The 68,775-nt window shown below is 44.8% G+C and overlaps 2 protein-coding genes across 2 annotated transcripts; one reads left to right on the top strand and one right to left on the bottom strand.

The window, feature by feature from the left end:
• Positions 1 to 10,179: 10,179 nt before the first annotated feature.
• LOC121290075 (E3 ubiquitin-protein ligase MARCHF5-like) lies at positions 10,180 to 25,127 on the bottom strand. Its single transcript, XM_041210231.1, has 6 exons — positions 24,971 to 25,127; positions 23,526 to 23,728; positions 22,268 to 22,398; positions 17,878 to 18,061; positions 16,726 to 16,892; positions 10,180 to 12,235 (listed from the first exon to the last, which is right to left on the bottom strand). Exons 1-6 carry the CDS (start codon positions 25,003 to 25,005, stop codon positions 12,077 to 12,079), a joined length of 879 nt encoding a protein of 292 aa, XP_041066165.1. The 5' UTR covers positions 25,006 to 25,127; the 3' UTR covers positions 10,180 to 12,076.
• Positions 25,128 to 25,422: 295 nt separating this feature from the next.
• Positions 25,423 to 47,542, top strand: actr1b (actin related protein 1B). The gene is made up of 11 exons (XM_041210125.1): positions 25,423 to 25,575; positions 29,147 to 29,211; positions 30,001 to 30,076; positions 31,526 to 31,651; positions 33,943 to 34,067; positions 34,681 to 34,897; positions 36,444 to 36,536; positions 37,354 to 37,528; positions 38,609 to 38,670; positions 38,765 to 38,805; positions 42,448 to 47,542. Exons 1-11 carry the CDS (start codon positions 25,528 to 25,530, stop codon positions 42,548 to 42,550), a joined length of 1,131 nt encoding a protein of 376 aa, XP_041066059.1. The 5' UTR covers positions 25,423 to 25,527; the 3' UTR covers positions 42,551 to 47,542.
• Positions 47,543 to 68,775: the final 21,233 nt, after the last annotated feature.

Here is a 68,775-nt window from a genome sequence, read left to right as displayed (position 1 = left end):
TGGCCTACTCCTGCTTCAATTTCATATGTTTGTAACTCGTGGTTGGTGTGCTCTCAAACAAAGATTTGTCCACCAAAAAAAACCAAATTCCTAAGCAGAAAGTGTCCTGTATAATGGAGATGTGTGTGCTGAAAGCTGTTCTCATCTTCTTCCCCTTTTTGTAGTTTTGCGGGATTAATCTGAATACTTGCAGTTCACATGTGGTATGAGTGGTTAAAACGCACCATTGGGTGTGATATAGAGCAGAAAACAATGCATTTTCAGGAAATGCAGATAAGCACATGAGGGAGAAAGGAATACGCGGTGCAGAATGGAAAGCTCCCACGTTTGATGGTACGATCAGCTGATCACAGTTGGGGACGGTGACTGGGGTCTCCACTGTTGAGTGCTGCATGGGTTTCAGATGAGGTCAGTGGTAGGTTTCGCAATGAAGGCCCACATCGTCGAACAGTCAACTGATGGTTTTGGCTTATGCTCACACTAATGGCTGGGTCGTTGGGGAAGGAACTGGAGGAGAGACCATGTTATCGATACAGGTCAGTGACATGCTGTGTAAGATCCCAAGATCCTACTGCCACTACCACCACCCCACTCCCCCCAAATTGGTCAATGCAGATGATCTGTGTGGCAGTGCGCTCTGGTTAGTGCCAGTATTTCCCTTTCATGTTTACATGATCCTTCCACTACACCAGTCTAGAATTCTGGTTCAACTATCACACTCCTCGCCTCTCCCAATCTTCACATCTTCCTGCTGATCAAACCTTCTTCTTTCTCCCAGCCTATCCAGTAACTCCACTCCTTCTCCCTGCCTGGTACCTTTTTTATAAAAAAAATGAGCATAAGCCAGTACATCAGTGAAAACTGGTCATCCTGCAGATTCTCTGGCATACAAACCCGACTCCTACCCCGGCTTCTGGGAGTTGCAGTGTTTTTGCTCCGGCAGGAAGGAAGTATCTTGCAAACTACAGCTCCCAGCAACCAGCTGTGTGACACCAGGGTTACCATGCAGTTCCTGAAATTAGCTCACGTAATCATTTCCAGCCCACACCTTATTTGGCACTGTCTCTTTTAAAGGGCCAATGTAATTATGATCCCTGCCTCACTAAAGCAAAAATTGCGACAGTTCAGTTCAGTTAGTGTCGCAAATGACAAGCAAACACAGTCTGCTCGTACGGGAAACTCCAATATTTGCTGAGGAATTTTATTCCGTCCCACTTTGTCCTTTGTGCCTTGATCAGTTTCCTCCCCTGAAGATGCTGACATTTGCTCTCATCTGGTTGCCTAACCCCTTTTAATATTATCAACTGAACCCCTGTGCTTCAAGAAATCTTCCTCCACATCTTGGGGGGGGGGGGGTCTACAATAAATGCAAACTATTGCAGTGGTATCACGAGAAAAAAAAACACTATTTCATCACTGAACAGCTTCCGTTGTCATAGTGTTCCTCAATTACAAGATGTCTTACAGCCCTTAAAATAAGGATTCTTGTCGATGTCCTTCTGACTACATATCTGTGCCATTGGTAAGATAGCCTATTTCTATTTCCGTAACACTGACCTACTTTCCCGCACCCCCCCCCCCGAGCTCATCTGCTGCTAAAACGCTTATCTTTCCCTTTGCGACCTCTAGTCCTGGCTATTCCATCGCACTCCTGGCTGGAACTCCTACATTGTACTCTCTGTAAGCCTGAATGGCTGCCTTTGTCCTAACTCCAAGTCCTGTTCACCCAACACCCCTGACCTCACTGACCCACATTCACTCCCGGTTGAGCAACTTCTCGACGTAAAAATTCTGAAGAAGCGTCATATGGACTCGCAACGTGAATTCTGTTTCTCTCTCCACAGATGCTGCCAGACCTGCTGAGTTTTTCCAGCATTCTCTTCTTTTATTTCGGATTTCCAACATCCACGGTATTTTGCTTTTATGTAAAAATTCTTGTCCTTGTTTTCAAATCCCTCCATGGCCTCACCTCTGCCTATCCCTGTAATTTCCTCCAGCCCCACAACCCTCAAAGGTTTCTGCACTCCTCCAGTCATGGCCCCAAGCACGTCACCAATTTTAATCACACCGCCATGAGCCATCATGCCTTCAGCGCCAAGGTCCTGAGCTCTGGCGTTCCCTCTCTAAGCCTCTTCAATTCTCTTTCCTCCTTTAAGATTCTCCTTTGACCAAGCTTTTAGTCATCTACCGTTATATCCCCTTTTGTGGCTCAGTGTCAAACTTAATTTTATAATGCTCCTGTGCAGCGTCTTGGGATATTATACTACATTAAAAGCGCTATATAAGTTGTCAATTTTTATTTAACTTTTTTTTTCACTGCCCTGAACATTTTCCATTTTTAGCATTCCCAAGTCAGGTGCATCTAAATCCAGAGTAAAGCTCCTCCTACCAACCACATTCTTCAACACTTATAATATGTCATTTTACTTACACCCATAATCCTGTGGGACTTCTAAGTAAGATTTCCAATTTAATTGGGACAATTTTGCACTTTAAGCCCATGCCCGCTAAAACTGAACCGAGATCCATAAACGTATTTCATGTTGGGCACAGATTTAAGGTAACTGCCTGACAGCCAATGGGGAGATAAAGGGCTTTTTTTTTAAGAAATGCAGCATGTTGTGATCTGGAATACGACCTGAATGAATGGTGGAAACAGATGCAGCAGTAACTTACAAAATGGAATTGAATAAACACTTGAACGTGAAATGCAGGGCTATGGAGAAACAGCAAGGATGGGGGGGTGGGTGGTGCTGACTTAGTTAGCTCTTTCACAGAGACAGCATTGGCATGATAGGCCAAATGGCCTCCTTCTGCACTCTCTGAATTTGATTCTGTGAAAGCTTTTACAGCCCACAGTTAAAGAAGACTTTCCATCTGGCATAGATTTGAACCAAGGTCCCAGTGCTGAAACTACATCAGTCAGCATTCTGCATCTCAGTGGCAGTGACCTGTCTGCCTATCTGCATAGCATATGAACCTCTCCTCCCCTTACCTGAAGTTGATTCATGCATTTTCCAGTATTGCTCTTTGAATAGCAAACTGGAGAAGGAACCTTGGTGAATTTGATTCTCTTGTGCCAACACTGGCACTTCTTTCGCCATCTGAGTTGAGAACCTAACTGCACTGTCCAGTCCAGAAATTGTCCGATATATTCGAGACATCAGGATTTAGCACCCTGGGCTTAGGAGGTACATTAAAGTCGTGAATGGGCACTACCCTGATCACTATCCAGTCAAAATGCAAGGCTCCGGATGTTGGGTGAAGACTGGATCAACCTCAGCTGGGATGCCCACTGTGGATGAATAGCTTGCTGATGCTTGCCAATGAAGAGCAGGTACTTGGGCAAGGTGCTAGCACCCTTGGAACTGTACCCTCATCGAGTCCAGCTTCAGGAGAGGAATAGGGTTTAAGGTGGCTCCTACCTGGAAAAGGAAACATCTTGTAACCTCTATGTGGCACGTCACTGCAAGGCTATTGTTACCACCCTTGAAAAATACTGTGTGTTTGTTTTGGAGCACATAAATGAATTGGCTAACCCTGACATGCATGATTTTCTGCTGCACTGTAATTTCTTGACAGATCCCACCTTTAGTCCACAATCTCTGTTGTGCAATGTCATTCCAATCCAGAAAGGTTCCGAGCTTCACAGCTGTGTGTGTGTTTGTGTGTGTGTGTGCACATAATGAGCCCTGAGGTTATCCTTGTGTGTGGGTTTCTGCAAGATGTCGAGTGACAGTGACATACCAATGTTACTGTAATGGTCTTTCCTTGCATTTTTAAACAATGCAAAAATGTTTCCCCACACATTCTCCTGTGAGGCAGCAGCCAGCGAGAATCGATTGGCTGAGAAATTGCCTGATGGCTTGCCTCGTTGACACCGCTGGTAAATGGTGAGTGGTATTGAGCCAGGCAGGTGTTACCCCCACCCCTGCTGTTGTACTGTTAGCTACAATTATCTCCAACAAACCTCAGTGGAGAGGAAAAAAGTCAGCCAGGAATCCAGTGAAAAGTCTAAGTGTGCAGACGTTGCACGAGAACAGTACTGGAGTTTTGAGAAGGGGATGGGTGATGCCAAATAGATTTGTATGCTGAAACCAAATGCTGTCTTCCTATAATTGTGCCCAGCTCACTGGTGCTTGATGGTTGATGAATGGGTGAAGATCCCCAGGAAGAGGTGGCGCTCCTTCGAAACGGAATTTCTCAAACACCGATTGTACTGGTGCCCACGTTTAACTGCTCAACGTTCACGACACGAATCAAACTTTAAGCAAGAAAAACACAGAATACTTATTACAGGAACATGACATTTGCATGAGCACACAGGGTTCTCAAAACCTGGCAGCGTGCGAGTTTCATAAAATATTTCATATTGTAATGAAATTGAGTGTAATGAAATTGAGTAAAATCTGAACTTGGTCGTAATCTAGAATTCACAACTGCAGAAGGCTGTAGAAGCCAAGTGGTTGAGTATATTCAAGACAAGAGATTGGTACATTTATGATACTGTGAGAAAACAGAGTGGAGTTTGGTCATTCATGATCATATTGTAAGGCAGTGCAGGCTCTCAGGGATAAATAGCCTTCTCCTGCTCTTACTTCTGACATCCAAGGCCCTTCCACCTCTCGTAATCTTCCATGTAACAACTCTAAAAGCTCATCTTTGCATTCAAGTCTACATCCAGTTGTCCAATACACTGCCCACGCTCAAAAGTTTGCATTTTGTTGCGGCGCCTGTAAAATTCTTGGGTTGTTCTTATGTTAAAAGCACTTTAAAAATGGTAAAGAGTTGTAATAGTGTGGAGTTAGGTATGAAAAATCAAGGACAGCACTCTTTAGGCTGTTACTGACTGTTGTAGTCTCCCCGCCACTTCAAGCAGTGGAATGTCCCAAGGCATGAAAAGAAATGGATAAGATCCTTGCCAATTTGGTGGAAGAAATATGGAAAGCTCTGATTAAGTGATCGATATTCATCCAAGAGAGCACCTGAGCCGTGATCAACATTACACAGTCTCTTGTAAGAGGTGATCTCTGTATCCGCTAGAAACAGAGCCAGCTGTTGTTTGAAGAGATTCAGCAAATCTGCTCCCACTGCAGAAGCCCACAGCCCGTTCCACAGGTCCAGTGTTTTCTGGGAAAGAATCTCCTCCTAACAGAGAACTTAGTTCTGTCCTTCACTAACTTATGAAAGGTAACCGCTGATCAGTTTAAAAAGTAAGTTGCTTAAACGTTGCCTATACTTAATGTGCGATGCAAGAGTTGGTGCCTCGATGACTCTGTTTTTAAGGCACGCCCTCGTCTGAGAGCTTAACATTAGACTCTGTGCCCTCATGGTAGGGAGGCCAAAAAAAAAAATCAGCTCTCCACCTAGCCAGACATAGTGGCTCCTAGGTAAGGTCCTGTCAGTTAGCCAACACTAGTAGAACTAAACCACAACAAAAAATGGTGATGTAGGAATGGGGAAACAAAACCTTAAGAAATAAAAAACATTTCTCTGATCAGTCAACCTGTGTTTCAGCAAAGTTAAAAAGAACAAAAAAAAGGCATTTTTCATGACCTCAGGAAGTCCCAAAACGTTTTACAGCCAATGCAGTACTTTTTGAAGTGTTGCCACTATTGCAAAGTAGGAAACATGGCAGCCAATTTGCACACAGGAGGCTCCCACAAATAACACTGTAATAATACCCAGGTAATCTGGTTTTTATGATGCTGTTTGAAGAATAAATATTGGTCCAGGACACCGGGGACGACTCCCCGCCCTTCTTCAAAACAGCACCACAGAATCTTTCATGTTCACCGCCGCAGTTCTAACAACTCATCCAGAAGATGACACCTCTGACAGTACAGAACTCCCTCAAGTGCCAGTTCAGATTTGTGCGCTCAAGGCTATGACAGGGGAGAGAGCGAGACAGAGACAGGAATAACTACTCCTTCATAACCAACAGTCTTAAGCAAACAATTCATCAAATGAAACATGGTAAACGTGAACAAAAAGATAACGTACTCACGGATGTGACCAAACCCATTGCTTTGGGATGACTGAATTAATGAAATTTAGGATTTCTTTCATGGGATTACATCATCTTTTATCAGTGTTGGCAGGATCATTTTTCACGATTCTTCAGTGAAAAACCGTAGACCAATGGTCGTCTTCATGAATTATTTCAAAAGGTCCAGCACAGAAACAGGCAGTTCAGCCCAAGTGACCTTTGCTGGTGCTTAAGCTCCACACAAGCCTCCTCTCACCCGATCAGCATATCTTTGTATTCCTTTCTCCCTTGTGTTTTTATTTAGCTTCCATATAAATACTATCTTCTCAACAAGTCCCCGTGGTAACGAGTTCCACATTCTAACCGTTCTCAGGGTAAACAAGTTCTTCTCAATTTTCCAGCATTTTCTGTTCTTATTTCTCTCAATTCCCTATTGAATTCATTAGCGGTTATCTCCCACATGCGACCTCTAGTTTGGGGTTGACCCTGAAGTGGAACCATTTTCTCTATGTCTACCCGATCCGTGATGCTTCAATGTTTCTGCCCAACAACTGCCAGCAAATTAACCAAGGAGATTTAAGGATTATGGAGAGGGGAGAGAGAAAAGCAGAGGGATGATTGAGGAGGAGGGTAAATTAGGGTCAAATCAGGTCCAGCAAGAGAAATAGAGAGGGAAAGAAAGATTGGATTCAGAGACAGAAAAAAAGAGACAGTAAGAAAAAGCAAAGCAAAATTGTAAATGTCATCATGATGCATCTCTCAATCCTCATGCGCTAACCTGTCAGCGAGTTCATTCACAAAGCGTTCACCATTTACACACCGTTAATTTAGTCACAAGGTCAGGCTCCATGTGGGGAAACAATTAACCAAGCACGTAGAATAACGCCTTGCATAACCAGAATCAGAGTCCAAGTTTTTGGAATTGTACTTGGACTTCTTTCCTCCACAGAATTGAAAAAGGTGTTCACTTTTGGCTGACTCGCTGCAGTGAAATATGTTTGCTGGGATGGGTACAGTGAACAGTAGCAACACTGAACCATTATGCAAGGGAGATGATGAAAAGTTGGAGATGCTGAGGCACGACAGCAGGTGTGGCCAAACACAAGAGCCAGAAAAAGACATTCTATACCCACAAAATGTCACAAGTTTTAAATATAGTATTAGCGGCCACAGTGAGAGTCTCACTCCAACTGCACATCTGCCACACATGTAATATTGAAACTGAGCTGTCGACGTGATGTGCTTTGTTTCCAGTTATTTACTTGAAATTTGCATTGTTCTCCCATTCCTCCCGATTGGGGCAATTTCCTGTCATTCATTGTCTCATGAATGCTGTCTCTCCCCGATTTCTTCAGATTATAGCCCAATGTTAAGGGTGGGGGAGGTGGGGGGGTAAATGACACTGAGTTAGAATGGGAAGCAACTAATGATACACCAAACACTCACACAGATATATATTTTTTCTTTATTCTCTCGTGGGATGTCACTGGGAGGGCCAGCATTTGTTGCCCTTGAACCCAGTGGCTGACTCAGCCATTTCAGAGGCCAGTTAAGAGTCAACTACATAACTGTGGGTCTAGAGTCGGATGCAGGGCAGACCAGATAAGGACAGCAGACTTCTTGCCTGAAAGGTGGTTTTTTTTCCCAATAATTGATGATCGTTTCACCATTACCGGTACTCAGCCCAGCTTATATTCCAGATTTATAAATTGAATTTAAATTCCACCAGCTGCTCAGCTGGGATTTGAATCCATGTACGCACAGTGTGAGCCTGGGCCTCTGAATTTCTAGTCCAGTGACATTGCCAGTACACTACCATTTCTCCTCAAGTGCACAAGGTGTTTCACACAATCAAATTGGGCATGAAGCCTAAGAAGGTGCAACTGAAAGTTTGGTCAAAGAAGTGATTTAAAAAAAAAACACGACAAGGGACAGAAGCAGAGGGTTCGCGGAAGGAATTAGAGAGCCTGGAGCATAGACCGCTTGAGGGCCTGGCTGCAAATTGCGCAGATAGGGGGCAAGAGTGGAAAGGCGATGGGGTGGTGGTGGTGGGGGGGGGGGGATGAGAAGCCAGAATCAGAAGAATACTATGTTCTTTCAGAAGGTGGATGAGGAAGGTGCAGATTCTGAGGAGTTTACAGAATTAGAAGCAATCCTGTGAACTGTCGTGAGCAAGCAAAATAATCAGAACTTTAACAAGGGTTTTGAAGGAATCAGGAGCCAAAGCAGGTCAAGAACAATAGGTGTGATGAATGAGCAGCACTTAGTGTGGGGCAGCAGAGATTTAGGATGGCTGAAAAATGAGTGTTTGATGGGGATATGCAGGTGAAGGAAGAGGTACTAAGAGGAAGGGACTGCCAGAGGATCAGGCTTTGAGGATTGAAGGCTCTGCTGCCGACAGTGGGTTGGAAAGACCCTAAGACGTAGGAGCAGAAGTAGGCCATTCGGCCCATCAAGTCTGCTCCGCCATTCAATGAGATCGTGGCTGATCTGATAATCCTCAACTCCACTTTCCTGCCTCTTCCCCATAGCCCTCGATTCCCTAACTGATTAAAAATCTGTCTATCTCTGCCTTGAAAATACATAATGACCCAGCCTCCACAACCCTCTGGGGTAAAGAATTCCACAGATTCACTACCCTTAGAGAAGAAATTCCTCCTCAGATCTGTCTTAAATGGGTGCCTCCTTACTCTGAGATTGTGCCCTCAGGTCCTAGACAAGGGAAAACAACCTCTCAGCAACTACACTGTCAAGCCCCCTAAGAATCTTATATGCTTCAATAAGCTCACTTCTCATTCTTCTAAACTCCAATGAGGACAGGCCCAACCTACTCAACCTCTCCTCACAAGAAAATCCCTCCATCCCCGGGATCAACCTAGTGAACCTTCTAAAAGGGGAATAGATGAAAAGAACTCTGAGCTGCGAGTGGCAGTGGGACACACTGCTTGATGGAACTGAAGGAGGCTGGAGACATCGAGTGGAATGAGGCAATGGCATTTGTAAATTAAGATTTTAAATGCAACACATTTGGGGAAAGTAAAAGGAATCGAGGGCAGGAGGGTCAGCAAGAACAGAGGTTTGAATAAGTGAGACTTATTATGCGATCTGACATGGGTAATGAATCCTGTAATGAGTTGCTGGTTGTGGGCAGTGCAGTTTGGGGTGGGAGGGCCAGATCGGAGATGGAGAAAGAAAATTATAAGGTAAACATTAAGAGGAATCAAACTCAGGAGGGGTCTGGACAAAGTAGATACAGAGAAACTGTTGCCACACCTGCAAGGATCGAGAACGAGAAGGCACAGATTTCAAGTGATTGGTATAAGCAGCGAAAGCGACAGGAGGAAAAACTTATTCACTCAGCGAGTGATTAGACTTTGGAATGCACTGCCTGAGAGAGAGTGTGGTGAAGGTAGGTTCAATTGAAGCATTCAGAGGGAAATTAGACTGTTATCTGAAAATGAAGAATGTGTAGGGCTATGGGAGAAGGCGGGAGAATGGCACTAAATGAATCGCTCATTCGGAGAGCCAGTGCAGACACGATGGGCCGATTGGCCTCTCCTGCTCTGTAACACTTCTGTGACAAGCATTTCAAAGGTGGTGCTTTGTAAAGACAGAGGCAGGCAATGTACCACATGTCAAATTAAGCTCTTGGCCATAGACAGAACATGGAGCTTGAAGCTCATCTCATGAGTTGTGCAGCACATTATCAAATTCAAATTAATCTTGCAGCTGGGAGGAGGAAACACAGTTAGGGCAGACGATGCAGAGTCTTTGGTGAGATCCTTGGTGAGTTTGGAGGTTTGATCTCCTTCAGACAAATAGTAAATTAAGCCCAAATGACCACACTGGTCCTGCAAGCCTTGACAGTGAGTAAGATGTCTGGTCACACCATTCCCAAGCTCAGTCTTTTCACTGATCAATTTCCACCTGTGTTCAATTTCCAGCAGAGTGTCACTGGATAATAGACACTTCATCCGTTTCCCATGTCTCAACTCTGGACTGAAGGTTCCACAGATTTATGCTGTTACTGCCACAGGCAATTTTTAGGACCCGATAGGTAATGGTGGGCATTAAACGAAAAGAGTATTTCAGCATCACAAGCTTTGAAAAATCAATATTCACACACCAAAAGATCACTATCATATTAACGTTAAGGAGTGTGGAACAATCCCACCAAACAATAGCCCTGCTGACTTGAAGTTTCCCAAGTTTAATATAAAGAAGACATTGTAACTACAGGGAAGGCAAATTGTACCATTGACATACAGCAACACCAACTTGCTTTTGCTAATAGCACCTCGAGTGTAGTAACATGTCCCACAGTAAAATGAAACAAACTCTGACATTAAGCCACAGAAGATGATATTAAGACAGATGAGCATAAGCTTGGCAAAAGAGGTAGGTTTTAAGCAGCCTTTTAAAAAGAGAAGAGCCAGAGCTGGAGAGGTTTCGGGAATGAATTCCAGAGGGTAGGCCTTTGGCAGCTGAAAGCACAATCACCAAAGGGATATATATGAAAAAGGCCAGAATTGGGAGAAGCACAGATATCTTGGGAGGGTTGTACGTGCACATCTCTCACCTTTGCATAGTTCTATGTCCATTCACTTCCCTGGTGCCATTGCGACAGACCTTCTGGTTCTGTCCCTGCATTCAGCCAGTTTGGGAGCAGAATAGGAGGCTACAGAGAGCATAACAGGCCTGGTCATTCCTCAGACCAAAGAGCAAGCACTCCATTGCTCCTTGTGTCACTCAACAACACTCAGGCTGCCACAACAGCCACAAAATAGCCTGTATTAGGGGATGGGGGTTGGAGGGAGCCTTATGCACAGAAATAAAGCAAAATAAAAGTAATTAGAAGCCTGAAAAGCCAGAGGGTTTAGAAATAGCCCGGATGGCAAGACTCCCTCTGACTGACTAGAATTCACCAGAATGACAATAAAGCAACAATTCAGAGCTGGCATTTTTATTAAATTAAACTTATAGAATCCCTGTTTTTCTTCTCCAGCTTAATTATTCCAAATAGCTTTGCATAAATAGGAAATTAAAATGCAAATTTAAGAGCAATTATGGTGGTTGTCACTGCAGGGAGAAAAGCAAGATCCATTAAAAATAAATTATTTCCTGTGGGTAAAAAAAATCTAATCTAAAATATCCTACTTTTAAATATATATTTATAAAATGAAGTCACTTATTTTGATGTGTTTTTTTTTAGCCACATGCAATGAGCATAGAAAACTCTCTCCGCAGGGCAAAAGCTTGTCAAACTCCGGTTAAACATCGACTTGAACTCATCACTACATTTCTATCCTTCCTTATGGCCTGAAATATTGCAGGATCTGGCAAAAGAATTGTTAGTTATGGGTCTTAACTGATTACTAGTTGTGAGGAAATCACTTGAGACCCCGCACACACCTCACTGTTGGCAAATCTGCTGCTCCTCCTGCACCCCTTTACTGGATGCCCAGCCGTTGGCTTCTCAGTGAGCTGAGATCGAGTGCCATCTCCTCTCTAGCAACAGGCATGAGAATGCTATTGCGAACACAGGTTGTCCCAGCTTTGATACAGCCACTGAAAGGGTGCGAATACAGTACAGCGGTGTGTCCTGTTAAAAAAAAAAATCACCTGTGTTGTGGACGTGCCCAGTCCCCATATGGAAGCTGTACGTGTGTGGCAAATGCAAAACCATAACCTACCATGCCAGGGTGCAACATTCCCTCTCACAAGTCTGAAGCAAGGTACTGCTCGGGATAGTGGCCTCTAGCAAAAAATTACGAGTGGCAGAAGTTTCAAATGTAAAGAAACAAATTAACGAAGCAGTAAAACTCATGACAGAGTAGGATAACAACTGAAAACGAGAGTACATATTCAGTCGAGGTTTTAAAAAAAAAAAAATTTGATGGGAGTTGGATAAGCACAACTGGGGCTGGATTCCAAGCCAGCGCTTGGCTGTCTGGGAATGTGCTGGTGGCCCCAAGTGGGATTACACGAAGTGCCAATTCCAGCGGGCCAGAGAGTAGGAAGAGAAAACAGTCCATCTCAGCACAGCACCTGCTCATATCTCAGCTGATCATTCCCTCTGTCACTGCTTTAGTCACTCCCAGAGTCCTCGTAGCCTGCCTGCAACTCTTCTTGCTCCTCTTCCCGCTCAGGATAGTTTAGAATCCGGCGGTTTGCTTGGATGAGATATTGCTGCTGTCTGAAGTAAACCTTCAAAGCCCCTTTGATAGCAACGAAGGCAATCCCGCCCTAAAAAAAAGGGAGACACAAATTGAAACAGAAAATGCAGAGCAAGCCAATTGGCAAGTGAAATGTACCACAATTGCACCTTTCTGCTCAACTTTCCTTCACTTATAATGGAGCTCCTGAGATCCCAGGCGACCCTCCGCCATCTCAACCAAAATATTCGTGAGAATTAGAGGATTTTACAGCACAGAATGAAGCCATTCAGCCCGCTATGCCTGTGCTGACTCTCGGAACAATCTCTGCACATTCCATTCTGTTGCCTTGCCCAACAGCTTAGGTCATTTTTCTTTCCAAATATTTTTCCACAGCCCCTGTAATAGCCATTATAGGTTCTGCTTCCCGTGCTATTACTGGCCAGACATCCCACATGCGAATAATTTTCACCTTACCTCCCTCTTTATCGCTTTGTTGATAGCTTCCTAGTTACCTACTAACTGATCAGTGAAAACAGTTTCCCTCCCCCTCCATTTGCCTCATCAAAACCACATGAGAATACTGAATTCCTTTCACCCTGGATTGATATTCTGCGGTTGAAGCCGACCTGGATCTTTGAGACACTTTTTAAGCTGATGTAACATTAATTTTTCTTTCATTACTTAAGCAATATACTATTGGGCCAGGAATACAGAGATCCCCAGGAGATGCTAGTTATTGAGGACCATATTCAAATTAACCTTGGATGAACTTAAAACCAGGTTCCACTGCCATCAGAAGGCAAAGAAAACTTAACTTGGCTTTTCCTTATTCTCTGATCCCCAAATCCTCCTAAATGTAGGCACTGAATGGAACAACACCTCACCCCAAGTGGCCATTCCTGGAGAACAGGCTGCATGCATTAGCAGGCTATTTACTGCTAGGTCACTGCAAGTGAGCCCAACCCCTTCCTAACATCCCCACTTTCCAGCAGTAGTCACTTTATTGCAAAGGGGTTGGTGTCTAAGAGAATGAAGTCTAGCTGCAATTAAGTAAGGCTTTGGTTAGAATGCAACTGTTGTACTGATATACTTGCCTCAGAGCCCTGCAACCAAGGCTCACTAGATTGATTACTGGGGTGAAGGGGCTATTCGATAAGGAGAGATGAGTGCAACAAACATGTATTCCCTTAAATTGAGGTGAATTCATTGAAATATATAAAGTGCTTGACAGGATGCTGTAGTGAGAGACTGGTTCCCTTGGTTACAAAGTCTATGTCTTGGAGGCAGTGTCAGGACAAGGGGTTGGATAAGACTCATAGAAGGTGAATCGCCACATTCACAGGATTGTGAATTTTGTCCAGAAGGCTGATCGGGACAATTGTTAAATAGACTCAAGGCAGAGATTGATAAATTTTTGGAAACTAAAGCAATCGAGGGGAGCATGCAGGATAATGGACATGAGCAGAGCATATCAGATCAACCATGAGCATACTGTGTGGTGGTGCAAGTTGAGGGGCTCCGATTGCTTAGGCGCTGTTACTTGAGAGTGACCCATGTGTCCTTTCCCCCACTCCCAGCCTTTGTTACTCACAGGATGAAATGTGGAAAAGCCCATGAAATAGGGACTCAGTTTCCACCTCTCCTTTCTCTGTGCCAGGCCATTACTTGAAGGAGATTTTAAGTGCTGGCACAGTGCATGGGTGCCCTCCCGGTCTGAGTTCAGAGGCGTTTGAGGCACACTGCTGGCATAGCTTGCTTCTTAGTCACAAATGCCAGCAGCAGAACTGTTCAGCAGCTCCATCAACCACTTGTGGTTCTCCCCAGAATATCAGACGCTCGTCGATATAGTGAATATGGACAGTTCTATCAAATCTCCTCTCAACTTTCTCTTCTCTAAGGAGAACAATCCCAGCTTCTCCAATCTATCCATGTAAGAGAACCACATGCTCTCCTTCGCTAATACTATAAGAACTTTGGAATGGAAAATCCAGTTTAAATCATGGTTTAAGGGTTTAACTGAAAGGCCAGGACCTCCTACCTTGTGCAGTTCACTTAGCATAAGCATAGATCGGCGGTGGGGAGATGATGGCGTAGTAGTAATGTCACATAGCAGGTTGTTCTTTCACGACAAGAACTTATTGTGAGTAACAAGTCCAAAGCTAGTCTTTTTCCACAAGTTGGTTTAGTCATAAGGCAGCTCTTCAGTGTAAGATTTCCAAGTATTTCCCACCCCAGAGTTTTAAGTGTATCTATTTATACTCTTTTTCTGGGAGAACCAATACCCATCACCTGTTTAACTAGTAATTGTCTTTAACAATGTAATTGCTATGCAGTATATTTACTGATACATGGATACCAGTAATCTAGAGGACCAGGCTAAGCAGAAAATTCTGGAAAATCTCACCAGCTCCTTCGAAGCAGCTCTGAAGATGAATCATACGGACTCAAAATATTAATTCTGTTTTTCTCTCTCCACAGATGCTTCCTGACCTGAGTTTTTCCAGCATTTTCTTTTTTTTATTTCAGATTTCCAGCATATTCAGTATTTTCACCTCTGCAGACATGGGTTCAAATCCCACCATGGTAACTGGCAGAATTTAAATGCCATCAATAATCGGAAATATAAATTTAGTCTCAGTTGTGGTAACCATGAAACTGTCATCAATTACCAGCTGGTTCACCAATGTCCTTTCAGAAAGGAAATCTGCCATCCTTACTTGGTCTGGCGTACATGTGACTCCAAATCCACAATCATGTGGTTGACTTAACTGCCTAGCTAACCACTCAGTTCAAGGGCAATTAGGAATGGGCAATAAATGCTGGCCTTGCCAGCAAAGGCCACATCCCCTGAAGGAAATTTTTTAAGTGCTCGAGTTGAGCTTGGATGACTCATCCCTGCAATCAGTGAGTCTTTCCTGCACCCTCTCTCATGCCTTCACATCCTTCCTGAAGTGGGGTGCCGAGAGCTGGACAGAATTAAATTTCAACTGAAGCAAATCAGTGGATTCACACAATGGGCCTGCTGCTTTTTCTCCTTAAACTTACAACGTTTAAATTACTCTGTACTGGTCTTTTTTTAAAAAAAAATGAAATTCACAATCTAAAACACTTGCATTCATTTTGTGCCAAATCGCATTCTTCAGGATGAATTCAAGAGCATTCACAGGGAATGTATTACTTTGTTCACGAACACGGCAGCAGAAAGGTGAAATGACCAGCTCATCTATTTTTGGTGGTGTTGGTTATGGAAAGAATGTTGGACAGCAATCGAGAGAATCATGTGCTCTCCTTCCAGTAATACGATGAGATCTCTGGAGTGGAAAATCCAGTTGAAGCCGTGGTTTAAGTTTTGAGCTGAAGGCCAGAACCGCCCGCGTTGCATAAATTTAGATTATGTGTTCAAGTTGGGCTTGGATGACTCACACCAACAGTAAAGATACTACCAAGGTGAGTTCTAAATGCAGTAAATAAATCCAAAGCCTTAAAATTGACCTCAGTCAAGATCACTAGTGAAATCACTAGTGGGTGATTATTTAAAAAAAAACTTATTCATTCAAGGGGTTTGGGTATCTCTGGCCAGGCCAGCATTGATTTTCCCATCCCCAATTGCCTTTGAGGAAGGTGAGCTGCCTTCTTGAACTGTTGTAGTTTATGAGCTGGAGGCACATCCACAGGGCTTTTCTAGGAAGGGAGTTCCAGGATTTTGACATAGTGAAAGAACAGCGATATAGTTCCAAGTCAGATTGATGTGTAGCTTGGAGGTGGTGGTGTTCTCATGTGTCTGCTGCCCTTGTCCTTAGAGATGGTAACGGTCACAGATTAGGAGGGTGCTGCCGAAAAAGCCTTGTTAAGTTCCTGCAGTGCACCTTGCAGATGGTAAACACTGCTGCCATTGTGCATTGGCATTGAAGGGAGTGATTGTTTAAGGTAGTAAATGGGGTGACAATCAAGCAGGCTCCTTTATCCTCTATGTTGTCCAGCTTCTTCAGTGTTGTTGGAACTGCCCTCATCCAGGCAAATGGGGAGTATTCCATCACACTCCTGACTTGTGCCCTTGTAGATGGTGGACAGGCTTTGGGGAGTCAGGAGCTGAGTTACTCATCACAAGATTCCTAGCCTCTGACCTGCTCTTGTAGCCACAGTATTTATATGGCTAGATCAGTTCAGTTTCTGGTCAATGGTAACCCCCCAGGATGTTGATGGTGGGGGATTTAGTGATGGTAATGCCATTGAATGTCATAGGCAGATGGTTAGATTTTCTCTTATTGGAGATGGTCATTGCCTGGCACTTGTGTGCTGTGAATGTCGCTTGCCACTTAATAGCTCAAGCATGAATGTTGTCCAGGTCTTGCTCATACGGACATATTGATTGTAGTTGTTGGAGCAGGAGTTCCTCAGGATGTTGACCAAGGCCCAAACATCTTCAGCTGCTTCATCAATGACCTTTCCTCCATCATAAGATCATAAGCAGGGATGTTTGCTGATGACTGCACAATGGTCCAGATCAATGCCCCAGCAACAGCCAGCAGCTTAGGGACAGGAAGGGAGAAAAATCAGGCAATCAGCACACATACTCACCAAGATAGTTCGCTGCAGGTTGGAGTTCACACCGCTAAATATAAGCTTGCCGACCATGCTGGAGATTGTGGGAAAAACGAGTGCACCACACAGAATGCGAGATACGGACATGTGGTCAGTCTGATGGCTGGTGTCAGCTGGTACACGAGGAATGGGGCATCCAAAACCTGCACAATGGAAAAACATTAACACAATCCGTATGGTGCACAACCTGCAGGAGACGCAGACACACCCACCCATGCTGTGCGTTAGAGAGACAACTGTATTGCTCGTTTCTCAATGTAGCTTTAAACCAGCTAAATATTAAATCTGTCTGGACCTCTGAGGAATCTACTGATTTATCATTTCCAGTCCAAGCTGACACCTTGAGCTGTAGTGCTGTAATAAGAAAGAAGATGAACAATCTCAGCAGAAGGCAGACTCGCAGCACGTGGTTAGAAAATTGAAGCATCCTCAATTGTTATGAACAAATAGAGAGAGTGAGAGGCAGTAAGTGCAAGATTGGAATCGTGAGTGAGACAGATAGAAACAGTCAGGAGAAAAAAACCGAGACAGTCAGAGAAGACAGATCAATAACACCAGTCACAACAACAACAATTGGTATTTATATGGCACCTTTAGGATAATAAAACATCCTAAGATGCTTCATGGGAGGGTTATCAAACAAAATTTGATACAAAGCCACTTAAGCAGGTATTAATGCAGACTGACTGTAAAGATTGATTTTAAGGAGCATCTTAAAAGGGGAAATGAAAGGTAGAGATGTGCAGATGTAATGACAGAGCTTCGGGCTGTAGTAGTGGAAGACACGACCACCAATGATGGAATAATTAAAATCAAGGATCCTCAAGTGGCCAGGACTGGAGGAGTACAGAGATTTCGGAGGTGTCTAGGGCTGGAAGAGGTCACAAGGGGAAGGGCAAGGCAGTGATGAGATTTGAAAATGCGGAAGGAAATTTAATTTTGGTACAATTTAACAATCTTAATCAGAAGGGTCAAAGCACAGCTTCGTGACGGAAACAGGCTTAATTATCTGTTAGTTGATAATGAGAAAGGAGAAGCTGAAAAGGGTCATCTCAAATCTCTTGGCCTGCAGTCCGTGGTGACAGGTCACTGGCAGCAGTGTTACATGGGAAGCGGCTGGGGTCTCACCTGGGAAAATGTTGCTCAGAACCTGTAGCTTGCTGGAGTACTTGCGCCACATGCGAAGCACAAAGTCCTCCCACCGGATCATCTTGGCCAGAATAAGCATCACTGGAATGGTGGGCAGCCCCATAAGCAGGAAGAGCGGGTCTGCCCGTTCCATTAGGTCCAAACCTTTCTTGTGCCCAACAACCTGCAGAGAGATCAAGGCGGACCATGTTACTGAATGGTGTTGTACACTGTTTAAATCGGATGACATAACATAAATGGCACAGAAACAGTTATTTCAGCCGAACCAGCCCGTGCTGGCGTTTGTGCTCCATTCAAGCCTCCTGCCATCCTTCTTGATCTAAATCTACCATAATATCCATCTATGCATCAACCACTGCCTGTGGCAACGAGTTCAATATTCTCAGCACTCAGTGGGTGAAGAAGTTTCTTTTGACTTCCTTATTGGATTTATTGGTGGCAAACTTATATTGATAGCCTTCAGTTATGCTCTTCCCCACAAGATGAAACATTCTCTTGGCTAATGATCATGATGATCAGTGAAATGAACCAGCTCACCTTCCCCTGGAAACCTTCAGTTCTCATCTGAACTCTGAGCAGGAGTGGTATACTTGGCCCGTCAAGCCTGCTCCGGCATTCAATAAGATCATGGCTGATCTGATTGTAACCTCCTGCCTACCCCCTTGTTAATCAAGGATCTTTCTTGTTGTGCCTTAAAAATATTCAAAGCTCTGCTTCCACCGCCTCTTGAGGAACAGCGTTCCAAAGACTAACTACCCTCGAGAGAAAAAAATTTCTCCTCATCTGTCTTAAATGAGCGAGCCCTTATTTCTAAACAGTGACCCCAAATTCTAGATTCTCCCACAAGAGGAATCATCTTCTCCACATCCACTCTGTCAAGACCCCTCAGCATTGACCCCTCGATCAAGTCACCTCTTACTCTTCTAAACTCTAGTAGTAGATACAACCCTAACCTGTCCAACCTTTCCTCATAAGACAACCCACTTAGTCTAGTAAACCTTCTCTGAACTGCTTCTAATGTATTGACAAAAATATATACAAGACCATCTATCTCTCCTTCTCCTGCCAGTGATCCCCATATGCTTCGGAGACTTGGACAATCTACAACGGGTAACTCAAAACACTGGAGGTGTACCATCAGTGGTGCCTTTGCAAGATCCTCTAATTGGTAGCAAGAAATGTGGTCCAACAGCTGCTTTCCTTGCCAAGTCAACATGCACAACTAATCACTCCACCCAGTTCCATTGGGTGGGACACATTGTTTGTATGCCTGACATCAGATTTCCGAAGCAACTGTTCTACTTGGACTTCAGTCATGGCAGGAAGCTGCCAGGGGAAACATTTTAGGAATGATCTCAAAGCATCCCTCAAGAGATCAAACATCCCCACGTACTCATGGGAGTCCTTGGCTTGTGAGCGACCAAATTGGAAATGTTTATTTGGGAAGGCACTAAACACAGGGACACTTCGTCAAGAGCATGCAGAGGCAAAGTCAAGGCATCAGAGAGAGCGCACAAACCTCCAAACACCAAACCTGCCCAGCCCCTCAAGCGCCACCTGTCCTGCATATGGCAATGCAAATTGTGCATTGGACTTATCAGACATTTCAGATCCCATCAAACTGGAGTGGAAGCAAGTCACCCTCGATCCTGAGGGATTGCCGAAGAAGCGGATGATGATGATTATCTGAGCAGAAAAAGGCTGCAGGGTTATGGGACCAGCTGAATTGCTCTTGCAGAGAGCAAGCACGGATACAACAGGTTGAGTAGTGTCCTTCTGTGCTGTAATCATTGTATGATAAACATGCAATCCCTTAATGGCCATAAATATTAGTTAGCTAAAACAAACCTGTCTGAATAACTATGTGATGAGTATCCAAATATCTATTTAACAACTCCAACAATGTAACCCATATCCTATGCCTGAGCACTGTCCTCAAGAGAATTACGAGGGCCCCAACTTTAAATTTCTCATCCTTCTATTTCACTCTGTTCATGGCCTTAGCTCTTCCTATCTCTTGAATTTCCTCCAGCATTACAACTCTTCCTTCCTCTAACTCTGGCCTCATGTGCATTTCCGTCTACTTTCACTTCACCATTGGCAGCCATGCCATCAGCTGTCTAGGATTCACAACTAGGACTTCCTTCTCTACACTGATTTGCCAATCTACCTCCCTCTCCTTTTAACAGCATCCATAAAACTCAACTCCATGACCAAGCTTTTGGCTAACCTTTGAATTATCTCCTCTTCCTTTTGCTCAGCATCAATGTATATATGATGACATCCTACGTGAAGCATGTTACAAGGCACAAAAAGAAAATGGTCATGTCAGCTAGGTATCTCTTTCAGTCACCCAATGTGGCAACAGTGCTCCAGCCATGGAAAAGAATGGTCAAGCTCCATTTACACTTCCCCATCTTCTCAAGGCCAACTACCCTGTTGCCTACCTGAACCCAGTTGACAATTTGGTGTTGTTTTTTCTGCTGTGAGATCTGTCCATTGGGCTGACACCGTCCAAAGCCAAGTCTTGCAGATGGCAGTGGAGGATTTCCTCCCATTAATCTGGATGAGACTCAAACCTAGGTCCCAGAGAGTTTACTGACTCAACCCTCAATCATTGAATTTTAACGTTCACAAACATAAACAGGATTTTTCCTCCCTGTTTCTAGAGCTCAACACGAATGAATCGCGCAAAAATTTATTCAGCATCTCTAACTTTCATTCACTAGAAAGTTTTGATTTCAGCAAGTCATCACTGTGGGGGAAGTGGAAATAATTGCCCGTTTGCTTCTGGACTGCAACCAACTACACAGACAGGACGGTGATATGCGGGTTTCCTGCTTATGTTATGAGGCCAAGAGCAGAGCATATTTGTGCAGCTTTCACATTGTTGTCTGAAAATCAGATAAATCTTCATCATGAATCAGCAATACGACACCGAAATCCTTTTTGAAAAAGAAGTTGGGCTTAAGGCTGCTACATGACTACAGGATGAGTGCAGCTTCCACAACATTCAAGAAGCTTGACACTGTCCAGGACAAAGCAGCCTGCTTGATTGGCACCCCATCCACAAACATTCACTCCTTCCATCACCAAAGCACAGTAGCAGCAGTGTGTACATCTACAAGATGCACTGCTGGAATTCAACAAAGCACCTTAGATAGCAGCTTTCAAACTGATGACCACTACCATCCAGAAGGACAAGAGCAGCAGATAGATGGGAAGACCACCACCTAGAAGTTCTCCTCCAAGTCACTCACCATCCCAAGTTTGAAATATATCACCGTTCCTGCACTGCTGCTAGGTCAAAGTCCTGGAACTCATCCCCTGAAGCACTCTGGGTGTACTTACACCACATGGACTGCAGTGGTTCAAGAAGGCAGCTCACCACCAGCTTCTCAAGGGCAATTAGGGACGGGCAATAAATGCTGGCCCAGCCAGCGAAGCCCACATCCCATGAATGAACAAAAAAAATGCAAACTATGTCAAACTTTGGGCCCCATATCTCAGGAAGGATGTGCTGGCCCTGGACAGGGTCCAGAGGAGGTTCACAAGAATGATCCCAGGAACGAAAGGCTTAACATATGAGGAATGTTTGAGGACTCTGAGTCTATACTCGATGGAGTTTAGAAGGATGAGGGGGGATTTGATTGAAACATACAGAATACTGAAAGGCCTGGATAGAGCGGGCGTGGGGAAGGTGTTTCCATTAGTAGGAGAGAAAAGGACCCGAGAGCACAGCCTCAGAGTAGAGGGAACACCTTTTAAAACAGAGATGAGGAGAAACTTCTTTAGCCAGAGAGTGGTGAATCTATGGAATTCATTGCCACAGAAGGCTGTGGAGGCCAGGTCATTGAGTGTATTTAAGACCGAGATAGATAGATAGGTTCTTGATTGGTATGGGGACCAAAGGTTATGGGGAGAAGGCGGGAGAATGGGGTTAGGAAACTTATCAGCCATGATTGAATGGCGGAGCAGACTCGATGGGCCGAATGGTCTAATTTCTGCTCCTATGTTTTATGGTCTACAAGTGAAATAGGGACATGGTGCTGCAACACCTTAACTAATTGCACAGATAGGAGCAGATTGGCATCACAATCAACATCAATCACCAAGTGGATTTTTCCATAGCCTAGGGGCACCGACATGACCTCCAGTTGCCAGTTTTAACTAGCTTACACAATATGGACCTCTGGGTCCACTCAATGGGTGCCTTTCCCAACTGAGCTATCGGGAAGAAGGCTTCCATGTGGGAAAGGTAGGGTCTTATTTAACAATTATTGATATGAAGTGGGCGGTAGGGTAACAATTCTTGGCTCCGGAGAACAATGACTGATAGATTTGCCAAAACAGGCCAGAAGGTGCCAACCTGCATTACAGTCACTGCTCCGTACGTCACTGCCGACCAGTACACTGTCCCGACCACAATGCTGGCTGCTGCAAAGGGGCTGGCTTTGGACAGAATGCGATCAACTTGATGCAAAGAGTACACAACTGGACCTGAAGAAAAGATTCATATAACCAACATCAGTAAAGAACTTTCAAAAACAGCCATTGCAAACGTACACTATACTCTCGTTTCTTCTTACATGCATCTTTTTTGTTTTAAAAGCAACACTGGTTGTGCTGTTTTTAAACCTTCTTGTGAAGGCTCAAATCCCTCCCCGAGCTTGGACAGAATCAGAGATCTTTCTCTCTTGCTCTTTTTTTCATCTCTTCTTTATTGATGCGACAGTGTTGAGTGCTAGTGCTATTTTCCACTTTCTAGTACCTCCCAAGTCTGAATTCTACAAGCCTCAAGATAACGTTTTCCTTAACAGTTAACATTGTGAAAACATGATTTACGATTGCAATCTCAATCCCTGTCTCATTCATTCCCACACTTGAAGCCCTCCCTCAATCACTTTGCTTCTTCAACTCCCATTCTTGCACTCACACCCAGCTCTCTAAACAAGCTCACCTCTATTAATATCTTCTCCTTTGGCTGTGTCTAGTGCACTATGAAGTGTCTTGGGACACTTATGTCCATAAAAAGGAGCATGTAATGCAAGCTGCTGTTGAATCATTCAAATAGGTAGACTGTCCCTCTATTTAGCATGGTACCCTGTAATGGTCGACAACTTCAACAGTGCACCAGTGCGTTAGTTTAGACCATTCAAACTCTGGGACAGAACTTAAACCCTATCAAGGGGTCTTGAATTACTTCAGTATATTGTACAAGCAATTCAAGATCAGAACAATCAACTGAATTACAAAGATCCCTAGACAGAAACCCTGTCACAGCCTTGCTTTTTGTATATAGTGTTCTGCGCAAGCCATACTGGGAAAATTGTGTTAACACCAAAGTGCCACTTTTAAGTGATAGGGAATGTACTACTCAACTGGTGGCTGCTGATAGGAAAAAGTAACAAAAGTTTGTTAATGTGTACAGTTGAAAGATTGTTTTTCTTTAAGACACATTATGGGAGAGATTCAATGCTTTTGGGTCAACCAGCAAAAATGGCTTCGAGGGAAGGTAGCTTAGCCAATGAAAATTATGAAAACGGCAGATAAATACATAGTGATTGGAAGGATATTTTTTAAAACATTGCAACTTTGCGAGAAAAAGATAAAAGCCTCATACGTACCTAACTTTGGGAAGACTATCAAGTACTCAGTATTGCACTGTGGACATGCCACCCGGCCTGTGCTGTTCCCCTTCTGTTTCTCATCGAGCCATCGTTGTAGGCATGCCTGGTGGATCCATTTTGTGGATCCTTTACATCGACACGGGCTTACCCATTCCGCAGAGCGATCGTCAAGGTCAGTGGCAAAGCAAACCCAACAATTCCTGCCAAAAGTAATCAAGAACAGTACTATCATACACAAGGAAGTACCATATCTCACTGAACAGTAGCACAATCCATAAGAGCTTATAAAATGTATAATTAATTATAAAAAAACCCCCCAGCACTTTGAAGGGAGCGGGGTCGGTTGCCAACTCTGGGTGGGCGTATTCCTGGTATTTTCAATAAACGAACCCACTGCAACCCCCAATAGATCAGCCGAAGAGTCCACCCTCACAGCAGGATCGCTTGCAACAGTGATAAAAACAAAAAAACTGCGGATGCTGGAAATCCAAAACAAAAACAGAATTACCTGGAAAAACTCAGCAGATCTGGCAGCATCGGCGGAGAAGAAAAGAATTGACGTTTCGAGTCCTCATGACCCTTCGACTGAACTGAGTGAATCCAAGAAAGGGGTCAGTAAGAGGGCAGGGGGACTGCGACAGGGGTGGGCGTGGGGAAGGGAGTTGGGTGGAGGGGAGAATGGGAGAGATGAGGGTCAGGGCATAGGGGAGTGAAGGTCAGAGGGGGAAAGGGCATGGGGGCAAAGGTTGAAGGGTCAGTACTAAAAGGAGAAAGCCGGGGTCAGGCCTCAGACCCTCACTCGGGGCTCTCTCCTTTCTTGGATTCACTCAGTTCGGTCGAAGGGTCAAGAGGACTCGAAATGTCAACTCTTTTCTTCTCCGCCGATGCTGCCAGACCTGCTGAGTTTTTCCAGGTAATTCTGTTTTTGTTTTTGCTTGCAACAGTGCTGCCCTGAAGACTAATCTTTCATTCCAGATGGGTTGGCAACCCAAGAATGGGGAGAGGCTGGGGGTGGGTTGGTGGGTGGGGGGAGTACAGCAAGAGAGAGCAGGGAAATGGGATGGATAGGGAAGGGAGTACAAGAGGGCAGAGGTGGGTCAGTAAGAGGGCAGGGGGACTGCGACAGGGGTGGGGGTGAGGAAGGGAGTTGGGTGGAGGGGAGAATGGGAGAGATGAGGGTCAGGGCGTAGGGGAGTGAAGATCAGAGGGGGAAAGGGCATGGGGGCAAAGGGCGAAGGTTGAAGGGTCAGTACTAAAAGGAGAAAGCCGGGCTCAGGCCCCAGACCCTGACTCGGGGCTCTCTCCTTTGCTGATCCCAGGCGCCGGGCAAGCGGTTTAAAGCCGCCGATTCAGGGGAGAGGACACTCGGCCAGACACTATCTCCCCCAGCCCCCATCCCCCAAAGGACCGGGGGAAAGTTCACTCTCTCCTTCTGCACTCACCGCTCCAGGCCGGAGAAGCTCTCTCCCGCCGCCATCCGGCCACCGTCAAAAATCCAGGCCGAGGCTTCAGGCCTGACTCCGCAAGTCCCCAGCTTCGAGAACTCGGAAGCTGATTTGTTGAGCCCGGGGACGGCCGTCCAATCGCAGTGCGGCGATTGATCACGTCCTTTCCTCTATTGGTCTAAGTCGGCCCACCAATCAAAAGGCGGTTTCCGGCCAGAGCTCCACGGCTCTTGGCTCATCTCTTTTACCAATCCCCAGGCGCGACCTCAGCGGCTTTGCGTTTATTGGTTGGATGGCTCTGCCAATCCCTGAGTCGCTCGGGCAAGCTCGCCCCATCAGGACACACGAGCCGGGCAGGCGCAGTGCGGCCGGCCGCGAGGAGGGTGGTGGTTTGGTTGGGGCATGTTTGCGCAGGCGCAGCAGGGCGGGGCTGGCGGGCGGCTTTTTCCGGGTCTGCGCAGGCGCCGAGTGAGCTCTCAGGTTTCTGGGGGTTGTGCGGTCCAGAAGTCGGCGTCGGTGGCGGGGGTGGGAAGGAAAGAAAACCGATTTCGCCGATGGATTCGTACGATATAATCACCAACCAGCCCGTCGTAATCGATAACGTGAGTAGCAGCTCGTTGCCTTCGAAGTCTGGGGCCATCTGGGGGCTGGTCCGGCCGCCACCAGCAGCCTTTAAAGGGATGGTCCCTGCGCTCACCCATTAGTTTCGCCGACAGAAAAGGGGCAGCCTGTTAAAGTCTTGGTGCTGTTTGACCAAATGTTCCCCAGCCCTCCCATAGGGCTCTGCATAGTCGTCTTTCATTGCAGCTCTCTTATTTCACTCTCTCAAAGGGATGTCAGCGAAACTCCTACTCTCACTGACCAGTGAGAGTTTCATCTGGGGTGGAATATATATTTTTTTTTTAAAAATTGAGCATCATCATGCTGAACAGACTCAGCAGGCTGGGCAACATCTGAATGGAGGGAGAAGCAAGAGTTAACTTGACAGGCCAGACTGGAGGAAGTAAAGAGATGTCACAGGTTTTAACTCAGTGCAGGGGCAGGGGGAGGAGCAAACGAAAGGTAAGTCAGGCCTGTGATTGGGGTGTAAGGCAGGAGAGGTGGAATGACCGAGAAAGGACCTGGCAGAGGTGGTGTTGACAATGTGATCAGTCAAGGTGGGCTTTGAGGAGGCTGGGTCAAGCACCTGGGTATCCCTTCCAAGCAGCACGGTGGGTGTACACCCACGTCACAGGAACTGCAGCGGTTTAAGAAGGTGGCTCACCACCGCCTTCTTTCTCAAGGCCGGTTAGAGGCAGGCAATGAAGGGTGCCTTTGCCAGCGATTCCCACATCCCTTGAAAGCTTTGACAGGTGCAGCTGACAACAGTAGAACCATTACCAGAACCTGGGGTCTTCAAAAATAACATAGGAGCAGTAGCTCAAATTCCTGGAGCCTGTTCAGTGCCCTGATTGACAGGGAGGTGGGGAAGGGAGACAAGTCAGCCATAGGGTTGCCAACTGTGATTAAATAAGGTTTGATCACATGACTTGCTCCCCCCCACCCCATTCCAGCTACTAGTTGGTCAGCATATCCATCCTGATAGTGTACCACCTCCCTATGCCACTTGGAAAGCAAAAAGACTCATTGCCCAATTGGATGATGCTTGACTGTCAGCTCAGTGACGACTTTTTGCCCCATTTCCAATATCTTTATATATGGTAAAGAGAAATGTTCAAAGAAGATAAACAAAAATCTTTTTTAATGTCCTGATGTCTTTTCTCCAGGATTGCACATAGCAGTGTACTGGAGATTGATCTCCCATTTCTGGAGACTCCAGGCTGTTCCTGAAGGGTTGGCAACTCTGGTCGGACACATGGGAACACCACCCCCTGGAAGTTTTCCTCCAAGGCATTCCCCATCCTGACTTGGAAATATATTCACTTATTCTGGGTCAGAATCAGCACTGAGGGTGTACCTACACCACATGGATTGCATTGGTTCAAGAATGCAGCTCACCACCACCTTTTCCAGGGCAGTTAGGAATGGGCAATGAATCACCAGCGATGGCCACATCCCATGAATGAATAGAAATAATAAAGTCATTCAGGATCTTATTGCCATTTCCATGTGAGGAAATGCAGACTGGAATGGATGAATCTGGTCATTGTGGACTGCCATCATGAATAAAAATAACCATCAAATCCTCTTGTATCGAAGCAAAATGCTACGGATGCTGGAGATCTGATATAAAAACAAACCGCTGAGAAAATTGAGCAGGTCTGGCAGCGCCTGTGGAGACAGAAAGTGTTCAAACTTCAAATCCAATAGGACTCTTCTTTTGAAAAACATTCACATTGTAATCAACATTAACTCTGCTTCTCCACAGATGCTGCCAGATCAGCTGAATTTTTCCAGCACTTTGTTTTTATTGCATGAAATCCACTGATTGGCATTTAAAAGTGCTTTACGTGTACTCTGAAATGGTTCACTCAGTTTTCTGGGCAACCTGGGATTGGTAATGAATTCACTTTGCAAATGTTTTGAAAACAAATACTTGGAAAAAGGACAGCGAGTGTGCATGTTGGATGAGGATAGATTTGGCGAAAATGATTTTCTGATTGCTCTCTATTCCTGCTTCTGCTCTTGTTCTTCTCTTCCCCTTTCCTGGCCCTGTTTAGTCCTCCCTCCAGGCTTTTAGTTTCTCTGATGGCTCACACAGGAGAAGTAGCCCTTGGACAAAATACTGAAGCCATTGAATCTTGATCAACGTTTGGGTCTTCAGGAAAGAGAGAGGAAAGAAATACATAATCTGCTGGTTTTAATTACGCATTTCCAGCACCAGATAATTTTTGGATTTTTGATTTTTTTTTTTTATTTTGATTTTCAAACAGCTTTAGCTGATATTGCCACTAATTATACAGTGACCCGGCAGCACTTGTCATGGAAGAATTTAATAAGGAAAAGGTTTGAAGAACAAAAGTTCAGAGCCCTGTTTTATGTCAAGCTAAGACATTAGGGCAAGAGGGCACAGGTTCAAACTGACAAGTGCTAAGTTCAGAATTAATGTCCGCATGATGATGATGTGGTTGGCAGTTTTGGATTTTATAAATAGCAGCATCATCTTCAAAAGCAAAGAGATAATGATAGGTTTGGCAGTACAGAAGTGATTTACTTTTCCCAGTGTACATTAAAGGATGCTAAAGCCATTGAGTGTACAAAACAACACATGGTTTTGTCTTTTAAGCAGTGTAATTCCAAGGATTTCTGCTGCACTGCTTTACTCAGAAGTCTAATGTATTGATCGCTGTTGGTATCAAGAAGTTTCAGATTTCAGTTCCAAACTGATCTTTTACTCTGAAGAAGAGTAATGTGGATTCAAAACATTAATTCTATTTTTCTCTCCACAGATGCTGCAGACCTGCTGAGTTTTTCCAGCATTTTCTGTCTTTATTGCCAATTTGAACCTGCATCTCTGTCCTACAGAGTTTAATTTGTGTTGCAAATTAACCTCCTGTGCCATTCATTAGATATTATGTAGGAATTATTAAATGAACAACAGGCCAAGTTCCATCTACTTTACCTTCTGCTATCCTGTAGTTTTATGATAGACAGTTCACATAATCCTGTTATTCTGTGTTTGGGTGTGTGCTTGAGAGAGAGAGCAGGGAGATCAGAAAGATTTTTGAAATTGCCACTGGTATATTGAAAAGGTGTTTATGTCTCTCCTGATATGAGAGCACTGTGGAAGTCTTGGATGGACTGTGCTTGACCCAAATAACCCATAAAAATTGCTCCCAAGTATATCTTGTACAGCTGTTCCAGGGTTCGCTTATTGTGTAAGATTTTGATGGCCCCACAGCACAAGGACCAGGTTCAATCCTTCATCTGGTATCTCTGGGCTGGAGAAAAGGAGAAGGGGAGCACAATCAGCCTGGGTTCCTGGTCCCTCTTCACTGTCTGTTGGCCCAGGCTGGCATGTGCTGATGTGGATCCTGGACAAGAACCAGTCTGGAATTGTGTTTTTACGATTGTGGTGCAGCAGTCTCTGATAGCACATGTTGACTACTTTGTCCTATGATGAATGCTCAGCTGGGTAAGATGCTGGAAGGGAGAGCTGTACTTGTTGGAAAGTTGAAAGGCTCCCTGTGCACTGAGTAACTTTTCTTATCATATTTTCTTTTATCTATCCAGGGTTCAGGGGTTGTCAAAGCTGGATTTGCTGGTGATCAAATACCCAAGTACTGTTTCCCCAATTAGTAAGTATGTTCATATACATTTGTCCACTTGATGGTGCAGTGTGACTATTTAGAAGGCTTTCTTCATTTACTTTGTTTCTGTCAAATCTTTATGTTCATCAAGTGAGAGATGTTAACAGGAAGGACTGTCTGCTGCAAGCATTCCTGAATGAGACCTAGTATTATTGGACGTAACGGAAAGCGCCTTCTACTGTGCTGCAAACATGCTCCTTTCCCCAGGTTTATATGGACCCCAAAAACTCCGCTTGCTTTTTATGTTTACATTTCACACATGCCAGTAATGCTGATGCCTGTCATAGCACGACTGACAATTAGTTCAGTTAGGAGTTGTTTTGTGCTGGGGTCCCTGACGGCTCAGTTGATTAATTATCCAGTAGATGCCAGCTTCCATCCCTGGCTTTGCGCTTTGTTTCTTGACTATGCAGCTTTAGCTAGTAACTAGGTAACTGCCCTTCTTTATTGAGGGATAAATCAGGCTGTTGTCCTTCTGGCAAGTGTGCATGTGCACGAGTATCACTGGAGGACAATGTTGTGCTTCTGTGCCATCTCATATCTGAAAAATGTCCATGCAAGTACGTTCCCTGTCAAACTATACTTTGTAAGCATTAGTGCTGTCAAGAAAGGATGGGAAGTACTTGGAATAAAATGGTTATTAAATGCAGGTTAAACTGATTGTGCAACAGGGGGCATCAGTCAGTGGCTCCAGATGGAGCAAATCCATCCATAACAAAGCCTCACTAATTGTCAGTGTCATCACTGGGCATTAACAATTATTCTGTTTTGACCTAGTGTGGGACGACCAAAGCACGTTCGAGTGATGGCCGGAGCGTTGGAGGGCGATCTGTTCATTGGACCCAAAGCTGAGGTATTGTGCTGGTTCCAGATGTCCACTTTGACAATTAAAATAGCCTTCCTTGTAGAACAAGCAACTGTGAGCTTACAGAAATGTCATGAAGCTGAAGATTTTTCTCCACCCTGAAACTTTATTTTGCAGGTGAACAAAGTTCTTAACAGTGACTTGCTGCATTTCCGCTCCCAGGAACTCCACGTAACTTGTGTAATGTTTGAAACTTTGTTGAACATTTAGCCTTTATCTCTTTCCTGAATATCGGTTTGCGACCTGCGGATTGAATGCTAAATTCCCATGAGTCAGTGGTTCTGCTGAAGGATAAGGAACAGGAGTAAGTCATCCAGTCCCTAACTCTGTCCCACCATTCAATTTTATCATGTCTTAATTCCACCTACCCCACCTTGGCTTGTAAACTGTAATACCCTTGCCGAACAAAAGTGTGTCAATCTCGGCTTTGAAATTTTCAGTTCAACCCCCAGCCTCAAATATTGCTGGTTTATCAAGATTTTTCCAGATTTCCATGACCACCATGTGTGTGAAGTATTTTCTCAGATTATCCATAAATGACCTAGCTGTAATTTTAAAGTTAATGCCCCTTGTTCTGGACTCACCTCCTATAGTTTTACTCTATCCAGCCTTTCAATTCCATTGGTCATCTGTAGTACATAGACTCACAAAGCAGACCTGGGTAATGGTTCATCCCTGGACAATGTTGTGAATGACACTGCTTTGCAAGTGTGCATGATTATTTTAACTCTGCTATTTTTATGAAGTTTTTTAAGTTAAATTTTTGCTGCGGTTAAGTGGCCTTGCAAAGCAGAAGGAAACTAGACAGACCTGTGTTTACTTTGAGGAGGGGTGCCCTGCATTAATTCTGTACTAGTTCCCTGGCTGCAGGGACAAGATCAATGGCTCTCTGTGTAGATTTGCGGATATGGACTGACTTTTCCGATTGCTGTGGTGTCGTGTATATTATTATTGTGTTCTCCTGTGCTGTTGAGTCATAGCAATGCTTCTTGTCTCTGGTCTTTGGCTCCAAGCCCTTTGCTGAAAGTTGCTTAGGAAAACTATGTTTTTTGCTGGTAACTCTGATAACTGGCCCTGACCTATACAGAACCAGAAACCCCCATGTTTTATTGCTGGTACTTACTGAGTTTGCTCAGCAGTGAGAAGGTTGCAGTCACTGACAGTGCCCCTTCTTGACCCAGTGACGCCTTCAGGAAAGCATGTTGATTGGAGGACCGTTTCAGACTCTGCACTGCCCTCCTTATTTGAATCATCCAACACTGCTCACATCACTAAGCACTTAAGAAAAGTAACTGAAGGCAGCTGGCACCCAGCAAGATTCAGCACCTTAGGACAGTCCCTGGGGAGGTGGGGAGATAATGTTTCAGTCGTCTGTTTATTTGTGTGTGCTAATTTTGTTCTTCTCATCCTCGTATCTCCTACTCCTGCCCACATTAGGAGCACCGAGGTTTGCTCTCAATCCGTTATCCCATGGAACACGGCATTGTGCAAGACTGGAATGACATGGAGAGAATCTGGCAGTATGTTTACGGCAAGGACCAACTGCAGACCTTCTCTGAGGAAGTGAGTGTTTGTATTGCAATAGTGATATATTTTCACTTTCCCTTGCGTAATTCTGATGATCCCATACTTCAAACTATTAAGTAGTCCATCTCTTCGATAATATCTCACAGAAGTCCTAATAATCTCTCAGCCATTGCCTTACTATTCTCCACATTCTGGGTATTAAATACAAAATTCTCATCTACAAGTTCCCTCCTCCCACCTTGCATTGAACTCGCTTGTCCACAGATCTCCCCCCTCCTCTTTTCTTCTGGCACCCAATGCTCTTTCCACACTTGATTGCTGTGCTCTCACTTTCTCTCACGCTTTCTCTCTGTACTCTTAATACTAGTGACTGAACCTTCACCCAGCTGTTGTCACTCTTCCTTGAAAAGCTGCCTTAAAACCAGCCTCTTCAATCTTCCCTTCAGCCACCTCTTAACCTCAGTTGTAGTCTGACCCACCATCCCCCCCCACCCCCCTCCGCTCCCCAACTCTAATGTGAGACACTCTAAAGGTATTGCGTAATTGTAAGCTGATTGCAGTTTTGGCATTGATGCTTTAATATGGTCAATTGTATTGAAATGGGCTGCAGGATGGGTACCACTCTCAGTTCTCATTAAAAGTCCTGGTTCCACCTTGGCTCCTTCCCAAGGGAGAGTTTCTGTGCCTGTGCTGAAGCGCCACATTTCACTCCCCAATACCTAAACAAATATTACCCTTTAATGGAGACACATGGTGGTATCACTTCTTTAAATTTTCAAAGGAAAGTTTAAACAGACTTTTGAATCAGCACCCAACCGCAAACTTCGTGTTGGTTGCAGTTAAGACAGGGTGTGATGTCCTAATGGTGTCCAACCACCTCCTTGGGGTTTTGACGTAGCACAACTTGGACGACTTCTCGCCTCGTTCGGACTCCATGGTTTGCATCAGAGTAAAGCCAGACCCGCTCTGCACTGAATCGAACGGAACAGCACAAATGATCCTTACGGTTCCAAGTTAATACTTTGAGGGATTAGTCTGAAGGCTGCCTGCCACATCGGGCTGTGTATCTTCCTGGTAAAGTTGTCTGTGGAGGAATATTCCGCAGTAATTGCTCCAGGTCCAGTTACCTGTTGGAACCTTCCTTTTCTAGTCTTGGCTACGGCTGAGAATTGAGCCCAACGGCACTGTAATTCCTAGCCTGCTGTCTCACAGCAGCTTTGACCCGAGAATCCAAGCCACAGCCCTGCCTGAAATTTGGGTGATGTGCTGATCCAAAGATTCCGAGCAAGAAATTGGGGAGGAATGTGATTGCTACAAAGGAGCAAAATCATGTTCGGAGCGGCAGCGCGACAGTTTCCAAGCGAACTTAAGCTTCCATTTTACGTATTGCATTTTTTTGCCTGATTTTGCACCATACAAGATGCAGGATGTTTGGAACGCTTTGCATTATAGCTGGCAGGACAAGTTAACTTGGCTGTTGCTTGTTATAAACAAGGGCTGTAAGCTTTATAAAGAGAAGCATCGAGTACAAAAGCAAGGAACCAGCATTGAGTGCTTTCAGTTGGATGAGAGGGCAAGAAAAGCTAGTACTGCTGCCCTCAGAGCAGACAAAGTTAAGGCAAGTTTTAATAAGGTGTTCAAAATTATTATAAAGGGTTTGACACAGCAAATAGGAAGAAACTGTTCCCACGAGCAGGAAGGTCAATAACCAGGGAGTACAGATTTCAGGTGATGTGCGAATGAACCAGAGGCAGGATGAGAATTTTTTGCCCACTGAATTATGATGCTCTTGAGTGCACTTAGTGAAAGGTTGGCAGAAACAGATGCTCCGTGGAAGCCTGAGTATACTCAGACCCTGTAACAACTTCTCTTCTGAGGAAAGATGAGTGGAATGTAACATATTGGGTACCTCTTTCAAGGAACTGGCACAGGCAGGATGAACTAATTGGCTTTCTATTCAGCCATCAAAGTCAACGTGAAGCACTTGCAGGTCAGGCACACCACTGTAATGATGCACGGTAAAGCTCACTCTGCACGGCCCATCAAATGTTCCCCAGGTCAGATATGGCAGAGTGCAAAGCTTTCTCTATTCTTCCTTCCCCCAACCATGGACATCAGCCCAACCTCCAAAGGTCGCGTGTGTGTCATCTTTCTTTCCCACGAGTGAGATTGGTGTGGACCCTTGCCTGCTAGGAGCTGGATTGAGATTACCCTAAACTCTGATCATGAAGGTCCCTTTAGAGGAGAAACATAAATATCTGAGCATTGCTAATCTTCCACCCGTGTTGTTGGTAACCCAGGACAAAACTGATCTCTTTGTATTGCAGCATCCAGTGCTCCTCACAGAAGCTCCATTAAATCCAAGCAAAAACCGGGAGAGGGCAGCGGAGGTGTTTTTTGAGTCATTTAACGCCCCTGCACTTTTCATTTCAATGCAAGCTGTTCTGAGTCTGTAAGTTGCCTAAATTGAACTAGTATTTCCGTATTTTCTGACTTGTTTGTGGTTGGGAGTTTTGAACTGCATTGCAACAAGGAACACGAGTGAAGGAATTTGTATGAAAAGTAAAAGCCTTGATGCCTTTGTGTTCCCAATTCTTTGTCCTCTTCCCCTGAACAGACTGACTCTCGTTGGGATATAGCTCCATGGATACCAGCAGCCCTTTAGAAACCCATCCAAAGTGGTCAGTTTTTATCTTGCCAGGCTAGCTGTGAGTGAAGGGTGCCCTGAACAAACCTCATTTTATCCTCACCTGATGCCCTTATGCATGCATTCCCAGCAGGAGTCACTTGATCAGGGCAGAAGCGCTATCTGTTTTATTTTACCTCCACCCCAAGACTGTTGAGACCCAAGTGCTGCACTGCCCTGAGTTATGATAGTTTGCTCAGCACTGACTAGAGGTTGACTTTGACCTCTTCCTGTATCAAGTGGCTCCATGGCACCTAAGTCACCATGTGGCTGGATTTTTAAGTCACTCAAAACGATAGCAGCCTTTCTCTTAAATATTCCTGGTGCTTGAACACTGTGACCCTGCACTGTCAATAAATTTTCTCCATCCTACCTGCAGATATGCCACAGGCCGGACCACAGGCGTAGTGCTTGATGCGGGGGATGGTGTCACTCACGCTGTCCCAATCTACGAGGGCTTTGCCATGCCGCACTCAATCATGAGGGTGGATGTAGCTGGTAGGGATGTATCCCGCTACCTGCGCCTGCTTCTCAGGAAAGAAGGGTACGACTTCCACACAACTGCAGAATTTGAGGTTGTCAAAACAATAAAAGAGGTGGGTGCACTTTTTTCTAATTTATTCATAAATGCAGTGTGGGCATCATTGCCAAGGCCAGCATTTATTCTCCATTACCAAGTGTGCTTGAGAAGGTGCTGTGAGCCATGACCTTCAGCTGTCCATGTAGTGCAGGTAATCGCACAGCGCTGCTAGCTAGGAAGTTCTAGGACTTGTGAAGCAGTGGTGGTGAAAGAATGGGAATATATGCCCAAATCAGGATGGTGTGGAGCTTGGAGGTGCTGGTGGTCCTATGTGGCTGTTTCCCTTGTCCTTTTGGATGGTGTTTTGTCTTGGGTTTGGGGTTTAGATGGGGGTTTCTTTTGGGTTTGCCTGTTATCCTAAGAATGCTGCATAGACTGTTATTTGTAAAAACCATTCACGTTTATTTACAGATCTATGTATATCTTAATACTCTACAGGAGGATGTACTTCTGCTTCCCATTAGATCTCAGTCTTTTCTTCATGTGACATTACATCACAGTTACATCAGTATCAGGTGTTGCTGATGTTAACCCTTAGCTTTACAGATGGTAGCGGGAAAGCCCTCGCCCCTTGTCCAAATGAGCATTGTTGCATCTGGTGAGTCAGTCTATCAGTTGTTTATTTCACCGAGGCATTAAACCTCACCCAACGCCTGCAAGTCATGGGATCATGATCCAAAATGGTTACCCCTGGATCAGTCTCATTTCCATAAATCTATGATGGGGTGAGGGGGGTGTTTGGGGTGGCACCAAATCTAGCGCTTATCCTGGCAGTAACTTGAGGACACCCATGTTAGCACAGATTGATGGGTTTTGTCTTGGGTTCGGGGTCTAGATGGGGGTTTCTTTTGGGTTTGCCTGTTACTCTAAGAATGCTGCATAGACTGTTATTTGTAAAAACCATTCACGTTTATTTACAGATCTATGTATATCTTAATACTCTACAGGAGGATGTACTTCTGCTTCCCATTAGATCATTAGGTGCATGTGACAGGGTGCGGGTGGTTCAATGTTTTTGACTGCTGCACTGTTTGGCCTGATATTCCCCACTCCCCATTTCAGAAGACAAGGTGCACACACACACAGTGCAAAACCCTGACCACTTTCTTGTGATTCAGCTGCTCACCATGGTGAGCCAAGCTTATTGCTTTTAACGTGTTTATATTATGTGGCGTGAGATGACTCTTCAGACACACAGCTTGCAACTGCATGTCTCACCCCTGGGATTTGTACGATGTTGACAGTTCTTTTTATAGCTATTCCTCACTGGTGAGTCAGTGATTTCAGCACTGCTTCTGCACACCCTTGAACTTGAATACAGCATCATTCCACAGAGAAAACCCATCACAAACCCGACACAGATCCCCATCACGGAGATTGCGCAATGTGTCTGCGTGCCAATTGCAGCTACAAGTTAGGTTTTAAATACAGTCGATTGTAATGTTTCAATGCTTTGTAAATGACAATTAGACTGTTCTCTTGCACACAGATATTTGTATTTCAGCAGATATATTTCAAGTACTGTGGTTTGGGCAAAAATTGTAATTTTTTTTGCTTTACAGCGGGCCTGTTACCTTTCTATAAACCCACAGAAAGATGAGACGTTAGAGACTGAGAAAGCACAGTACACCCTACCTGACGGGAGCACTTTAGAGGTACTGTTGGAAAAATAGTTACCACAACTTGGTCACACAATGATTGGAGAGATATAATCCCTTGCATCATGATCGCTCTCCGTTTATCATCACTAATCTCCTGTAGGTGTTGTGTTACATAAGAATCCAATCCTGTCCGCCCTGACAATCCTCCTGGAACTCATGCGAGTGGTCATTCTTCATGTCTGAACCTGCATGGTGACCATCAGCAGGCAATTTGATATGCAAGGCATCATCCAACTCCTATCTTGTCCTTGCCTGACTTGCACGTATGCAGCAGAATCATATGATCGTCATCATGAGTGGAAATCCTGACTGATGTCTTTATCCTTTCCATAGCCTAGGGTTTCTGGCCTGACTGAAGTTATCTAATTCGGCCAAAAAATTGATCTTGGGACCTGTCGTGTTGGCACCGCACACGATGATGAAAGCGCTGGTTCCATTGATAAAGTCATTGCCTATGGATGTTTGCATGCAAGCTATTACAGGCTGAATTCACAGTTTGTCCCATAAATAATTATTGGCTAAAAACAAAAAAACTGCGGATGCTGGAAATCCAAAACAAAAACAAAAACAAAAACAGAATTACCTGGAAAAACTCAGCAGGTCTGGCAGCATCGGCGGAGAAGAAAAGAGTTGACGTTTCGAGTCCTCATGACCCCGAAGGGTCATGAGGACTCGAAACGTCAACTCAATAATTATTGGCTGCTTGACAAGATCAAAACATACCTTAAAGCTGCCCAATTACAGGTAAATCTGTGCGAATGTGGCATTTAATCATCATGTCTAATGAGCTCTTGTTTGTTGGCTGCCGCAGGTGGGACCTGCCCGATTCCGAGCCCCAGAGTTGCTCTTTAAGCCTGACCTGATCGGAGACGAGAGTGAAGGAATACATGAAGTGCTGGCCTTTGCTATTCAGAAGTCAGACATGGACCTGCGCAGGACGTTATTCTGCAATATTGTCCTCTCTGGAGGTTCCACCCTGTTCAAAGGTGCTCACAGGATGCGTTCCATCTAACTGTAGATGACTTTTATACCAGTGTGTATTTCAAAATATTCCCATGAATCTGTGAAGCTGGCATCGGGTGGCGGTTGTTAGTTCAAAAGGAGTCTTCAAAAGGGAATTGGATAAATATTTTAATGAAGAAGTGCGGGGATATGGGGAAGGATCAGGGGAATGGGACTAACTGGAGTGGTCTTTAAAAGTGAATTGGCGCACACTCAGTGGTTCCTTCTGTGTTTCTTTTGTATAACATTTAAAGGCTGCAATCTTGGTAGAGGGCTACAGAATGCTGCAAGATGTTGCTCCTAATTGTAGAATAGCAGAGTAAGCATTCTTGGTTCAGGTGCAGTATGAAGCTTCCTCCAGGACTGTGTGCTTCAGTCTCAACCTCAGAAGAGCACCTGAGTTCATACAGACTTATAGACAGTTTCCTGCTGCGAAGTCATTCCCACTGGGGACTGAGCTCCAAGGAGTATTCAGAAGGGAATATTTTAGCCAACAGATAGATATCAGCAGGACAGCTTAAGGCCATGTTTATGGGATAAAAGCCAAATGCCACCCAGCATCAGTTGACTAAAATCTTCGTTGTAATCGGAAAAACTAAATCCTTGGCTTGACCTGATTTCCTCAAGTACGCTCACTGTACAGGCCGGAGGGGCTTATGCCGATAGTCCACGTGATCAGTCACAGACTCTGCATGTGTTGACTTTGCTGAGGCGGATGGTACTTGCTGTTCAGTCTGATCCAGAAAAGTCGACTGGCCCATGCCTCCGGGAATGCAGAAAGATGTACTAAACTCATCAGAGGCCTTGAGGGTGCTCTGGCGCTATGCGGCTTCCATTGTCCCCCACCCCACGCAACCCCCCTCCCCTCTCCACCCCCTACCTCCCTCCCCCCACCACACAAACCATTCCCTCAAACAAGTCTGAGGGATAGCTGGGCTCTCCCGCTGATGGAAGCGCACTGCACATCGTTACTGCGACCGCAGTCTCCACTCCAGCAGGATCGACCAGAAACTCCCACCCCAAAACACTGGAAGAGCCTCAATCTGAGTTTTATTGCTTTTCAGGTTTTGGTGACCGGTTACTCAGTGAGGTGAAGAAGCTGGCTCCGAAAGACGTGAAAATAAAGGTATGAGTGCAGGTTTTAACTTGTTGCCTGATAGCCAGGTGCTGGAGTTATTGTAATGCACGCTAGTTGTTTACAAATTTGTGTTTCTTTGCAGATCTCCGCACCACAGGAAAGACTGTACTCCACGTGGATCGGGTAAGTGCTTGCATGAGTTGGGATCCAGGTATTTGAAGAGGCAGCGGCTTTGATTCAATTTGCCTGGAGTGAGTTAAGGGATGTTGTTGCCTTGGAATCTAAGTTTTCTGCCCAGGTCAGATTCAAAACTAGGTGGAGCTCCCTCTGTACTGTCCCATCATGTTTCCCGGAGGGATGTAGTCTGGGTTACGTGCAGCATAGAGCTCCCTCTATGCTTGCCCACCAAATGTTCAGTTGCAGAGAAAAGCCCCCAGTTCTCTGTCCCAATAAAGCACTGGCTGCTTTATGCCAGTTAGAACCTGAGTTAAAATGACCCAAACTCACTTTTCTCTCTGGACCTCTGTAGCCACAGGAGTGGTGTGAGCCCAGCTGATGGGGGAATCGCTCACACCTAGAGGCTTGGTATATAGGGCCAGGGGCAGTGAGTGAATTGCTGCAGTGCGCTTAGTTAAAAATGAATTTCCCTCCTTTCAGTTGGAACACAATTTGTAATTCTACTTTAATTAAAACCTGTCAGACAGTTAAAATTTATTCATTCGTTCAAAGCTCATTATTTGGTTTCTCCTTTTTTGTTTTGCTTTCTAAAAACAAAAAGCTCCCTTACAACCACCACCCAAAGCCTGTCGGTAAGAGGCAGACTCCAAGGGTTGCTGATGCCAGGATATACAGGAATGGCAACAGAATGGTTGTCATCCAGGGATGTGGATAGGGTGACCAAATTTTAAAAGTCAGAACTGGAACACATTGAAAAGCCTTGGGAAAACAGGGCACAATGGTTAGACCAGTCTTCATTCATTACTTCAATTTGCACACTAGGTTCAAACAATAGACATTTAAGCTAGAAGCTGGATTTCCAAATGTGGAAGATTTTGTTTGCACCCAGAGTCTCAAGCAGCAAAGAAGGCAATCTTGCCATGAGAAGCTTGGCCCAACCAAACTTGCTTGTCACCTTCCTCAGTGCTGATTGGTGGTTTACCGATGGGTGCTGACCGACTGCCTCTCCGAGTGCAGCTTGCAGTTGGCGGACGCTGCTGTCCAGCTTCTGTCATCAACCAGAGGCTGATTGCCTCCCAGTTCCCAGGTGATCATGGGGATGAACTGAAAGGAGTCATGGGGGTAAGTAACCCCCTTGACCTCCTATAATTTTCGACCAGCACCATTACCCCAATTATTTCACAAACATTTTGCATTCAGTCGCCTTCAGAGTGATTTTTCACCTAATCATTTCAAACAGCAAGAGTGTTTTCACACAATTCAGTAAAAAGCAAATTCTTTCCAACTTCCTCACTCAAGAACTTAAATGCTCTGGACCCTAGTCGGTAAATAAGGTGACTGCTGTCCTAAAGTAAGCCATGAAGTGCCTGGCAGTTTTCAAGGAGCAGGAAGTGTTTCCTCATGTGATGCACTGGATATTGTTTCTGCCTTCCCAAGCTCTTGAACTTGAACCATAACAAGTCCAGGCTCCAGTGAGACTGAGTCCTGCTTCCCCACGTTCCAAACGACTTGCTTTGTGCTGAGAAACACTCACCACTCTGCTTTTTGTATCTCTAACAAACATAGTCCATGCCCTCAGCCATCTGCAAACCAGCACAGCCTGAATGACAACGTTGTTTCTCAGGCTCACAGCCCCACCCATACTCTGAAGGTCAGAAAACAGTAACCTCTATTAGGCCCCAATAATGCTCTCACACCAGCGCGCCCATGGTATCTCTGAGTGGCCATTCAGATTATTCTGACTGGATTGCCAGTTGGCACTTGGCGAACAAGGGGAACAAAAAAGTTTGCACCCAGTTCTGGATGCCAGTGATGAACATTTCTGTGCATGCGGGTATGCACGGTTGGCATTCCAGTTCTGAAAATGCACCAAAGCACAAGAGGGGTTATTTTTGGATTTGCCAACAGCAGATGGAACATAAGGAACAGGGTGAAGGGGAGGGGACTCCCGGGAGCGAAAGTGAAGAGGAAACCGGGTCATTGGAGCAATTTGGAAAAATTGTCGAGACACCGGGATGTTTCATGAAAAACGAGACATCTGGTCACCCAAGGATTGGACTAATGCTCCATAGATGGGGGTTCTAACCCGCCGTGTAAACTGGGGAATTTTAAATTCAATTTATTAAGCAAACTGGAATAAAAAGAATGAGTCGTGGTGATTGTGAAATTAGCGGATTACCATAAACGCCCATCTGGTTCCCTGATGCCGTTTAGGTTCTGAAATGTCTGGAGCCTTTGTCCAAACCTGGGCAAAGGTGCTGAATTTCAGAGGTAAGAGTGATCGCTCTTGATGTCAAGGTAGCATTTGACCGAGTGTGGCATCAAGAAACACTGTCGAAATTCAAGTGAATGGGAATCAGGAGGCAAACTGGCTTGAATCATATCTCGTAGAAAGGAATATCGTAGTGATTGTTGGAGGCCAGTCATCTCAGTTCCAGGCTATCTCTGCATGAATCCCTCAGAGCAGTGCCAGCGGTCTAACCATCTGCAGTTGCTTCATCAAATGATCATCCTTCCATCGTAAGATCTGACAGGAGCATGTGCTGACCCTTGCACAGTGTTCAGTTCCATTTCTGACTCCTCAGATAATGAAGCACTCTGCACCTGCATGCATTAGGACCTGAACAACATTGAGGCTTGAATTAATAAGTGGCAAGAAACTTGTATGCCTTTCAAGTGCTGGGCAATGGCCAACTTCAATCTCACCACATTCTCTCTATGCTCAATGGCATTATAAAATTCCCAACAACAACATTACAGGGGGTCATCATTGACCAGAAACTGAACTGGACTAGCCATATAAATATTGTGGCTACAAGAGCTGGTCAGAGGCTCTTCTGTGGTGAATAACTCACCTCCTGACTCCCCACCATCTACAAGGCACAAGTCAGGAGATGTGATGGAATTACCTCCATTTGCTTGGATGAGTGCAGCTCCAACAACACTTGAAGCTCAATACATCCAGGACAAAGCAGCCCGCTTTATCAGCACCGTGCACACCAACTTAAGCACTCACTCCCTCCATCACTGACATGCAGTGGCAACAGTGTGTACCGTCTACAAGATGCACTGTAGCAGCTTGCCAAGGCTGACGGCACTTTCCAAACCTGGGGGCCTCTACCACCTAGAAGAAAAAGGGCAGGAGGTGCATGGGAACACCACCCCAAGCCCCACATAATTCTGATTTGGAAATATGTTGCTGTTCCTTCACTGTCAATGATTCAAAATCCTAGAGCATACCGTACTGTCCACAAGGTGCAATGTTGACAGCACCTACACTGCATGGACAGCAGTGGTTCAAGAAAGTGGCTCACCACCTTTTCTTCAGGGATGATTAGCAATGGGCAACAAATGCTGCCCTTGCCAGTGACGCCTACATTCCCCAAACAGAGAAGAAAAAATGATAGACCCTCGGTTTGAAACTTGGTTCAACTTTCTCTCTCTCCCTAGGCCAGGGATACTAAAACTCAGTAATATAGCAACCTCTAATATCCTGGTTGTGACCAGATAGCTCTACAAGCAGCAGAAAGAACTTGGTGCCTCTCTCGTTAATATTACTGCCTGCTGTGCCTTAAAGCGTTGAATCATCTGGGTCCGTGGCTCATTGTTTTTAAAATCCAGGTTCTTTGAATTCTTTTCTTCCCACAGTGGATCGATCCTCGCTTCCTTGGATACATTTAAGAAAATGTGGGTGTCAAAGAAAGAGTATGAGGAGGACGGGACGCGTGCAATCCACCGGAAGACATTTTAACGTTGCTGGAACCATGTGAAGTTGGCGTGCTGCTGTGTAAGCTTCGTCTCCTATCTGTACAACATAACCATGCAGAATGAGTAATGGACAAGTAATATGAGAATTTTTGATGTACGCAAAGAGAAGGTTTGGACACCACTTATCAAAACAAACTTGCCCTATCTACCCCCTTCAGGATTTGTGTATATTGAATGTTCCATTTTGATTTCACTGCTGTGGGGGAGAATTTTAGGCCAATACTTGGCATTGGTTTCAACCTTGTCAACGTTATCTGCATTTGTTCAATGAAGGAAATTATGTAATTTAACATGTTTGACCCCTGCTCTAACCGCCCCCCCCTCCTCCTCCTCCTCCCCCTACCAATTTTGTAAATGCACAAGGGCATGAGTAGATTGCTGTTCAGAAGATCTTCTTATTAACAGCTTGGCTGGGAGTGCAAGCAGGAAATGGAAAACTGCTGGGACCAGAGTTGTGTGTCCATGGGCATTCCCGCCTACAGAGAAGGCTCAGCTAAGTATTTTGTGGTTCCTTTCTCTGCTTGCTGTGAACAGCACTACACATGTTAAGTGCTGTGAGCAGCAAATGGTTAACATGTTAAACACAGGATCAAGCACTTTACTTGCAGGGGCTGGGGAGGGAACGTGGTGGCAGTCTGAGGACCACTTGACTATCGTCGCAGATTTAGTCTCGCACTGAATAAAATTATTGAAGGAATATTTCATAACTGATAATCATTATTACTATTACAGTGTAAATAACTAGTTGATTTCCTGGAAAAACTAATGGGTTTTAAATTCTCCCTGTCGTCTTCTTCCCCCCCGCCCCCCCAACTCTTACCTGAAATATTTAAGGAATTGATTCCTGATTATGTAATAACTGTTCTTCATTAGGAAGAGAAAACCATTTTGTTTCCAATTGGGAAATTTAAAAATTGAACTGACATATTGCTCACAAACCAGGCTACTTAGGAGCAGTTTCAGTGGTTAAATACAGCTACCCAGCTTCAGTTTAATACTTACCTTTGGGAACTGCATTTGGTGGAAAAACTGACATCCAATAAATTGCTTGTGAGAGATTAGTTCTGTAGCTTAAAAAGGGAGATTTGGTTTGGAGTGGTTGCTATGCTGAACGTGTTTGTGAAGCAGTATTGCACTGGGATCTAATGGGGCTTGGACTTAAATCTGCAGCACTTGTAATGTGGTCCTATCTCCCCTCTACTTGTTGCCCTTGACTAGCTTGCTGCTTCAACGTACCTCCCCACTTGTGGCCTATCAGTTATTGATGTTGCCTGCGATGGGAATCGGCACATAACAGCACAGTACAGGCAAAAGCTGTTCCCGCCAGCTGTTGGTGCAAGGACTTCAGGGCACAGATTTGAGGTTTTGGGCATGAGATGCAGGGAGGATGTGACGGACAACTTTATTCCACATTGAGCGTTATGGAGATGGAACTCTCTGCCTACAAGGTTGGTGGAAGTGGAGACTGGATGATTTCAAAAAGAAATTATACAAGCATTTGAGACAAGTGAAGTTGTAGGATGACTGGCATAGATTAGGGGAATTTGAGTGATAGATTTCTCTACAGGCATGGACTCAGTTGGCTGAATGGCCTCCTGTGCCACAATGATTATGACCCTATGACATGGAAATCTTTGCATGGTATTGGGAGGCTGGGTTATCATAGTTTCCATGCAGGAGGGTGAACCTCAGCTAAAATAACTGCTACAAAGGCAGAAGCAGACCGCTGGAAACGCTGGCAATCTGAAGTAAAATGGAATATGATGGAAACACTGAGCAAGTCAGGCAGTATCTGGAGAGAGAATTAGTGTTAACCTTTCAGGTCAATCTTTCGTGAGAATGGGAAAAAGTTGGCAATGTAACAGGTTTTCAGGAAGTGCAGAGGCAGGGAAAGGGGTGGGGGAGCCAAGAATGAAAAGTAAACTCTCGAGATAGGTTAAAAGGCAGGGAGAGTAAGTGACTCGAGGAATGATGGTTCAGTACAACAAGAGGGTGGGAATGGGACAAGTAAATAATCAAAGGGTAGAGAGGGGCTGTAAACAGTAGAATCATTCCCAGCAGTTGCTTTCAGGAAAAATGGAGAGCAGTAGTATGAGCCGAAATTGTTGGACTCGAGTTTGGAAGCCCAAGGCCCTCACGAAAAGACATAGTGTTGTTCCTCAAGCTTCATTGGAGCAGTGTCAGAGGAGACTAAACACGTTGGGTGACCGGCCTGCAGAACACTTCTCTTTTAGTCTGCAAGCATGACCCTGAACTTCTGGTTGCCTGTCTTTTTAATGCTCCACCCCGCTCCTACTTGGACTTCTTTGTCCTCAGCCTCCTCCACTTTTCTAACGAAGATAAATGTGAGCTTTAGGAACAAAGGCATTTGACAGTCTTCATAATTCAACGAGTTGGACACCAATTTCAGATCACAATTTCTGCCCCCAGTTTTTAGGACGACAGGTGTCAATGACTGTTATGCTCTTACTTTTCGCTCCTCCAGTGGACCCATCTTTTTTTCCCGTTGGCCCAGTACCATTTCCCTTTGCCATGCACCATCATCCCTTTTATTATTTAATCTTTTCTGTCATCTATTCTATCACAGTTCTTCCCTTTTGTCCTTCATCTGCACCGCACCTCCTCCCAACTCACCTTTGCCTGCTTACAACCGGTTACCTCTCAAATGTTTACCAGTTGTGATGATAGGGAATAGGCCTGAAACCTCACTCTCTTTCTCTTTCCAGAAACTGTCGGACTGGCTGAGTTTTTCCAGCATTTTATGTTTTCACTGCCAGGCGTTCATGTCGCAAATTCTTTTATCTTACAGTCAGTGATGTCCACATGGCTGCTACTCACAGTGGCACAATTGAAACCTGTAGCTCACCATGTGGCAAAGTACAGGCTGAGGGCCCACATTCCATCACTCTGGTGCAGCACACTGTGGCATTGTTGGGGTTCTGTGATAAGGGGTTGCTTGGGATTTTGACTCTCTGCACCTTGTTACTAACTAACCCTGCTGATACTAACTAACCCTGCCTGATGGCATGCCATGCAGGAGAGATCCACAAGTTACTTAGACGATTTAGTCAATGTTTCATACAGAGTAAGCGTTCAAGTAAATTAGAAACCCCAGCATTTATTTGTGGCCTTTGAGCTGCCTTTCTGCCCCCTGTAACCAGGGGTGGGTGTATTTTATTTTGAATGGAAGTTTGTCTCGTAAAGATAATTTGGGTTGTTGTCCTTTATTCTGTGTCACTTGCCAATCTTGGGTCGGCCCCCCCATTCTCAGGAGCCACGACTGGATTCTGCTGACTCTTGGAGGGCTCCCCTTCAGGAAGCTCTCCCTCGCCTTGGCAGCCACAAGGCGCCTCACTATAGCTGAGCGGTGATGAGTGAGCACGACAATCCAGAGGCTGCAGTAAGAAGTTCCATGAGCTGGGAGCAACAAACAATGCAACATAAGGTAATCTTAGGCATGGAGCCTGCTTGCCATTTTTGCACCAATCTTATTGTAAAGATTGAATAAGTATTGGCATGCCGCCTTATTGTTTCCCTTCACTTCAATCCATGAGACAGTGCTCCGTCAGTTTTTGTCCTAAGAGTCTTAAGTCTTCAAATTTACTTGAGGCTGATTTTCAAGTTTGAGAAAGTACTTGGTAAAGGTGATCACTTGTCCTTCCAGCTCTTTACCCAGCTAATGCACACAACAGGCAACTCTTGATGGTCTTGTCCTTAATAGTGGCCCTCTATAGGTTGGCAATTCATTGAGCCTGAGGGCTTTAATCCATGAGAATTTGGCAGGTATCTGCCATATCCACCCTTGCGAACCACTGGCATGAGACCATAAGATACAGGAGCAGAAGTAGGCCATTCGGCCCATCAAGTCTGATCTGCCATTCAATGAGATCATGGCTGATCCAATAATCCTCAACTCCACTTTCCTGCCTTTTTCCCCCTAACCCTTGATTCCCTTACTGAGTAAATATCTGTCTATCTCAGCCTTGAATATACATAACAACCCAGCCTCTACAGCCCTCTGCGGTAAAGAATTCCACAGATTCACTACCCTCTGAGACAAGAAATTCTTCCTCATCTCTATCTTAAATAGGCAAACCCTTACTCTGAGGTTATGCACTCTGGTCCTAGACTTTCTCAGAAGGGGAAACAACCTCTGTCTCTCATGAGATAGTTGCTTGCATTGGTTTGTTGACCAGATGGTTGGGTTAAACTCGATGGCTTCAGGAACTTAGCGCATTGCATACCAGGGGGTGGCACTCGCTTTGTGGATTGCGCAGTGCAACAGTTGGGATTCTTTACTCTGTTTCCTTGACTTGCACCTCCATTTAAACTGGCTAATGCCAACTTAGAAAGCTGAGAGTAAAAGCCAGGTGTCCACGCCAGTTCTATTCAGCGTGCCGTACATATGAAAAGGTGTCAGGTGTCATAGTCGATCTCAACTGCGGTTTCAGAGTGAGTTACCAATAAGCTCAGCAGTTCTTGGCTTGGTGGGAAAATTCATGTAGGGCTCTCACTCCTGATCAGAATCTTTGGATGATCCCCTCAACTCCCCGCCCCCACCCCCAGCATGAGCATTGGGCAGAGAACAAGGTTGGCTGTGATGTGTTCCGAAGAGCCTACCGATACTCGCTGTCAGACTCGCAGATGGAGAATGGGCTATTGGCAATGTACCAGAGGTCTCCTTGAAAGCACATGTGAGCATGATGTGTCTCTGAAGCATGAATTGGGGTAAGAGTTATGTGACGTAGCACGAAAAGTAGTTTTAAATCAACTTGCAGAGAAGTTAACGGTCTGTTGAAGAATTCTGATTCCTGTCATTTTGCCTCCCTCTGCCAAGCATTTCAGAATATGTCGGTACTGCAGTGCCTTTAACCTTGTTCAAAGAGGTGTGGAAAGTCTGGGAATTAAACTGGCACCAGTAAGGTTTACCTCACATGTATTTAAAATAATATAAATAAAAAGCATTTAAATGAGACCAATGTGACTTTTTGATCTACTAAAGTGGTGCCCATGGAATTTTGTAAACAAATACCACTTTTTTTCTCCCTACTATCTATCCTGTCCCATTTGAATTAACACTTGGTAATGTTTTTAGCAGCATGGGCTAAAGGTTCAATGCGTGATGTGGGACTGGGCCCTGCACACCAGAAGGTCACCAGTTCCAGCCCTGGAATCCAGGCAGCTTGTCTCAACTAGTTTCAATGTTGCAGTTTTGCACTTACTCTTAAACTCTCAGGGAATGCAAACGTGTGGAGAGGGCCCCAGGTTACAGCAGGAAATTGACCAGCCACTTCTAAGCACAGTTATGAATATAAGAACAGGACTCAGCTCTTTAGTCTCTGAAGGAGAGATGGTGGCATAGTGGTAACGTCACTGGACTAGTAATCCAGAGGTTCATGTTATGTCAATAACTTAAAAGACCTGTGGTCATGGAATTTTGTTATCTCATTTATTTTGACCTGCTTTTATAGTTGGGAGCCTGTGGCTTTAAATGCTGAAATATTCTACTCTGCACTTAACTCCAGTCCAGAACCTAAATAAATCTTTAATGTGTATAAAGGGAAAGCAAACTGTGTGTTTTAGGTAGAGGGAAGGAACTGGGATAAAACAAGCCTTTTGCACACTCGCCCTGAATCCCTGCAGCTAAATTTAGCACATCTTGTTACTACAGTGGCCTAACTCTGCGTAAGTTAGGCTGCTTGAACCTGAGATATCTCTTTTGTCCAATGTTACACCACACCAGATAGTCCATTTCAGACCTCTCACCATGGTAATCCATCAGAAAATGGTTTTACTTTCTAATTGGGTGATATCTAGCACCTTGGAGAAGGAGAATACAATGGACAGGACGGTTAATATTTTGTAATAACCATGTCAGTCATAGCTCAGTGATAGCCCTCTTGGGTCTCAGGTGGGTTCGAGTACCGCACCGGAGATTTGAGTAGCTAGTCTAGGCTAACAATCCAGTGTAGTACTCACGGAGTGCCTCACTGCCTGAGGTGCCATCTTGCATATGAGATATAATGTCTTACTTTTGGGTGGATGCAAAAGATCCCATGGCACTATTTCAAAGGAAAGCAAGGGAGTTCGCCATCTGGCCAATATACATTCTTCAAACCGCATAGCGAAAGAAGATTATCTGGTCATTATCAAGTTGCTGTATGCCTGAGCTTGCTGTGAGCAAGTTGGCTGTTTTGTTTCATACATTACAATGGTGACCACACTTCAGTCATATTTCTTAAAGCATTTGGGATATTCTGAGGTTGTGAAGGGTGGTTTATAAGTGCAACAACATTTTGTATAATTTTATCATTGATAAACTCAGGTGAGGGGCTGGCAGAGTCGAAAGGTTGACAAAATCAGGACTCTGTGTTTGCGCAATGCCAAGTTTGTAGGAAGAAGGCAAGGCTTTGGGGAAAATGAGACATTCCCACACTTTGGAGCTCTTGGGAAGGCAGAGTAAGAGGAGGAGACATTGAGAGTCAGCATTTCAATGCAGGGTGTTTTTGCAGTTTGTGAGGAACAGCAAAGATTGGAGAAACAATGAGCAGAGTTGCAGCAGTGTGCCAGTCACTAAGCTGAGGAACTAGTTCCATCGACTAGACTTAAAATAAAACGTTAATGGAATCTAATTCTCTCAGCCCAATGCTGAACCTGATGCAAATTTGGCAAGGTACGAGTTCTTCAGCCCTGAAAAATGGAAAAAGGTTTCTGTTAATAATGGTAACATTGCCTTTAGCACAATAACCACACGTGCCTCTCTTCCTTTCCACCTGCTTGTTAAGGTGAGTGGTGTTTGGTGCTGGGGCATGGGACACACTGCTGCAATAATGTGCCTCCGGTCTAACCTCACGACAATGCACCCTACCTTAGTTTTGATTTGTTTCTGGTTCTCAAGCCACCCATCCTGTTCCCAGTTAATCCGTGACAGGTTCGATGGCACAGACTGTTTGAGCTATGACTCAGTTGGAGGGAGTCCTCTTTCCCCTGACGACTTACTCCAGGATTTGAGCGTAAACATCAAAGCTGATGTCCCATTTAAATACTGAGGGAATGCTGCAAGGTCGGCGGTGCCATCTTTTGGAGGCTGAGGCCCTGTCTGCCTTGTCAGGTGGACGTACAAGATCCCAGGCACTATTTTAAACAAGAGCAGGGGAATTATCCCCAATTTCCTGGTTGATATTTTATCCATCGATCAGCATCAAATAAACAGATTATCCAGTTATTGTTGTATTGTTGTGTGTGGGAGCATAGTCTGCACTAATTGGCTGCTGCGTTTCCTGCATGTGGGTAGCACTCTTGCCTTTGTAGTAGAAGGTTATTGGTTCAAATCCCACGCAAGAGCCTTGAGCATGTAACCTGGGCTGATTTTCCAGTCTGATACTGAGAGAATGCCATGCTCAAAAGAGCTATAACAGTGACTGCACCTCAGAAGTACTTAATTGGCTTGGAAGCATTTTGGGATGCCCAGTGCTTGTGAAAGGCACAAGAGCAACACAAGCCTTTTCCTTTAAAGTTCTTTCCATTTGGAGTCCTTTCAGCCATCACTCCATCAGTGTGGGCTAGGTTTGAAGGCTGCCTGAAGTGTCCTTGCTACCTTTCATTCTGCTCCTCCTTTGGAAAATTCCCCAATTCAGGTTCTGGTGTATTAATTATCACAAATTTAACAAGTGCCTTTTGCTACAGAGCCCTTTATTTATTATTTACCAGCCCCTCAAATTTCCTCAGACTGGAGGTACTGGGTTTTCTCTTGCACACCTCCAAATGGTCAATCTCCACTTATTTACTTAACTTACATTTTTAGTTTCTTATCAACATCTCTTTCGCCTGGCATATGCCTAGTTCCCTGCCTCTTTATTTTCCCTGACCCCAAACCTTAGCTCTCCTTGAGTGCAGGCATGTGGTAAACCCCTCTAAGCTTGTTCTCATTGCTCTGTGCAGCCCTCATTTTACCTTATTTTCTGAGCCCCTCTCCCAGAAGCTGGGAAATTAAACACGAGCAGTGAAGTCAGGTTGTGAAGTGGATTTACGGAGAGGATACACAACAGCAACAGAGTCAAAGGAGAAAAAAGATCAAAAGGAAATAGAGCTGAAAAGTGAAAAGTAAAACGGTGAGAGAGAAAGAGAAGTGTGTGTGATGGCCATACAGGAAAAGGTGAATCATACAAACATTAGAGATACTCGCTCAGTAGGAGACAATGCAGGAAATAGAAGGAAGGGCAGATTGACAGAAAGGAGGCAGGAGAAGTGATTAACGAAGACAGGCACAGTCCATGAGAAAAAGTGAGTCATAGTGACAAAGGAGGAAAGACAGTGCTGGAACAGAGACGAGCAAAATGTCAGTTGCATAAAGACACACATTTTCTTTTTCCTCCTCTGTCAGCAAATAACCAGTTTTGTACATAACCCATTAAGATTCCAGACTACTTCACTGATACTGTTGGTTATTGTTGGTCACAAAGCATGCTACATTTTACTCTTGGCACTCTGGTGTATTTTCGCAAACCCTCTAGGTTTAAAACGGAGGAAGTTCTGACAGCACAACTTTGAGTACCTCAACACTAAGCTTTTGTCCCAACTCTATGATAATGAATGAATGAAAGGCTATATTCAAATTGCCATTCGATAGACCCCAGCTAGGAGAAGCAGCAGAATGGAACAGCCCTGAAGCAAAGCAGCTACTCACAGAAATTCTTTTATCAGCAAAGAATAAAAGTCCAGTGTTCAGTCACTAAAAATATAAATATTCACAATTTCGAGACAGAATTGGAATAAGTTTCCACTGGATGCTAACAAAAATATGCTTTTCTTTTCCCCCTCCTGTTCCTCTGAGTTTGGGACTGCAGTGCAGCAAATATCCAAGCTCTTTTGGTTCAGTGTTGAAGCTTCCTGATAGACCAGAAGATCCTAAGTTGGATTTCTGATCTGTCCCGTGTTGGAACTAAGCCAGGACAGCCACAGACAACCCAATCGACTCTGCCACCCTGGATTGGGAGGGTGAGGTTCCCACTCCTGATCAGTATCTAGGGATCCCATTTGAAAAATGTATGCATGTGGATTGTGATGCTCTCCTTGGTTGAACAGCCATCTAACACTGAACTCCAAGAACATACTTGCATATAGTCCTTCAATGAAGTAAGAGATCCCACAGTGTTTCACGGTAGTATTTGCAAACTAAATTTGGCACTGAGCCTCTTGAGGGGATATTTGGACAAATTTCCCAAAGCTCATTCGAACAGGTAGGTATGGAGAAGGAAGTGGAGAAGTTTAGAGGGATAATGTACGGCTGAGGCAGCTCAAGGCGCAGCCGTTCCCTGGAATGATTAATATCAGAGACACCTAAGAGGTCAGAATTAGAGGAGCGCAGATATCTCCGACGCTTGTTCGGCAGGAGAAAGTGAGAAAGCGGGGGGAGGGGCAAGGCTATCGAAGGATTTGAACATAAGGATGAGAATTTTAAAGATGAGACCTTGCCTGAATGGAAGCCAGTGTTGGTGAGTGAGCACAAGGAGTGATGGCGGAAAAACATAAAGAATAAAACACTTGGGTGAGGCAACAGTTGGGAGCATGGATCAAATCCCCAGCCAGAGTTAAGAGAAGCAGGAAAGAAAACTCTGAGATATTAAATGTACAGATTTCTTTTTTTTTTACTGTTGGGAGAATTTCTATTCTGCTTATTTTTTTTTAACAAGTTTTCATAATATTTCCAAGATGCAAGAAGATCAAGTGAAGAATTAGGAGTTTGCCCACCCTGCACAAAACAACCTCTGTTCTTGCCTTGGTCTCTGATCGTTACACCGACTAAACAGCATTTTCGTTGCTAAGTCTGAATTAATGAGTGAACTGTGAAAGCTGCCGACCTGGTGGTGGCTGTTTTGGGGCTGCAGGGATCTTGCTACTGAGCTTGAGACTGAGCACTTGGGACTGAATTTGTGGTGACTTTTCCAGGATGGGTATTTACATGGGTCATATTAATGTAAAAGAAAGGATTTTCCCCATTTGCTTCCTCAAACTTAATCACCTGCTCACCTCATTGCAAACTGAGCAATGTTCAGGCGCTGTTGCAAAGTCCCTTCCTTTCAAAATTAGCCCCCTTTAGTCTGGCATGCCTGAAATCGCTTACCCCCTCATTCCTGGTGACTCATGCAGTGAATGATCTTTTGACTGCCAGCTGGTCTCTTCCCATTGTCCATTTGTCATTGTGATCCCAGGAATGGTCGGAGACTTCATGAGGATGTGCAGATAGCCTTAGAAGAAGTAGAGCGAGACAGGTCTCTTGTGGAGCAGAAACATCAGCACAGGCTAGTGGGGCCAAATGGCCTGTTTCTGTACTTTTGATTGTATGTACTTATGGCAGCACCCCCTCATCCTGTCCTTAGCTGGTACCCAGATGGATGCACTTTGCAGCAGGAGTCCCTCGTCAACAACTGACTGATGTAGAGCCTGCCCCTGCTCAATGCACTGAGGCCAATAGAAATGATAAAATAGGATGAATCGAGGACCTTCTGCACTGTAAGACTTGGGTGCACACATAAACTGGGCCAAATAGGAGATTCATATTTCTTCTGTGGTATTCTTGCTATTTTCCCTACCTTGAGTCTCCTTGCATCACCTCGTGCTAGGCAGCCTAGACACTCGCTTCTGCCAAAGATGGTCTAAAAGTAAAGCCAACACAACAGTGCATGGAGCTCTTAACTCAGGAAAGAGGCCCTCCCGAATCTTCCCGCACAAGGAACGAGGAGATGGTGACAGGTCCAAACCCCTTGTCCTGCTTATCCTCTTTGCTGTTAAGGCTGAAAGATTCCAGGAACTGAGCAAATGAGGCAGTCCTTTATCTTTGTGCAAGTATGGGAAATGCCACCTTGTGAAACCATTCTCGTCACACAATGAGCCCAGCAATTCAGTGAGGAATTTAAAACCACAGCTTCCAACACTGGATCAATCCCAGGTATGAAATTTTCAGTCAGTAACCTGATGCGTGAGCTAGTGTGGGAAAAAAAAATGAGTGTGCTTGGCAGTAGGTATGGTAGTTATGCTTCATGACAAGTAATCCAGAAAATGCAAACTTAAACTAGCCAATAACAGTTTGACAACTTGAATTCAGTTCTAAGAAATCTGGAAATAAAAGCTGGTATTATTAAAAGTGACCATGAAGCTGTTGTAAAAGCCCAGCTGGTTCACTGAAGTCTCTCCAGGAATGAAACCTGATATTCTTGTCTCAGCTATTTGTGACTTTAGCCCCATGCCAATGCAGTTCACTCTTCTCTCCAAAGTGGCCTGACTTGCTGGCAGTCCACTTGGGATGGACATCAAATACCAATGCTCACATCCTGAGAATGAATAGGAAAGTATCAGTCAGTGGCTTTTTCCCTGAAGGCTGACTCTGTTTATTGAGTGAGTAGATGCTGATCATGAATCATCTGAGGTTAATCCCTGGTTGAAGTGAGCTCATCTCAGTCAGGTTGGCAAATGGGATATGATAACTGGCTTCTGGGCCAGAGAGTCTGATTGGGGTCCTGCTCTTGCTGGAAGATGAATAACTAGATGATGGATGAGGATGGATCAGACCCAGCTGGTGATAACCTCCCTCTTGCACAATAAAATCAACAATACAGTCACTAGTCATCTATTTGCACTTAAATGGGGCTCCTGGAATTGTGCCTTGCAAGAAGAATATACCTACCCCAGAAAAATTGTACTGAACGTACTTTATGGGCTAAAGGGATCAATAAAATGGCTTTAATTTTCTTCTCCCCTGCGCATGTCAAGGCACCGATTGTTGGGATCTCTTTGGGACCAGTCTCCCTTGAGTACCTGGCCAATAGTCAGGTGTGAGTATTTACAGTGAGATGCTTGGGTCACAGAGGAGTGGGTTAAATGGGGGTCATTCTTTTCTCTCTTCTTTTGCTTAATATATTGTTAAGAATGCACAGCTTTGTTGCATTTTAACTGTTTAATTACAGGGGCCAGTTCAACTGCATGCTGTTGTTTTTGCAAGTGCAAAAATGAATGCATGCATGCTTCACTGCTTGTAGATGAAATTATGTTTGCTTAATGTCGCCTCTTGGGGGAGCCAATGGCCAAACAAGCAGAGGTCATCATCTGGACAGTGAACATCTTGTCACCCTGAACTTGAGGCCTGAAGACAGTTGCAAAGGTGAGTTTTGAAAGAAATATGAACACCTGATGCAGCGCTCATCTATGGGTATCAGCTGTTCTTGCCTGAGGAGCTTGGAAAGCTATTGTTAACCCAAAATAATCCAGTAACACGGTAGAATTGCAATAACAATGAGGGAACATGTTTGAAGATTTTTGAAGAGTAATAGAACTGCTCATGGAGGTTAAGCCCAAAAAAAAGCAGGTGAGAAAGATGGTTAAATGTCTATAATTGTGTACATGTGCAAATAACCATGCCAGTGCATACAGCCACAGCTTTCATTTCTTTACCACCTTTTAACATGGAGAACTGTTGCAAGGAGGTTCACAAAGGCATAACCAGACAAAAGTAGATACCAAGCCAAAGCAGGAGGTGGTAACCAAAAATATGGTTCAAAAGGTTTTCAGGACTGTCTTATAAGGTAGAGTTTTAGGAAGAACCCCCCCCCCCCCCCCCCCCTCCTCTCCCCCCCCCCCCCCCCCCAAGAGCTTGGGGCCCAAGCAACTGAAGGCACAGTGACCAGTGTTGGTGGGGAAAGGATGCAGGCATGTACGAAAAGGCCAGAGTAGTCAAATTGGAGGTTTCTAGAGGGATGTAGGACGAGGGGAGCTTATTGAGCCATGAATGGGATTCAAACATATAGATAAACGTTTTAAGTTGTAGGTGTTGGTGTTATAATGGGCCATAATACTTTGAAATAATCATTGCATGAGGCCACACCTAAATGTCTTGCCCCATGAAATAAGAAATAGAATTTAGATTTATAGAGTGCCTTTAACTTAAAGAAATGTCCCAAGGCGCTTCAACATTATAAAATAAAGTAAGACACTGAGCCATCAAAGAGATGGCTTCAAGGGTCATGAGGACCCGAAACGTCAACTCTTTTCTTCCCCGCCGATGCTACCGGACCTGCCGAGTTTTTCCAGGTAATTCTGTTTTTGTTTTGGATTTCCAGCATTTTTTTGTTTTATCACTTATTTAATATACCTAGCTGCAAAACAAAATTATGTTCATCAAGAGACAGTGTCAAGCCAGTCAAGGAAGAAGAGAAACCCTTTCTCTGTTTCAAGGAGCCTTCGAAAGAGATGAAAAATGGGAAATCAGAGAGAGTTTGTGTTTCACAAGCTGGGTGGGTTGTTGGTTGATATAATTATCTACCTTAGCTGTGTTCTCTAATGTAAATTTCTGCAGCTTTAAAACAATGATCTCAAAAAAAATGCTGATTGCCATCTGAGAAACATCAATGTGTTAATTATAGCAAGTTCAGGCTGATGCAGTAAGCTGTGTGTTTCAGTGCTGGTCCTGAGATTGCAATTGTGAAAGGTTTTCCTAGAGCTAACCGTGTTGCTTATGCATAGGTAGGGAAAGCACAGCGACATATGAAATATGCTCTGCATTTTCAAATTAAAAAATAAACGTTCATCAAAAGGGTCAAGGCATTGCTTTCCTGATGCACAATGGAATAAGGAAATTAAAATGAAACAGAAACATTTAAGATTCAGTGGGATTTCTCCTGACTCAATACATGGGAGACATCAATAAAAGACCTGAAACTGTGATGGCCTGCTATTTTTTTTGGTGGCTTGCTTTGTTTCTCCTCCTGCTGCCATAGTGTAAAGGGTTAATAGAATAGATGTGCTAATGAGTGATGTAGATCATGATGTATCAGTGACATCAGCAGTCATGCGCTAGACACTCTGCAGCAGACAGGCAGTGAGATGTGCCCAATTCATAGCCCACCCTTCTATATATTGCACATAGTGTAAATAAACCAGTTTCAAGCAACTATCTGAGGCAGATGCCTGTCCCCAGAGTTACCTCGCAAGTCTGTGAAACAGCTGCATTCTCATCTGCTTGCTCCAAAAGATTGTTTATGTTGTTTGTGAGATCTTGCTGTGCGTAAATTAGCTGCTGCAATTCCAAACATTACAAGAAGGGGGGGAAAAAAGCAGTTAATTGAGAATTGTTTTGGATCACACTGAGGTTGTGAAGGGTGTTATAGGAATATGTGTTCATTCTTCTTGGTGTGCTTCAAAGTATGAAATTCAACCAGTGAAACCTTTCCGCTCAATTGTGCTGCTTCTGCTGTACAGAAGAGGGTGGTAAATGCAAGCGCAAATGTGTAATGTGTAAACCGCACCCCCCCCCCCCACCCAAGCTTTTTGTCAGCCTAGGATTGCAGAACAGAAATGGGCCATCAATGCAACCAGTCAGTCGTAATCTGGTTCCTCTAACTGGTTTATTCCCTTTGCTTGATTGTGGAAATGTCCCCTTCTTCAGTCATTGGCTCTTGGTGCATTCCACAGCCTCACAACCCTTTCTGTGAAAGAAATGCTCCCATTTTATGTCTTGTATCTTTTACACCTCTTACGTCCATATCCCCTTGTTCTAAATCACCGAGAGCAGCCTGCTTGCATGTTGTGTGCCCCGAGCTGTCGGCATTTTTAACACCTCCATCATCTTAATTGCCTCCGTTCTAACGAACACTGTGACGCTTTATCAAATGAACCTTTGGCCTGTCGAAGGATGTTCAGACTCTCAGCAGCTCTGAAAGCCACTGACGCTCGCATGACTGAATTGTACTATTGTTGGCGCCACCTCATGGACACTCTGTTGTCAGCCCACTTGCTTCACCACAGCGGCTTGATGGGTGATTCTTCATCACAACAGCAGTAATAGTGGTAGTTCATGGATCCCTGCCTTTTTGCTTTGCCCCACGCTTGTAGAATGGTGCCGCGCAAGGTATAACCAATTGCGTCTGCCTCATGCAGAGAGATGCCTGTGGTCATTTGTGGACTTGGGCTAACTACATAATCCTACCCAGGTTCTACTGCACCTATTCTTTTTTATGTACAGTGCACTTTGTCACAACTGCTTTGTGTTAAATCTATTGGGCCTGACCAATGGAACTGGAAGCTCGTGTTTTACTTCGGAATTTCCTCCCTAAACTTGCCTGCCTCTCCTGCCTTCCTCCTCTCCTTTAAGTCACTCGTTAAAATCTCTCTCTTGGACCAAGCTTTTGGTGGCCAGCCCTCATTTTTTATTTCTTTATGTGACTCAGTATTAAAGTTTGTTGTTCGCTGCTATGAAACACGTTGGGATGTTTTACCACGTGAAAGGCGCATTCAGAGCAGGAGTTTTCAGCACTGATTCTCAGGATCTACGGTAATTCAGCTCCTGGATGCGCTGGGACGTTGAGATATCAGGCAGTTTATATTGGGTGTAAGAGTGTCGATAAGGTTGCTGGATAGGGATGTTATGGAAAAGCCATCAAAATATTTTTAGATGCAGTTTTTTTTCTTATTCATACACGGGTTGTGGACTTCGCTGGCTGGTCCAGCATTTATTGCCCATCCCTAGGTGCCCTTGAGAAGGTGGTGGTGAGCTGCCTTCTTGAACCACTTCAGTCCATATGGTGTAGGTACACCCACAGTGCTGTTCAGAAAGGAGTTCCTGGATTTTGACCCAACGACAGTGAAGGAACGGCAATATATTTCTAAGTCAGGATGGTGAGTTACTTGGAGGGGAAGCTTCAGGTGGTGGTGTTCCTATGTATCTGCTGTCCTTGTCCTTATAGATGGAGCCTTGGTGAATTCCTGCAATGCATCTTGTAGATGGTACACAGTGCTGCCACTGTGCGTCGGTGTTGGAGGGAGTGAATGTTTGTGGATGTGGTGCCAATCAAACGGGCTGCTCCGTCCTGGATGATATCCAGCTTCTTAAGTGTTGTGGGATCTGCACTCATCCAGGCAAGTGGGGAATATTCCATCGCACTTCTGACTTGTGCCTTGTAGTTGGTAGACAGACTTTGGGTTACTCGTCGCATGATTCCTAGCCTCTGACCTGCTCTTGTAGCCAGAGTATTTGTATGGCTAGTCCAGTTCAGTTTGCAGCCAATGGTAACCCCCAGGAATCCACTGGGGGGATTCAGTGATGGTAATGCCATTGAACATCAAGGGACGATGGTTAGATTCCGTCTTGTTGAAGATGTTCATTGCCTGACACTTGTGTGGCGCAAATGTTACTTGCCACTTGTCAGCCCAAGCCTGGATATTGTCCAAGTCTTGCTGTATTTGGACATTTACTTCAGTATCTGAGGAGTCGCAATTGGTGCTGAACATTGTGCAATCATCAGCGAACATCCCCACGTCTCACCTTATGATGGAAGGAAGGCCATTGATGAAGCAGCTGAAGATGGCTGGGCTGAGGATACTACCCTGAGGAACTCCTGCAGTGATATCCTGGAGCTGAGATGACTGACCTCCAACAACCACAGCCATCTTCCTTTGTGCTAGGTATGACTCCAACCAGCAGAGAGTTTCCCCCTGATTCCCATTGACTCCAATTTTGCCAGAGCTCCTTGATGCCACAACTCAGTCAAATGCTGCTATGATGTCAAGGGCAGTCACTCTCACCTCAGCTCGGGAGTTCAGCTCTTTTGTCCATGTTTGATCCAAGGCTGTGATGAGTTGATTCAACATTAAACTTAAAAACACAATTCTGCCATCAACGGCTTGTATCTCAGCTTGGGACATGACGAAACATTCAGTGTTGCATGGATTCACTCGCATGGTTCAATAATGTGTCAGGGAGCCCACACGCCTGGTCAATGCTGAATTAGTTGACCTTATCCAGGGTATCATTTGGGAGACGATGATTAGCCTCATTCCGTCTGGGCCTCATGAGGCAGTAATATCGCCCAAAGTCGTTTTTAGAAAGAGTAGGTGAAGACAGATTGGAATAATGGTCAAATACTGGTCAACACAAAGAATGATCAATACTATCTCACTCTGCCCAATGCAGTTTGTGGTGAGTTGGAGATAATAATTCAACTGATAGGTGGTGTGTGACTTGGAGGAGAACTTGCAGGTGGTGGTGTTCGCATGCAACATGCTGCCCTTGTCCTTCTAGTTGGTGGAGGTCACAGGTTTGAAAGGTACTGTTGAGGGAGCCTTGGTGAGTTGCTGCAGTGCATACACTACTACCACTTTGTGTCAGTGGTGGAGGGAGTGAATGTTGAAGGTGATGGTTGGAGTGCCAATCAAGTTTTTTCCTAGGTGGTGTCAAGCTTCTTGAGTGTTGTTGGAGCTGCACTCATCCAGGCAAGCAGGGGGTATTCCATCACACTCCTGACTTTTGCCTTGTAGATGGTGGACAAGCTTTGGGGAGTCAAGAAGAGAGTTACTCACTGTAGAATTCCCAGTGTCTGTCCTGCTCTTGTAGCCACTGTACTTATATTGCTGGTCCATTTCAGTTTCTGATCAATGGTAACCCCCCCAGGATGTTGATTATGAGGGATTCAGTGATGGTAACGCCATTGAATGTCAAAGGGAGATGTTTGGATTTTCCCTTGTTGGAGATGGTAATTACCTAGCACTTGTGTGGTGCAAATGTAACTTGCCACTTGTCAGCCCTAGCCTGGCTATTGTCCAGGTCTTGCTGTATATGGTACGGACTGCTTCAGTATCTGAGGAGTTGTGAATAGTGCTGAGCTTGTACACTTGTTAGCGAACATCCCCACTTTTGACCTTGTGATGGAAGGAAGCTCATGAAGCAGCTGAAGATGTTGGGCTGAGGACACTACACTGAGGAACTCCTGCAACAACCATCTTCTTTTGTGCTATGTATGACTCCATTCAGCAAAGAGTTTTCCCCCTGATTCCCATTGATTCCAGTTTTGTTAGAGCTCCTTGATGCCACACTAGATCAAATGCTGTCTCGATGTCAAAGGCAGCTACTCACACCTCACCTCTTGAGTTCAGTTCTTTTGTCCATGTTTGCACCAAGGCTGCGATGAGGTCAAGAGCTGAGTGGAACCCAAACTGAGTGTCAATGAGCATGTTGTTCCTCAGCAAGTGCCACTTGATCGCACTGTCATTCACACCTGCCATCACTTTGCTGATGATCGAGAGTCAACTGATGGGGTGGTCATTGGCCAGGTTGGATTTGCCCTGCATTTTGCGGACATGACATACCTCAGCAATTTTGCACATTGCCGGGTAGATGCCGGTATTGCAGCTGTACTGGAAAAACTTGGCGAGGGAAGCAGCTAGTTCTGGAGCACAATTCTTCAGTACTGGGTGCCGAAATGTTGTCAGGGCCCATAGCCTTTTCAGTATCCAGTGCCGTCAGCCATTTCTTGATATCACATGGATCGAATTGGCTGAACGCTTGCTATTTCAGATGGCATTTTGATAGTCAACCACATTGCTGTGGGTCTGGAGTCATCTGTCGGCAGACCTGGTAAGGATGGCAGATTTTTTTCCCTTAAGGGCATTAGTGAACCAGATGGGTTTTTACGACAACCGGCAGCGGTTTCATGATCACCATGGCCGAGTCCAGCTTCTAATTCCAGGTTTATCAACTGAATTTAAATCCCACCAGCTGCCAAGGTGGGATTTGAACCTGTCTCCCCAGAGCATTAGCCTGCTCTCAGAATTGCTAGTCTTGTGACATTTACCACAACGACACCATCCCACCCCCTCCTCCCCACCCTATTGTCAAAAGGATGCTTTGTATTGCTAGTTTTTTGATGGGGAAAACGTTGTCCTGGAAGATTCGCGCTTTTCACGTTTCTTGTTTCCTAATTTCACCACTCCCCATCCCACCTCTTTTGAAAGATTGCTGTGATTGCCAGCGTCTCTTAGATACCTGAACTGCTTGGCCATCAGATTCATGTCAGAGTGAGTGGCCATTATTTCAGGGGCTACTCCTCAATTTTTTGGCTGTTCTTCGGTCCTTTGCTCCTGGTGCTTGGCTCCCCAGTGCAGGGGTGGAAGGGGTTTGGGGGGGGGGGGGGGGGGTGGTGCAGGACCTCCGCATGATTCTGCTCCTGGGCTTGGCCAAGATGAGCATGGATGAGCCCAAGTTGGACATGGGCTGGCAGCGTTGTTTGCTCTGGCTTGCCTACCTCTCTGTTGCAGCCTTGTTTAATTCATTCATGGGATGTGGGTGTCGCTGGCAAGACCAACATTTATTGCCTGTGCCTAATTCCCCTCGAGAAGATGAGCCACCTTGTTGAATACAACTGATTGACTCGCTTTAGTGCGCTAGAGGCAGGCTCAGTTGTGGTTTTCCGAAGGAAATTGGACCAGGACCTGAAGCGAAGCAATTTGTGGAGCTGTGGAGAAAGGGCAGGGGAGTGGGAACAAGCCAAATTGCTGTTGCAAAGAGCCAATACAGACACGACAGGCCAAATAGCTTCTATTTGGAGAGAAGTTGAAAGCCAATCATGTGCCTGTGGGCCTGGAGCCACAGAAAGGCCAGGCTGTCAGATTTCCTTCCCGAAAGGACATAGTGAACCAGATGGGCTTTTATGACAATCCAGTAGCTTTATGGTCACCATTGCTGAAACTAACTTTTTATTCCAGATTTATTTAATTAATTGAATTTAAATTCTCCAGCTGCTGTTGTGGGTTTTGAACTTATGTCTCTGAATCCTTTGTCTGGCTTCTGGATTACTATGTTAGCAAACACAAGGAATTATCCTTCCATTCATTCATTTGTTATTGTGGGGCCAATATTTCCCTTTTGCACAATAATAATTGCACCTCATTAATTTGTTTGTTGTAAAATGGTTTGGGGAACCCTGAGGGTGTGATAAGGTGTTTCATAAGGTGCTCCTTCATCCATTCATATGCCATTGTTGGCTGCACCCCATGGTGTAAACGCCCTGACATTTGAGTAACCAGATGACATTGGGTACACATGAAAATGTGGGTTAAGACTGCTGGATTAAATTACATAAGTGCAGGAGCTGGACTCATGCTTTTTGTACTCTGTCATTGCACTATACAGGCGAACTGAGCAGAATGAAGGAGACCAACTCCCAACACCAAGTGTTAAAATTGGCGAAGTCACATAGTCACACTCCCAAAGCAACATTATAAAAACAAATAAGTTTAAAAGGCACAAACAGAAACGCCAGTCAATCACTGCCTCCGCTTTCACGCAGCACACGCATCATGCGAGCGACCAGTAACCGGACAGGAACCGCAGGAAAGAACCACCCAGCCTGACCCCCATCATCCCTTCGGAAAGCAGCATGAGATGCAGAGAGAGGAGTCGCTGACCACGTAACTCGGGTTAGGGAAGCAGACATCTGGAAGCTTTGGTGCATGGCCAATAACAAGTTAATTTCGCGTTGTGTTTCAAACAGCGTTACAAGAGTTTCGGGAGGACTGCCTTCCTGCTATGTGGCTGTGTTGGTGTGAAAGTTCCAGAAACGATGCATCAGCAAGGACAAGGTACAGGGGCGACTGACCAGAATGGATCCAGGGATTAAGTGATTATAGTTAGCTGGACAGACTGCAGAATTGGGGCTTGTTATCCTTAGAGCACAGAAGGCTGAGGGGAGAGCAGGTAGAGTTATTTGAAGTAATATAAAATTGAGAGTAAGTAAAAAGAAACTGTTTCCATTGTTGAAGGATTGACCACCATACAGCGCAGGAGGACAGGTAGGTTAAAACAGAATTAATAGTTGTTTTCAAAAGGGAATTGGATAAATACTTGAAAGGGAAAAGAAAAATTAAAGAATGGGGAATACAACTAACTGGGTTGCTCTTCAAAAGAGCTAGTATGGACTTGATGGGCCAAATGGTCTCCTCCTGTGCTGTGATCCCATGATGGGGACAACACAAGCAGCACTTGTCTGCCATCACTCTCAGTTGATCATTGGTAGGTCTTAGCCAGGGTATCTTTTTGGACCCCAAATCCTCTCCATCGCAAAGATTGTCTACCTCTTCATGGCATTGCTCACCTTCTCCACTTCTAACCCATTTGCTTTTAAAGCCTTTTTTCATACTCTCACCACCTCCAGAGTTTAAAGGTGCTTTTGGGGTTGTCGTACCTCAGTCAACTCCACCTTATCCAAAACTCGTTGCATGTATCCTATGCCACACCAAGTCCACCCACCCTTTAGCCTTGTCCTTTCTGACCTACATTGACTCTGAACGCTTCCAGTTTAAATTGTCGTCTTCCTGTTTCAATCTCTTCGTACCCCAGCTCTTTCTTTGAACCCTTCCACCACCCCAACCTTCCATTCTTGTGACCCTGACCTCTTACGTAACCTCTAACCTTTAGTCCACATTGGCAGCGGTGTCTTCAGTCATCAAGATACAACATTTTGAAGTTCCCCGTGCCTCTACACCTTCCTCTCCAGCATAATTACCCTATCTTAAACCATCTCTGTGACCGGCAACCCTTCTCGTATCTTCGTGCTTATGGGTTCAAATCCTACTCCAAGACTTGGATCACAGAAATCAAGGCTACACTCCAGAGGGAGTGCTGCACTGTCAGATATGCTGCCTTTCAAAGACATTAAACCAAGTGTCCATCCTTCCTCGCCGGTGGATGTTAAAGAATGAATGGCATCGCTTCAAAGAAGACCAGGGGAGTTAACCCTGGTGCCCTGAGGCTGCTGCTTATCCCTCAACCCACAGCATTAAAAACAGATTATCTGGTCATTATGAAATTGCTGTTTGTGGGAGTTTGCCATGTGCAAAATGAGCACTGCATTTCCTGGGTTTTAACAGTGACTATACTTCAAATAGCATTTTATTGACCGTAAAATGTTTTGGGACATCCAGTGGTCATGAGGGGCATGATACATGTCTGGAACCACCTATAGCCCTCCAAAATCTCTGCACTGCTGGGGTTCTGGCCACTTGCACATCCCCAATTTTCATCGGTCCACCATTGGCGGCCATGCTTTCTGCTGTCTGGGAACGAAGCTCTGTGATTGCCTCCCTGCCTCTCTACCTCTCACTTCTTATAGACACTCCTCAAAACCTACCTCTTTGTCTAAGCATTTGGTCAATTGCCTTCATATCCCCTTCTTGAGCTCAGTGCCAAGTTTTGTTTGATAACACTCCTGTGAAGTGTCTTGGGATGTTTTACTGCGTTAAAGGCTCCATATAAATGAAAGTTGTTAGTGTATTGTCTGGATTTGGGCTTCATTGAACTGCAACAAATGATACAAGACAGTTTGGAGTCAACTATTTGAGGCATCCTGAGAAGGAAAACCTGATATCTAGTTAGGGCAGAAGGTCTAATGTGTAAAGTCTCTGCGTCTAATCTCACAGCAAGATGCTTTTACAAAGTTGTCAGCACTCCTTGTGTGCAGCAGTAACATAATACTCCAACGGGGGGAGCATGCTAGCTGTGCATAATTCATTTCTTTGTAAAGCATGAAGCCAGCAACTTAACTGGGTTAAAGTTCAGTTTCCCTTTAAGCTGCTCTTGCTTTATTCTCCAATTATGGTTTAATTAAGTTGAAAAACCTTCATTTTAAAATATCGCTTGGAATGTTTTCCACTCCTCTCAAATGCGCTCACTGTGACTTGGTATCGTGCCAAGAGCTGCTGTGCGCAATGCATTGAGGTGTCATTTCATAGTGACCTATAGACACTAGGCTGTGAAACCATGGGTCTTGACACAGCTATTGCTACCAGTCAACACCATTGCTCAAGTATAAAATACAAGTGCAGAGGTCAAATGCAGCACAGGTTAGATGCAGAGTAAAGTTCCCTCTGTTGTGCCACTTCAAACACTCCCAGGGGAAACAATAAACATTAGATGCAGAGTAAAACTCCTGTACTGCCCTTCAAACACTTCCAGGGGCATGTACAGCATAGGTTAAGATACAGAATAAAGCTCTCTTCACACTGCCCCATCAAACACTCCCAGGCAGGCTACAGCACAGGTTAAATGCAGAGTAAAACTACCTCTACACCAAGCTTGTCCAATGTTTTTGTTTGTGTGTGTGTGTGTGTGTGTGTGTGTGTGTGTGTGTGTGTGTGTGGTGCCACATTTCCATTTTTTTCTCACTCAAGGGGCCGATGGGCAACTTTCGGAAAGATAAGGTTTGGCGCAACGTTAAGCATGAATTTCAAAACAAAAATGGAGGTATGAACAAAAGAAACAACTTGCTGAGCAAAAATTAAGCAATGTCAAAGCAATAAATTGATAATTAGAAGAAAGTGATTAATGAAGATGACCATTAGAATGTACGAAGGTGAGAGTGTATGTATCCTGCTCACTCCCAGTCCCAGGGTGCTCGCTCACTCACCCATATGTGTTGGTGTTGGTGCTGAGGATAAATGAGAATCCTGAGACTGGGAGAAAGCCAGATACCAACTCCCCCCCCCCCACCCCCCCACCTCCACCCACACATTCACACACTCTCTTTGTCAAGCACACACATTCACTCTCTCACACACACTGTCAACACACACACACACTCTCTCACTCCCTCTCACACACTGTCTTGCACACACACACACTCACTCTCTCATACACTCTCACACACACAGTCACCCTCTCTTTTTCTCTCACACACACACACTCTCGCTTTCTCTGCCCCGCAGCCTCTCGGGGCCCCAAGCGCACCCGCCCCCATTTGCTGTTCCTCTACCTCACCCCTCCAGAAATCCTCTCCTTTACCCTTCACATACAGCCAACAGTGTTTCCTGTTCCTCCAATCACGGCCTGTTTCCCTCCCACTTTTGCTGATTGGCTCACTCGTGGGCTCCAGGTTGGACAAGCCTGCTCTACACTGTCCCATCAAACAACATAAGTTAGATACAGAGTAAAGCTTCCTCTACAACACTGCTTCTCAAACTGTTTCGGTTGGCAGACCCCCTCCCGAATGGATTCTTAATGAAGCCTTCATCTAATTTATAAAACTTGTTAAAAAATTATTTCATGGGATTTGAGTGTTTCTGGCAGGGCCAGTATATATTGCCCATCCCTAATTGCCCTTGAGACGGTGGTGGTGAGTCACCTTCTTGAACCACTACCGTCCATCTGGGTGAGGTACACCCACAGTGCTGTTAGGGGGTTCCAGTATTTTGACCCAGAGACAGTGAAGGAATGGCAATGCAATTCCATGTCAGGATGGCGTGCAGCTTGGAGGGGACCATGCAGATAGTGGTGTTTCTATGCAGCTGCTGCCCTTGTCCTTCTAGGTGATAGAAAGTATGGGTTTGCAAAGTGCAGTCGAAGGAGGCTTGGTGACTTGCTGCCCTGCATTACGTAGATGGTGCACACTGCTGCAGTTGTTCATCGTAGTAGGAGGAGTGAATGTTTAAGTTGGTGAATGGGGTGCCGATCATGCAGGCTGCTTTGTCCTCGATGGTGTCAAGCATCTTGAGTGCTGTTGGAGCCACACTCATCCAAGCGAGTGGAGAGTATTCCATCACACTCCTGACTTGTGGCTTGTCGATGGTGGACAGGCTTTGAAGAGTCAGGAGATTCGCCACGGAATTCACAGTCTCTGACCTGGTCTTGTAGCCATTTATATGGCTAGTCCATTTCTGGTACAGGGCAGCCACCAGGATATTGATAGTGAAGGGATTCAGAGATTGTAATGCCTTTGAATGTCAAGAGGAGATAGTTATATTTTCTATTGTTGGATATGGTCATTGACTTGTGTGGTGCAAATGTTATTTGTCACTTATCAGGAAGATGGCTGTGGCTATTGGAGGTCAACCTTCTGAGTACACAAGAACTGACTAAGTAGGAGCTGAAGTAGACCATGTGGCCCACTGAGCCTGCTCTATCATTCAATACAATCATGGTTGATCTTGGGCTTGAACTCCATTTTCCTGTCCTTCCCCAAATCCTTAATTCCCTGAGAAACCAATCATTTTACAATCTTAACCTGAAATGTATTCAACAATAGTGTATCCACAACCCTGTGGGGTAGGGAATTCCAAAGATTCACAACCCTTTGAGTGAAGCAATTTCTCTTCATCTCAATCCTAAATGATGGGCCCCTTATCCTGTTTTAGATTCCCCAACCGGCGGAAACAATCTCTCAGCGTCTACCCTATGAAACCCCTCAAAATGTTGTAGGCTTCAATGAGGTCACCTCTCATCCTTTGAAACTCAAGAGAATATAATCCCAATTTTCTTAGCTTCCAGCCAACAGTCCCTTTGGATTTCATAGTTGACATCTGGGTAATATTGCATAAGGCAAACTGCTGTAGCTGGAATCCATTTTAGAATAAAACTGCTTGCTATTGCCCAAGATTTTTCTGGCTTGACTGGATGGGTGATTTGAACTCCGTCCTCTCCCAGCCCAAAGCTCCAGCTATCTCAACAGCTCAAGCTATCTCCAGCCATCTCCAGTTCAAGAGCTGTTCAGCTATCCACAGTAACTCTCATATACCCTTTTACCCTTTCTGTTCCATTGTTCTCACATTTCTTTGGAACTCAAACCTGTCCAAACATAAGATCTTTCATGTTTCCATCTTGTCTTTGCTTTTGGGTCAATAAAACATAATATCCCCACTACTGTTTACCTATGGAACTCCTGCAAGATTCAAACCTGTTTCTTTTCACCTTTGAATCCCCTTTGATGTTCAATTTAACTAAAATGCAAATGTTAGATCTAATCTATTTACTTGTATCTCAAACTTAACACTTCCATGCCTTTTCATGTTTCCAAACCCCCAGACAACCTGACTCCCTTCAATCTCTTGCCCAGCTGAATTAAATTTCATACACATACACACACATACACACACACACACATACACACACAACCTCCTTAACAGAATAACACAATATTTCCCAAAATATTTTTTAAAAAAAACATCCATTCTCACACTTTCATCATTGGACAACCCCATCATCCCGGGGACCAATCTAGTGAAGCATTGCTGTATCACCTCCAATGCAAGTGTATCATTTCTTAAATGTAGAGACCAAAATTGCACACAGCATTCCAAAACCCTGTACAACTGTGACAATAACTCTTTAATCTTGTACTCCACACACTTAGCAATAAAGACTAACATGTCATGGCACCAGGGCATCATAACTGGAGTACCTCAGGGTAGTGTCCTAGACCCAACCATCTTCAGCTGCTTCATCAATGACCTTCCCTCCATCATAAGATCAGAAGTAGGAATGTTTGCTGATGATTGCACAACGTTCACCATTTGTGACTCCTCAAATACTGACACAGTTCCTGCCTATATGCTGCAAAACTGGACAACATTCAGGCTTGGGCTGAAAAGTGGCTGACATTTGTGCCACACATGTGC

This window comes from Carcharodon carcharias, chromosome 17 (genome assembly GCF_017639515.1).
Source record: "Carcharodon carcharias isolate sCarCar2 chromosome 17, sCarCar2.pri, whole genome shotgun sequence".
Lineage (NCBI taxonomy): Eukaryota > Metazoa > Chordata > Chondrichthyes > Lamniformes > Lamnidae > Carcharodon > Carcharodon carcharias.
Note: the sequence above shows the minus strand (reverse complement) of the source record. Positions and strands in the feature narration are given on the sequence as shown.

Bases quoted from the DNA above. Each gene is read 5' to 3' on its own strand.
- actr1b (XM_041210125.1), top strand. From the start codon at position 25,528: ATGGATTCGTACGATATAATCACCAACCAGCCCGTCGTAATCGATAAC. The intron at 36,537-37,353 runs GTACTGTTGGAA...TGGCTGCCGCAG, and splicing joins CTGACGGGAGCACTTTAGAG to GTGGGACCTGCCCGATTCCG. The intron at 38,671-38,764 runs GTATGAGTGCAG...GTTTCTTTGCAG, and splicing joins CGAAAGACGTGAAAATAAAG to ATCTCCGCACCACAGGAAAG.
- LOC121290075 (XM_041210231.1), bottom strand. From the start codon at position 25,005: ATGGCGGCGGGAGAGAGCTTCTCCGGCCTGGAGCG. The intron at 18,062-22,267 runs GTTGGCACCTTC...ATCTCTCTGCAG, and splicing joins GAGCAGTGACTGTAATGCAG to GTTGTTGGGCACAAGAAAGG. The intron at 16,893-17,877 runs GTGAGACCCCAG...TCCATTGTGCAG, and splicing joins TCTGAGCAACATTTTCCCAG to GTTTTGGATGCCCCATTCCT.